This window comes from Puma concolor, chromosome D2, assembly GCF_028749965.1.
Source record: "Puma concolor isolate L17-30 chromosome D2, mPumCon1.1.hap2, whole genome shotgun sequence".
NCBI classification, from domain to species: domain Eukaryota; kingdom Metazoa; phylum Chordata; class Mammalia; order Carnivora; family Felidae; genus Puma; species Puma concolor.
In genome coordinates, this window is record NC_141677.1 from 49,351,291 (window position 1) to 49,421,968 (window position 70,678).

At 49.2% G+C, this 70,678-nt stretch overlaps 1 protein-coding gene and 1 non-coding gene across 3 annotated transcripts; both read right to left on the reverse strand.

Moving 5' to 3' along the window:
• Positions 1-415: 415 nt before the first annotated feature.
• On the reverse strand, positions 416-30,583 carry TMEM72 (transmembrane protein 72). 2 transcript variants are annotated; one of them, XM_025918124.2, is made up of 5 exons: positions 29,864-30,583; positions 12,189-12,255; positions 8,208-8,279; positions 6,521-6,660; positions 416-5,141 (listed from the first exon to the last, which is right to left on the reverse strand). In XM_025918124.2, the coding sequence occupies exons 1-5, from the start codon at positions 29,931-29,933 to the stop codon at positions 4,663-4,665; spliced, it is 828 nt and encodes a 275-aa protein (XP_025773909.2). In that variant the 5' UTR covers positions 29,934-30,583; the 3' UTR covers positions 416-4,662. The 2 variants fall into 2 exon arrangements, with proteins under 2 accessions (XP_025773909.2, XP_086536427.1); XM_086680301.1 differs by lacking the exon at positions 12,189-12,255.
• A 36,533-nt stretch (positions 30,584-67,116) lies between these two features.
• Positions 67,117-67,226, reverse strand: LOC112854947 (U6 spliceosomal RNA). Its single transcript, XR_003223018.2, has one exon. It is a non-coding gene; the product is annotated as a U6 spliceosomal RNA (small nuclear RNA).
• Positions 67,227-70,678: the final 3,452 nt, after the last annotated feature.

Here is a 70,678-nt window from a genome sequence, read left to right on the forward strand (position 1 = left end):
ATAAAGCTGGAGAAAAAAGGAAAACCAGTCCGTTTACAAAAGCATGAAAAAAAGTATACAATATTTAGGAATAATTTTAACAAAGAGAGGCAAAACTTGCATGTAACGTTGAAAGAAACTGAAGATGATCTAAATATATGGAGGGCACCATGTATTCTTGGGTGGAAGACAACATTGCAAAGATAGAAATGCTCTCAAAATTGGTCTACAGAGTCCATGAAATCCCTATCAAAACCCCAGCTGGCTTTTTTGCAAAAGTTGACAAGTTGATCCTAAAATTCATATGGAAACATGAGGGACTTTGAATCCGCAAACCATCTTAAAAAAGAACAAAGCTGGGGGGTTCAATCTTCTGAGTTTCAAAGTATACTTACTACAAAGTTACAGTGGTCAGAATTGTGGTCTCACACTTCCTAGTTTCAAAACACACTTACTACAAAGTTACAGTGGTCAAAATTGTGGCAATATAAGGGCAGATGCACAGATCAATGGCATAGAGTTACCAGTGCAGAAATATATGGTCTATGAATTTTCAACAAAGGCGCCGTTAACAATTTAGTTTGACAAACGGTACTGGGACAACTGGATATCCATAAGTAAAAGAATTAAGTTAGATTCCACATCACAACATGCTCAAAATTACTCCCAAGCTGATATTTCTAAATTTAAGAACCCAAACTACAAAACTCTTAGAAGAAAATATAGGAATAGATCTTCATGACCTTTGGTTAGGCAATGGCCCCTTAGATTTGACCACAAAGGAATAAGCAACAAAAGAAAAGAAATAGGTAAATTGGACTTCCCCCCAAGTTAAATCTTTTGTGCTTCATGGACATCCCCGAGAGAGTGAAAAGGCAACCCACAGAAAGGGAGAAAATATTTGCAAATCATACATCTGATAAGGGTCAAGTATCTGGAATAGGTAAGAAACCTTTACAACTCACAATTAAAAGACAACTCAGTTTAAAAAAGGCAAAGCATTTGAATAGACATTTCTCAGAGAAGATACAAAAATGGTCAATAATCACATGAAAAGATGCTCAATACCATGAGTCATTAGGGAAATGCATATCAAAACCATAGCGAATGGATGATTGTAATAAAAAAGACAAACAGTAACAAATGTTGGTGAGGATGTGGAGATACCAGAACCCTCATACACGGTTGGAATGTAAAATGGTGCAGCACCTTTGGAAAACAGATTGGCAGTTTCACAAGAAGTTAAACGTTGGGTGACTGTTTGACCCAGCAATTCTGCCCCTAGGCATACATCTAAGAGAAATGAAAATATATATCCACCTCAAAACTTGTAGATGAATGCTCATAGCAGCATTGTTCATGATAGGCACAGAGTGTAAACAACCCAGATGTCCATCAACAGATGAACAGTGACACACAGTGTGTGTGTGACATATCCATATAATGGAATACTATTCAGCTACAAAAAGGGGTAACATGAGGATACATGTTACAACATGGAGGAACGTTGAAAACATTAGGTTAAGTCAACAAAGCAAGTAAAAAAGTTCACATATTATATGAGTCCATTTATATGAAATGTTCAGAATAGGAGTATCTATAAAGACAGAAAGTAGATTAGTGGTTGCTTTCGGTGAGGCTGGGGTGGTAATTGCTAATGGGTACCAGGTTTTTTGGGGGGGGGTTGATGAAAATTTTGGGAACTTAGATTGTGATGAATCTGATGATGACTATACAAAAACCCAAAACCATTTAATTGTGTACTTTAAGTTGGTGAATTTTATGGTGTGTGAATTATATCTCAATAAATACATCTTAAAAACTAAAAAATGGAAAAAAAAAAAAAAAGGAAAACAACCCTTAGTACTGATGGGAGTCAGAGAGGACATCTTGGATGGTCCCCAGGGCATGGGTCCTCATGATTGAGGGTCCGCTGTGGCTCTCTGTCGAAGCCGGAGGATGGTGGCTACACCCTTCCGAGGCTCAAGCATTGGACTCTGGAGTGGCCTTGCCACTGAGACATATGCTGGTGGTGTTTCCTCAGTGCTTCCTTACTTTGGGGCCTCCTTGAAGAGCACTCACACACAGTGTGAGGCCCCCACAGCGATGGGGACATTGGACATGGGTGGTGTGTAATCTGAACATCATTTTCCCCACTTTTCTCAGTTGAGTCATTGCACCAACCCCGAGAGAAAGCTGTTCTTCCCACACACTACGGGGAGAACCCGAGACCAGAGACCTGAGGAAGGCTGGCCAAGGTCAATCAGCATGTTAGAGGCAGAGCCAATGATCCCAGCCCAACGCTGTTCTACTTCTAATTGCCCTGTTCCACATCTACGGAATGTCTGCTCCACTTTCTGCTGAGAAAGGGAACGGGACAGGCTAGGGTCAGTCTCTCTGGTCTTTGTCCCTGTCAGGGATAAGGGTCATTATACCATCCTCACAGGGATAGCAGGGGATGAGGACGTGGGTGGAGAGTGTCTTGGCCGAGAGTCAAATGGCGACATGTGGTATTATTCATCTGCTTCTCACGAGGTGCCACTTTCTCGTCTGGTCTACTGACAGAGGCACGGGCTGCAGCCTATTTAACGACCTCATCCCACCTTTGTTGTGGTTTTGGGCAGCAGTAAGAGTGAGAGCTTTACTTTGCTGAGCGAGGCGAGGCCGTAACTGTCCGAACCTCTTGCTCCAGAGCCCTGCAGACTCTCCCTTAACTGAGGACGGGCACCAGGAAGCCCAGATGTCACAGGATGGTACGCACGCCGTGTCACCTGGAACCCCCAACGTGCAGCTCCCTCTAGGGACCATACCAAGCAATGCTCTAGCCCTTGGGTTTACAGAAGTTTATTAGAAATCTGATGCTCTGACATCACCCTTCGGGGTTGGCTTCTTGCGACCTGGGCATCCATTCCACTCTACTGGCTTGGGTTCTGAGAACAGAGCAGAAGTTTTGGGGTTCCCCAGAAGCCCGCCACGCCTATGCTGTGAGGGTGTCTGTGCCCATCATGTCCCCCTCCACGTGTGATGGATGCAGGAGCCCTGCCCCCTCTCCACGTGGGCTCCTTCTGTGCACCGGGGGCCTGCCTGGGACACCTGGCCCGGTAGGAGCTGGGGGCCGTCCCTGTCTACCAATGTTCTTCACTCTCCCCCGTGGACCCTGGGACCCTGAAGCTCTTCTTTGGTGGCAGCTAAACAGCTCTGCCGCTTCCGGCATCGAGGGTTCATGGGAACATATTTCTTTGTTTTTTTCTCACTTGGTTTTACAGGAGACCTGGGTCCGTGCAGGAAGAGGGCTGCTCGTTTGCGACACCTATGGGATTCTGGCACCAAAGTGATGACCGGACCGGCTGTATTCCCACACATTTGCCGTGTAACTCCCAGGGGATGTGGAAGGAACACATGTTTCTTACCCAGAACCTAGAGAGAGTGCTGGAGGAGTTGCTGTGGCACAAACTGGTCAACAGTGTAACTATTTTTTTGAGCTTGCGCATTCATCGAGCTTGCTTCCCAAGAGTAACGGGTCTGCTCCTCCTTGCCACAATCCCACAGACCAGAGGATGCTCTTTAGAAACAAATACCACGGTGAAAATCCTTTAGGGAAGGTCTGATTCGAATTTCTTCCTTCACTCTAAGCGGACTGTCACTTCCACAGCCCAGGGGCAGAGGGCTAGCCTGCCCGCCCCCTCTCCTATCTCCCCCCTCTTTCCTTCCTCTTCCCCCACTTACATTTTAAACAAATGTGCATTTGTCACCTATTCTGCCACCACGCACCCGCACCCACGCGTGGCGGGGCCACCTCTCTGTGCTGAGTGTCTCCAGGGCACCACCCCCGTGGTCCCTGTCTGCCGGAGGTACTGTGTCCTGTGCTGCGGTCTTCACCGCCGGATTGTCGTCGGCTTTCAGGACCTTTCAGTTTACATCATCTACTTGGAATCTCGGGAAAGTTTATGTGGTGGGGAGGCAGGGAGTCCTCAGTGATGCTTCTGGAATGAGCCTCACTCATCCGGCCTGGTTTTCCCTGCAGGGAGCATAGTGTGGCATTGTGTCCCCGAGCGGCTGTGCAACTCCGGCGGCACAGGGCCAGCCCCAGAGCACGCAGAGAATGCGGCCCACTGCTCCAGCTGCCCCCCTCCTGAAGGCCTGCAGCCGTGCCTTCCCTGCACATCCTGAGCCAGCTCGGCTGGGGCTTGGGGTCTATGGCTGCCTTCACACCTGCCTTTGAGATGCTTAAATAGCCCACGCATCCTTGGGCCTTCAGAGCTGGATTGCGGCATTTGACGCGAGATGGACAAAGAGGCCTTGCTGGGCCCCGTGTCAGGAGCAAGAGAAGCTCATTGGCTCTTGGGGCTGGAGCAGCCTTGTGTGAAATGGGGCCGATGGTCTCTCTTGGGGAAAGCACGGGGACTTCCCCACCCCCTGGCCAGGAAGGAGGAGCTTCTATTGGCTTGAGACAGCACGAGCTTCATCTGTGCCTTGCCAGAGGCATCTCCAGGATATGCCATGCCACTTGATGGTCCCAGAAGCCCAGCTACCACGGGGATGTCTGGTCACCCCTTGAAGCACTAACCTGTGAAGACCCCAAGCTCCCTGGGAGGGGGGCCCTCAGATGTCAGGAAACTCCAGGCAGGGCCATCGATCTATGCAGACCCCTTGCTGAGTGTCCCCTAGGCTGGAGCCTGCGGCTCAGAACAGGCTGGCGTCTGTGAGAGAGGACAGGAAGGTAGGGGCCTGCGGGGGAGGGATGATGGGGGTGGTGTCAGAGGTGGTCTCCTCTGGCTCGCTGTCCCCCCCGTCCAGGTCTTCGGTGAGAGACGGGATGATTCTGACCATACTGTCTTCGAAGTGCACCTGCTTCTTCTTGACCAGCGAGTCGGCTGGCTCCAGGTTCAGCTCTGTCAGGGTGTCCGGGCACTGGAGGGCACCGGGCTTCTTGGTCCCCTTCAGGATGCTCTTCATGTGGATGAAGAGGGAGCCGGTCCCCTCCTTGAAGGCCCCGTGGAAGGTGTACGTTTGCTCGGTGTCCCCGGAGCCAGTGGTGCTCACGGCACTGCCGGAGGGGTCCGTGTACTGCTCTGGGGGAGCGGGCGCCTCGGGCTTGGCCTTGCTCTTCTTTCGCTTGCTCAGCAGGAAGTAGGCCAGGCCAGTGATGATGAGCATGGAGCCTGGAAGGGATGTGGGAGGTCAGCATGCTGGGTGAGTGCTGGAGAAGGGCCAGAGGCTGTCCAAGCCCGCTGTCCCAAAAAGCCATCGCGGCACCCTCAGGCCCTCCTGTGCTCCAGCCTGCACATGTGACTTGTCCTCACGCACCCACTTCACATTCAGGGGGCAGGCCTGATGCCCGGCTGAGGGACATCAGCAGGGCCAGCGCTATGCTGGGGTCCTCACCCTCATCGTTACCCAGGGAGCCCCATGCCTGAGGTCCCCCGCCTAGTGACAGCCGACCCTGGTGTAGCCCGCCTGGCCTCTCATCACCGTGCTTGGCCTCCCTGCTAGGACAGCGTGTCGGGCTGGACCTTCAATGGGTCTGCACTCTCTTCTGAATGCTGGGCTCCAGCGACTGATCTGGGCTTCCTTCCGCTCCCAGCAGCGGGGACATGCTCCTTCCTCAGCCTCCCCAGTGAACACAGAAGAAAGAGCAAACCCTATGGGGTGGGGCTGGCCTAGCATGGGCCCCCCTCCTGGGGCCCCCCCCACCCCCAGCTTCCAGGCCAGAGGTCCCTCTGTCTCAGGCAGAGATTGCTGCTCTGGCCAGAGGAAGCCTCCGGGCGTCTCCAAGGAGCGGGAGGCTGTGGCTCGCTCTGGCCTCGGCAATGCTGAATCCTTCTCTGGAGTCCACTGAGGGCTGTGCAGAGTGGCCTTGAGATGCTATGACAGGTACATGAAAAGAAACCACAGGGAGGAAGAGGAAGCTCTGCCTTTCGACTTTGTTTCCCCGGGGCAGCTGGCTTCCTGGCATTTTAGGTGGGTCACGAGAAGGGACAGAGTTTTCACAGCTAGGGAGGAGGGGAGAGGAGGGTATTAGCCGAAGAGGTCATGGACAACACCGAGGGGCGGGATCACGGAGTCCTGGCTTCTACGATCAGACACCAGGCCGACTAGCAGGCTCTGTGAAGTTGGAGTGGGAGAAGATGAGGAGGCTTTGAGGGTCTGCCCTGGGTCCCATCATGGCACACCTTCCAAACCAGGCTGAGGAGTTTGCCCCTGAGTGGGTAGGCACTGGGGAGACAGGGATGGGTTTGTACAGAGAAATGACCATCTGACGCCCTCTGAAAGCTCTGACCACACAGAGGCATTGGAGGACAAGTCTCTGTGGGTGCAGCCTCTGGATACCTGCATGAAGGGACATTCTTGCCCCTTGACAGCATGAAGGATGTCTGACACTTCCTCATCCCCGAGATCTAGGCGGGAGAAGTCAATGGGGTCAGTGGGGGCCCCGGGAGCCAGTGTCCGTGAGGCCTGTGAGAAGGGGATTCAGCCCTTCCTGCTCAGAGCCCATCTGTGGTGGGGGTTGCTGGCCTCCACTAACTCCTGGAGGTCCTACCTGGGATGGTCACGTGCCAGACCAGGACAGGGTGGAGAAAGCAGGCCACAGACAACAGCATGTATGCCAGGAACTTCTGGAAGCAGCCCAACCAGCGGGCTTTCTCCCTTGCTTTGTAGGCCAGGGACGCTGGCCGACACCTGGCGGGAGGGAGTCCAGGATTAGTAGGAGACAGCAAACAACCCAGACAAGCCCCAGCAACAAGTGAAGCTGTTGGAGGCTGGGACTGGGTCTTTCTGTGTCCATGTTCTCTTTAGTGACCTCCGGCTGAACACTCCCCAGGGGCTGGTGGTCTCACCATGGGTTCCACAGTTAGGGGTCTTGTCTGAGTCCCTCCAGAAGGTCCACAATTTTTCTGAAATGCTGTCTAGCCCTGCCTTTAGGTCCAGGGGGAAAGGAGCCAAATGATATCAGGACTCAGCCAAGACTGGGAAGGAAACCAGGCCCCTATTGGGAGGTCCCCTGTGGAGTGGAGAAGGCACACAGTAGGGGAGATAGCCTGCTGGGACAGTTGTGTTGACTGTGCACTGCACAAGCTGTCTGGCCACCTGTACGAACAGGCTGGAATCCAGTTATACCTTGCTCACGGAGTGTCACCTAGGCATAAGATGGCATCAGCCCGGAGGGGCTTTTTTAAAAACTGTCACACAAGGACCACACATGGGCCTGGCAGAGGCCTGATGCTGAGCAGTTCTCCTCAGGGGTGTTGCTTCCAGGTTTCAAAGGACGAAAGGTCTTTACTTTAGGTCTATCTCCCTCATCCTCTGAATTGGTCTGGAGCAGGGCTCTGCACAGCTGAATTCTGGCCAGGCAAGTTTGGGGGCAGTGGAGGGGCCTGGAGGATGCTGTGCTGGTCCAGAGCACCACGGCCATGGCCATGGCTCATTGGTGCCCTCTGGTGGACATTCTTTTGCGACCAAACCCGGGCTGGGAGAAGGGAGTCCAGAGCAGGGAGAAATGCCCCTTCAGCTTCAGGGCTCTTCCCTGCCCCCCCCCCCCCTCCTCCTTCCAGAGAAGTTGCAAAAGATCCCTTGGCAGTAACATGCATCAGAAAGGAGGAAGCCCGTGGCCTCAGGGCTGGTGACCTTGGGAGGCAGCTGATAGCCTTGCAAGGTACCGGGATGGCTGGATTTGAGGCCTGGCTCTTTCCCTGACTACCTAGAAACCCAACTGTTTAGGTTCTGAGAGCTGTGGTCCAGGGACAGCCCTTGGCCACATTGATGACAGCTTCTACAAACTGAGGCTTCCCAAGATCCTTGCAGCCCCTGACTTGTCCCTGGGTCCCAGCAGGAAAAAGAACCAGTTCTCAAATCTAGTTCTGCCTACTCCAAACCTGTCTGGCCTTCTGCAGGGTCCTCACCCCTCTGTGGGTGCCCTGGATGGCAGGTGCAGGTATGACCTGTTTTTGGGGGTGGGGACAGACTCTGCGGGGAGTTCTGGGTGGGAACAGGCCCTCAGTGAATGCTTCACTCTGCTCCCCTGGTTGGGAGCGGGGAAAGGAGACCGCTGAGCCCTGCGGGCCTGATCCCATGTCTAGGCGGGGGCTGGCCGCACTGTGGGGAGGGAAGCCATCCGCAGCGAGACTGCAGAAGCAGAACATCACCTGGGCTGTGGCCTCATAGGTGGGGGTATCTGGGAGCGTCTGGGGCTGGGAGGTGGTGGAGGGGCTGCTCTGGAGGGAACTTACTGGAAGCAGATGGTCAGCAGCTGAGCCACAAAGTAGGCCCCTTCACACACAGACATGACAGCTCCTATAAACCTGTGGAGGAGACAGGTAAGGGAGGTCTGGTGCCATCTGGTCCGCCCTTCGCTCTCCCATAGCCTTTTTTCTCACAGCATCCGGGGCCCCTGGCCAGGCACAGCCAGCAGACCGACCAGGGGTCTCCCGATCTGTTGCTGCCACTAAGCCAACATCTAACAGGAGCTGCCTTCATGCCAGGACCTGGGCCTCAGCGGAGGGGTGGGGGCCAGGGCCCAGACATGGGTGAGGGAGTATGGGCCAGCAGGGGAGGCCGCCTTGATCCAGGCCCCTGTGTGGACACTGGCAGGCACATACTTCTACTTACTGTCACCAGGAGGACATTCACTGCTTGGCTGTAGAAACCTGAAGGCTGGATCTGTTCCAGACTCCTTCCCTTCATCCTCTTTTCCCACTGTCCGAACCGTCTCCAGGAGCGGCTGGTTGTACTTCTTCCACGGTTTAGAGTCACTCCCACTCTCTCTGACCTCACCTGTCTGACCTGAGTTTGGGCACTGCCCCCGCAACCCCTGCACTAGTCTCCCCTTCTCTGCCTCCCTGATTCCCTGCTTCCCCTCTCCCCTTCCTGCCTCTCCACTCTGCCACTACTGGGCTGCCCCCAGGGCTCCTTCTGACACCTGAATGTGACGGTATTCCTCCCAATCCAGAATGCTTCAAAAGTTCCCTGTGCTCCAAGTATGGTCCAGGGGCCTTCCAGTCAGAATCTTCTGGGAAATATGTAAAATCATAGATTCCTGGGTGAGCCTCAGACTTTATATATTAGAATCTTTGGGAATGGAACTTGAATGTTTTGTTGGAGGGTCCTACTGGCCCATAACATGGAAATTTCTTAGCATGCCTTTAAAGTCTTACATGAACTTCTATAGTCCTCTGACTACACGGGAAGCTACTAGTGCCACAGGGCCTTTGCACAGGCTGGTCCCTCATGGAAAGACTCCCCTTTCCTCCTTTTGTCTGTCTGGTGACCTCTTGCTTCTCCCGGTTTTCCTGTGTGACCTGAGCCTCTGTGAACGCCCTTTGGCAGTTCCCTCTCTAATTCTTCCATGTAGCCCAGGCCCACTGCGGCTGGGGGCCGCGGTTTCCTCAGGTTCCTGGGCGTTGCCCCTGCTACTGACCTGTATGCCTACAGGCAAGCGGCTTGACCTTTCTGTGTGTCAGTATCCTCATCTGTAAACTGAGGGTAATTACACTGCTTCAATAACATTGCTTATAACAACTGAATGAATTGATATTTGCAAAGCCTTTCAAATGTGGCACATAATGCTCATTATATACATGTTAGTTATTATCTTTTTTCTTTCTCTGTGACCATTTAGTAATTAATCCCCATTCTTTCCTATTCTCTTTATGTCTCCCAGTATCTCCCTCTTACTCCTTAGCTTTTAAATTGGGTAACTAACATTTATATAATGACAACGATGCGCCAGCTATGTCCTAAGGGCTTTCAAATATCAATTCATTCAGTCCTTGTAACCATATTACTGTTGAGGCACTGTAATTACCCTCAGCTTACAGCTAGGGGCCTCGAGGCACAGAGAGGTCAAGATCCTTGCTGTGGTCACACAGCAGATCAGCAGCAGGGGCAAAATTTGAACCCAGCACTCAGACTCCAGAGCCTGTGTTCCTAACAAGCACACCAAGGTGCAGGCTTTGTAAAACAAGTGTCATTGCCTGGGATGGGGGGTGGCAAGGAGGAAACTGAGGCTTGGGCAATAAAGTGGCTCACCAGACGTCCTGTTTGGTGCTATAGAGGCTGTGCCTCTTGAGACCAGGGAAGTCTGCTTACTCAAGTGGGGCAATGAATCCAAGGTCAGAGCCCTGCAGTGGCAGCAACATCCTACAAACCAAGGCCTCTGCCCAGGGCGCCACACAAGCCATGCAGACCCTTCAGCTAATGGTGTGGCTGCTGTTTGTGGGTGCGTGTGAGGAAGATAGTGAGGGGCCTCGCAGGGAGGAGGAAGATGGGAGAGGAAGCTAGGGCAGAGAGAGAAGTGAAGGACAAGCGAAAGCCAACAACAGCTCAGTTCCTCCTGGAGAGTGTGAGGGTCCTGGGGACACGGAGGAGGGAGTGGCCGTCCTACAGGGCTGCGCTGCCTTCGAGGACCAAGGACCGCTCTGAGGGAACGCAGAGGCAGGAGTCTGAGATCTGCAGGGGAGCCTGAGTGAGTGCAAAGGAGGACGGCAGAGGAAGAAGGAAGAGGGAGGCTGGCGTTTAGATGGCCCTTGAGGTGTGGGTGGCTGTGAGCTCAGGAGGGTGGTGGCTGCCCGTCCCACGGGGTTATAGAGCAGTGCAGGGTGCAGAACCTAAGCCAGTTCACCGCGAGGGGCAGGGGGACCGGAGGCTGGAAATAATGTCTTCGAGGACTGGCCGCAGAGTGACCAGATGGGCACAGCGTCCTCTCAGGAAAGGGACAGAGCGGTCAGGAAGGGGCAGGGTTCTGGGCAGAAAGCAGTTTGCATTAATCGGCTACGGACCTGACCTGTTACAGAAGGATGATAACCCTACCTCTTACTTGAAGTGACCGTGCGGGTGAGCTGCACAACCGTGCGGAGAGGGGGAAGGCCGGGCCCGCTTCTGGATTCCGGAGAGACAGCGCAGAGCGGCGGGGACAGGCTCAGTGGGACATGGCGGGTGTTCAGAGCGAAGAGAAGTCACTTTCAGGCAGTGGGGGCTTCAGGCTCCGGGCAAGCTTCCCAGGGCAGAACGCCAGGAAGGAATATCAGGCTTTGGGAATGTCGAGGTGGGTGGAAAATCTCCTTGGGTGCTCACCGGGATGAACAACGGGCTAGGAGGTGAGGTGGTGCAGGTGAGTTTGAGAAAGAGTCAGAAGATCCGGGGGTGGAAGCTGAGTGACAAGAACTAAAATGGAAGCCAGGAAATGGCAGAGAGTATGGCCGGGAGACCCTGGCAGCTGCTGAAGGTTCTGGAAGAGCCCTGTGTTTATAGGTGGCTAATTGCGTGGTGGTGTGGACGTGGGCTGGAAGGGTGGAAGATGGGAGATGGTGGGTGTGACCCGTCTAGCAGGTTGAAGACCTGCCCTGGGCAGTGATGAGGGTGGATGTAGATGGGGAGGAGAGGGAGGAGCTGCAGAGGCAGCCTGGGCACCCTGCAGGCCAAACCCAGGCTCCCTGTGTCCCTCAGGATGGGGATGCCGAGAAGCTGATTGGTCAGAGCCGGCAGGGACCCAAGGCTTTCCTCCCTCCCTGGGTCACCACTGCACAGAGATCTCCTTCCTGCCGGGAGGCATTTGCAGAGGCAGCTGGCTGGGAAGGATGCTGGGGAGGAGCTACATGGGCCCAGGCCTGAGTCTGCGCCCTGTTGCTCTTAAGTTTGGTGACGTGGCTGAGCTGCTTACTCCCTCTGAACCTTCTAACCTGAAAAACTAGGACAGTGTGCACTTCCGTGATGCGGTCAGAGTTAAAGAACATGATGTAAATAAAACCTTTTGTGTGTGTGTGTGTGCATGGCATGTAGAAGGGCTCACATATATAGTCTTTTGAGTTGATTCCTCTCTCTTTAAAACAAGAGCTCAGTTAGTGGTTGCTGAATAAAGAAATGATTGGAAAGATAGATGGGTGGGTAGAGGGCGGCTGGCTGGCTTGCTGGCTGAATGGATGGATAGATGGATGGGTTGTTGGACGGATGGGTGGATGGATGGATGGATGGGAGGATGGGTGTGTAGGTAGATGAATGGAAGGAGAATTGTTTGATTTATGGGATAGTCCGGCCAAAGCCCTGCCCAAAGCAGAGAATATCCTAGAAGCCCTCTCTACTTCTTCTACCTGTGGGATGTGATGGAGTTAGCATGGGAAAGGGGTGGGGGCTACTCTGTGTTAGTCTGAAGAGACAGACTTGGGATGTGCCGAGCAGAACATGTGGGCAGGGAAAGCACATTCACGCATACTCACAGCAAATAGAAAGCCAGGCTTTTGAACCGTCCCTGGAGGAAGGTCTCAGTGCCCACGCCGATCAACACTAAGAGGGGAAGAAGAGAGGGGAGAGTGGGCCCACGTGCTCCAGCCAGAGCGTGGCCCTGTGGAAGGTTCCTTGGCTGTGGAGTGAGGCTTCTCCCTGGGGACCGGGAGCCAGGGTGGGCTCTTCTCCACATGGCACAGGGATTGGTGGCTGGGAAGATGCAGGAGAGCAGGGAGCCTTCTGGAATGGTCTCTGGAAGCCAGAGGAGTTTCAGGCAGAACCCCAGCAGTGCCCCCGGGGCACAGATGCCTGTCTTCTGCCCACATGGGTCGTCCCTTAGTGTCCCCAGAGACAGTTCACACTGACGGGCCACCAGCCCCTCTGCTCCACGGCTGTCTTCCATGTGGCATGGCCTTAAGGGCCCTCACTGTCCTGCAAGCCATACCCGTGTATGCCATGTGTCTGCGTGCGTGCTTGGCCGTGGGACTTCCCCAACCCCTGTCCCCTTGCCTAGCTCACTGTTCTAGCTATTTCTGTGACCTCGTTTTCACTCGCTGGTTTCATGCCTGTATCACACAGTCCTGGCTCCTTGCTTTGGCCCCAGTGCTGGTTAAGCCCCTGAGGGTTTGCTTGGACACAGGAAACTGATTAGCCTCGTCCCTCCTCCTGCTCTTACTTGGCGGTTGGTGTTTGTACTCAAGCACCTGACCTTCCATTTGTCCAGCATGAATTTCTTCTCGGACACTCCTTTCTAGACTTGCTGGCTCCGGGCTGTCTCCTCACGGGGATTCCCTTGCTCTTACCGCTTCACTCAATGAGCCGTGGCTCAGACCCCATCCGCTCGCTGATGGAAACATTCCACAGACAGCACGGAGGTGTCCTGAAAACTTCCTCCAGGGCCGCATGGCCCAGTAACCAGAGTTCTTTCTGGTCCTAATTGATTACACTGCATCCTCTATTTCTTCCCTGGGCTCGGATGACCCCCTCTGCTATTGGCCGAATTGTGGCTTCACCTTGTCTCCCTCCCAGAAAATCACAGATGGCAGGGCTAGGCTGTCGTGTTTGGTAGCCTGTCCATGTGTGGCCCTTCACCTCTGCTGGTTGGGAGGCTGCTTCCCTTGATGAGTCCTCTCCTCCCTGGCAGAGACATTGTAAACTTTCATCCCCATGTCCTGAGACTTTTGTCTGCTGAAGAGCGGTGCAGAGCCCCTCACTTAGGCCACGGGAACCTCTCGCTCCCCCTTGGGGGGACTGGATGTGAAAGTGCTTTGGGGAGCAGGGCACAGACTGCTTCTGTCCAGGAAGAGAGGGGTGGTGCCTGAGGATTCGTAGTGATGGAGGGCTCCGGTGTTCCCCTGGGCTTGGTCTGGAGCCGTGGAGGGCCCCGTGCCCTCTCCAGGTTCTAGATGTTCACTGGCTTGTACCCCGTGAGGGGCCAGGGATGCTGGTCGGCCACACACATCCAGCGGGCCGGCGTAACCTACAGAGAGCTTAATGCTTTCTGCACGGTGGTCAAGCTCGTCCTGGCTCCTCAACAGCAGCCCGAGACACAGGGAGGTATGTACTTCCTACTCAGTCTGTCATCTTGGGTAGTTCTCCCAAGGACACATGTCAGAAGGTAAACGATCTGCAGACCAAACTTGAGACTCTGGCTCCGGGTGATGGGTGGTTTCCTGGTTTCCACTGTCGGTGTGATGTGGTATATACTGCAGGCAAATGCCCATCTGTCTATTCAGTTTTCACTCAATGTATGTATCTTGCCCTGTCCTCAGCATTTAGCGTTTGTTAACTTTCCAAGTCATCACAACAGTGCTCTGTGAAGGTACTAGTGTTACCGTCCTTTTACAGAAAGGAAACTGAGGCACAGAGAGTGTGAGCAAAACCAACCTACCAACCAAGGTCATTCCTGCATTTCAACCTCACATCCGCCAGTTAATAGCTGAGGCACGCAATCTCTTTGAGCCTCAGTTTCCTCGTCATCCCTCTTGCACAGAATGGTTATAAGGATTCAGTAAGCTAACTGATGCCAGGCACACCACAGTTGCTCAGTCGCTTGTTAACTTTCGGCGGGTGGCTTCGTTCACATTTGTAGATTCGCATGCTTTGTGGCCAGTGGCCAGCAGGTGGCAGGAAAGGGTCTTGGAAACAGCCCTTTGCCCTGGTTTGTTAGGCCTGTGGAGAGGTATTTTGATGCCTTTTGATGGAAACAGAAGGTCAATAGTCAGAGGGGCATTCTAGGAATGCTGTAGAGGCAGCACTGGTCTGCGATTAAAAAAACAAATCAATGGAACAGCAGAGAAAAGAGAGAGCTCTCTCTTTTCTCAGAGGGGGCCTTGGGCAGCCTCAGTGGACTGAGGCTGGCGGGTGGGTCTTTAAATATCAGCCCCCACAGGATGGGCAGGGAGGACCTTGAGTGTTTTGGAGAAGTTGAGCAACATGTTCAGATTGGCATTTCAGAAAGCATCCTGACCTCGGGCACACAGGGCAAGAGGCTTTGGTGATTGGCCGAGATCAAGCAGCAGACGTGAGGTGGTGACCGAGAGACAGGACCGTGGTCTGGCTGCTCCTGGCCTCCCCATCTCCTAGCACACTGGTAGCCACGAGCTCTGGTTTTGGCTCCTGCTGGCGTGCCCAGGTGCCCTTGCTCCCCTGTTTAATACTAGGGTGCCAGTAGGCACAGGACCCCAGGAGGGGAGGGCTGGTTCTGTCTGGGGGCTCAGACCAGGCACAGAGAAGGGCGTGCCTTGCCATTTCATCCTGGTTTTCATCTGGGTAGTGGAAGGCGGAAGGGTGGGACCAGAAGGCGTCTGGGTTTGGAGCCTCCCTGGATGTGACCACCCAACTGCCTCTCAGGGAGGTCCCGGCACGTGCCGGCACATTCCAGTAGGTCCCTAGGTGCATCTTGTTTAGTCTGCACGACCTCCATCATGTAACTTATGGAAAAATCCCAGCACGCATCCTGGAGGTGCGGCACCTTGCCCGGGGCATGCTGTTGTAAAGGGCAGAGGGCAGCCAGAATCAGGACTGATTCCCAGGGGCCCCAAGAACCCCCAGCAGAGGAAGGACTCTGGTGACAATGGTGCTGGTGGGGAGGACATTTCCTGGGGGCCCTCACATGGGGTGATGGGGGTGTTACATGGATGACACCCTCATTGCCATGGGCACTGGACCACTGTGTCCCCCAAACCCAGCTGTGAATGGATTTCTCTAATGTCTGCCACAGAACGAGTCAGGAAACTCCTGCCTCACTGCCTCGATGATCTGCCGAATGTCTAAACTCTGGCTCAGTGTGGTAGTAACCCATCTGACCCTCATCCCAGGCCTCTGGAAAGGGGCCGTCAGTCTGAGCAGAGTCGTCTTCTGAATGTCAGAAGTAGCCGCGGCTGAATCTCCTTGCCCAGGGCAGTGCCCCCCAGAGACCCAAGAGTTGTCCTAATAGGCCAGGGTCCAAAGTCCCCAGCGGTCAGCCTGCACCCTCATTTATGGCACATCCTCTGTGCCAGGCCTGGGTAAAGCACAGCGGTGCAAAGGAAATATACCCTGGGGCTTGGGCAGACTGTCGCGGACCCAGGAAATGAAGAGCAGGGGAGGGTGGGAAGTGGCCACGGCACCCCGGGAACAGGACGAATGCTGGCTCCATTCTGTCTGGAAGCCGAGGACGGTTCTGCAGGGAAGGAAGGCAAGGTGATACCAGAAGCGTGGAGCAGCATGAATAAGAACCTGGAACCGCTGTGGCTGAAAAGGGACAGGGCCTCGTCTCTGGGCTTCTCTGTGCAGTTCCTGGGACCAGGTAAGGTCACGGGTTCCACACGTTCCACACTAGGGCAGTGACAGTGTGGCTTCCTGGGCCCACACCCTCAAGTCCTCTTGTACTTTGCAACTTCCTCCTGTTCCTCCAAGGGAGCCAAGTCCATTGAGAAAGCTGTGCCTTGTGGTGCTGGGAAAACCCTTGTCCCTGCAGCCTGGGTGCAGACACGTACCCTGGGGATTGGACTTGTTTCTATGAGAACTTGCTCTTCTCCCTAGCACTTACCTCCCCAAAGGTCTCCCGGGCCTCTGAAGGTCACACTAGTTGCCATGACTAAGGTAAGTGAGCCAGGGATGGTCTTGTGAAGATGTTCCCACGGATCCCTGGGGCAGCCACACTCCCAGACACCTGATACACTAATTGCTGGGCTCTATGGCAGAAAAGGAGAGTGGACGCCCATGTACTCTACACAGTTAGGTGAGAGAGATACCCCTAACTTTAGCAACGTGATTTGGGGTTTCTTTGTTACAGTAGGATGTGTTAATGGAAGCTGCCCACAAATTCTTTGCAATGCCTCCCATCAAGAGGTGGAGTCTAACTCCCCTCCCTTTGAATATGGTCTGGCCTTAGTGACTCAGTTCAGTAGAATGATGTAGACAGTTCAAGGACTTACACTGCTAATTCACAAAGAGCTTCCACCCGGGCCTCTTAAAATGCCTGTTCTGGGGCTACCCACCCACCACGTAAGAAGTCTGATGCTCCCGGGACCATCGTGTGCGAGGAAGCCATGTAGAGGGAACGCCAGAGAAAGAGAGAGACAGACAGATACACAGCCAGCCCCCGCTGGTTCAGCTCTCTCCACCAGGCAAGTTTCTGTGAGGAAGTTCCGTGGACGTCCCAGCCCCAGCAGGTACCAAGTGGAGAAAAATGGACGAGCCAACCCAACAGTCAGAACCAAAGCTCCAGACATTCAGCCCTTGAGGAGTCATTCCAGCCACCCCATCGTCATGCAGCAAAGATGAGCCGTCTCCACTGTCTCTGCCTGAATTCCCGAGCCACAACATTTTGAGCGTAATAAAATTGTTGTAGCTTCAAGCGACTAAGTTTTGGAGTGGTTTTATTAGGTAGCCACAGAACTGGAAAAGCAGCTTATCCTACCTTCTTAACTACCTGAGGTTTTTGGCCCAGAAGTCCCTGTGTCTGGTCTGGTCTATATTCTGACTCTCAATGTTGAGCGTGCACCCAAAGCCCCTTGGGCCTCTGGCCCTTCTCACCGGTCCTCAGCTTGGTTGTCAGAAAGCCAACTTGTGGGCTCCCAGGTCCTGTAGCAACTCTCCCCCTGCTCAACTTTGGGCACGGGCCGGGAGAGGCAGCTCATTAGGAGTGGGGGTGGTGTCTCTAGGATCCTATTCGCTGGTATAATAGCTTAGGATTTCATGCAGGATCGGTGAGGCTCTGCCTCATCCAAAGCAGTTCCCTTCTGCAGATTCATTTTACAAAGGTTCCCAGTGGAAAAAGATGGGCCCAGAGGCCCGTCTACTGCGGGAGAACGCTGTGACTCGTATCTAGCACTCACCCCAGACAGCCACATCAGCCATTGCCATGGCAGCTCCCCACCTGCTGTTCTCGCTGAACTGTGCTGGGAACGCACTGTCTTTGGGAGGCCCCACAGTGCCATGTGATGCAGATACAGGACTCCAAGGCCGTTTTGACTGAGGGTCTGGAGCTTCCCAAATGTTTTTCCAGGGGACTAGTTTCCAGAACTGGGGTATTTCAGAAGCCAAGAAATGAGCATGATGTGTGGCCTTCGATTGGAAGGAGGTGTGTTGGGTGAAAAATGGGACGGGTGTGTGAGAAGTGGCTTGGCCATCTTGTCTCCTGTGCGTTTGTCTTCCCAGGACCGCATGGGTGGGCCACCTGCTCTCTCCGAGGCCTCTTGTCAGCCCCGTGGATGAGAATGGGTACAGTCCTTGCTTGGTGGAATCGGACCTAGGAACTCTGCCAGGTTTCCAAATTTAGGCAGGGCTGTCTATAAGACACAGAGAAGTTTCGGCATCCAGCGAAGCCAGGACTGATGTGAGGTGAGCACAAAATTTAAAGAGGCGCTCGCTCTAAATTTAAGACCTAAATATAAGGAGGTGCTCACTCCCAGGGTGATGCGGAGGCGGCATTGGCCCTTTTGTGACCATGGCAATGGGTGTCTCCAGCCCTGGCATCCAGAGACGCACGTGGCCCAGGGTTTGGGAGCCTCTAGCTACTCCTGGAATCTGGCCTGTACTCCTGGTCCCCTTTCCTCCTGACAAGGCAGCCTGGCTGGTGTCTCTACAACGCTGGCTTCATGGGGCTCTAGTTCAGTGTGAAATGGACAATCTGTGTCAGCAATTCACTCCGACAAATGGCCCTGAGGCCTTTTCCCAGAGCTGGGCGTGGAGACAGAGGAGCGGACAGTTCGACCATGGAAACAAACACCATACATGTCCCCAGAATCAGGGCTTCATTACGATAAATTCTCTGTAAGAAAAAGTTGCCCCTAAGAACAGCCTTGATCCCTAGATGTGTTGTTGTCGTTGTCGTTGTTGTTGTCGTGCTGCAGGTGAGAGGGTGGTGCTGGGCAGAACTGCCATGTAATTACTTTTATACCACCATCAAGTGACCCATTGACTCCTTCCAACACTCCCTGTTATCTGTCCCTTAGGGCCCTGTTACCTCTCTTCCCAGACCCACAGAACCACATTAGGAGCCCCCGACCCCCCGTACAGTCTGCCCCACCTTTCTGTCTCCCCCCTCCTGCACCGTCCCCTGGGGGAGGCATCCTACTTGGTGCCCATTAGGGCCAGTTCTTCCTCCACAAGCATTTGTGGACAGGCCTGGCCTCCTCACCTTGTCCCCTGCCCTCTAGCCTCTGTCCTTCCTGTCTGGGCCGAGGCACGGTATTTTCTTCTCCCAGAGGCCAGGGCTTTCTTCTGAGTTGCCTTCCTGAGTGGTTTGTTCTAGTTCAGGTTAGCAGGGATCAGAGGTTCTGGCCCGAGACTCTGTGGTGCACCGCTTTCTGGGCATCCTTCTAGGCGTCTTGATGTGCTGGTCTCAGAGCAGGGGCGGATGGGAGCTGTGCGGGTACTTGGCTGTGGCAGAGAGAACGTGAGGCCTGATCAGGAAAGCGGAGCCCCGGCTTCTCAAGCAAACCATAACCCTCTCGTCTGCTTCCTCTTCCAGAAAATGAGGGTAATAAAAGCATACACAAATGGCTCTGAATGCTCAATCTTAGTACATTACAGAGTGCTGTGCAAATGTAGACGATGGCTCATAGAATTATCAGGAGAGGCAGGTTGTTCCTGCCCGAGAGAGGCAAGTACTCTCAAGGGGGAGGAGAGGGTTTATTCTCATCCTTTCCTTCCATTAATACACGGTGTTATTGTGGCTAAAGAGCTCTTCTCTGCGCACTGATGTTGTTCATTGATTTTTCTGCCTGAGGTCCCTTCTGCAGGCCTGATTGGGATATCAGTAGTCCAAATCCCCATCCATTTCAACATCTCTTGTGTCACGTCCTCTGTGTGACTTGCTAGGGATGCCAAGGGCTTAGGACCAGTGTGCTCATGAGGACGTGGCCTGTCCGTGGTGCTGACTGCTGAGGGGCTATCCTGGGGGCCTCTGGCCTCGTGCTGCTTTTGTCTCAGGACTGACCTCATGGTTGGCTGGGGGTTGTCTGTTCCGACTCCATCACTGGGTGGAGTTTTGATATCTGTCTTACATTCAGTGCAGTGCCCTGATGGCAACAGAGGTCACTAGAGGTCACATTACCTGGCTTTTCACGCCAGGCAGTGATATTGGCTCTGGCTGCGTGGGAAGCAAGATGAGAATGTCATATTCACTGCTGCTGAGGGCAGCCTCATAACTCACCACGCCATGGTTGTCTCTCCTCTTCTTCCTCAAGTATGGTGTATCTCCTACTGGTCATAGGATACACAAGGACATCTCGGGTAAGGATGTACCAGCTGATGACAATGGCTGGGGATGGTTTAGGTTCTGAAAAGGTCACAGCTCGTTGTAGAGGTAACAGCTACACTTGCACCATTTCTAAGAACATGAAGATGTTGGAGCCAGTTGCTAAGGATCCACTGAGATAATGAGGTAGTAGCTGTAGACTTCTTAACCCAGGAGAAGCTTTGGCAGAGTCTAAGCCTGGCAGGGAGGTTTACCTGTATGTTGAGAGACGTTCAGCTGACACATATGGGCCAGGGTTCAGAGACACTGGGAGAAAAGGCCAAGATTTTATAGTAGAAAATTCTAGATATTCAATTAGAAGAGATTTTAGAGTATAGTGTGGCAGTCAGTACCCTTAATACCTCTCACAAGCCTGTTAGGGAAGAATTTCCCAAAGGCAAGATTTTGCACCCGTTCAATTTTCTAGACTAGACTCTTTTAACATGAGCTATAGACCAAAGTTGACCATCCAGGAGGTCTACTTCATTTGGCCTTGTAGAAGTCCTGGGGTAGATTGCAGTAAGTAATGCCCCTCTCTGTGTCCACACCCCTTGTTTTGTGACTTTGCAGTCCCCCGCATTAAAGCGAAGGCTGATTCCCCAAGCCCTCAAATCTGAGCTCAGAAATGTGACTTGCTTTGTGCAAGAGGATGTTATCAGGCATCATGCAAGCAATGATGTGAAATGGGTTTGTGAACTTGGTCTGCTCTCTCCTGCCTCTACCATCATCACGCACAGCTACCTGAGCCAACCTGCTGGAGCATGAGGCACGCAGAAACCAGAGTGGCCCTTGTATCCTTGCAATACTACACTCCCACCCTTCCATCCACCCCCAGACAACCACTGACCTGCTTTCTGTCATTGGAGATTAGTGTGCATTTTTTAGAAGTTTATAAAAATGGAATCATACAATATATACTCTATTTTGGCTGTCTACTGTCATTCAGTATAATTACTTTGAGATTTATCCATGTGGTAGCACATATCAGGACTTATGCCTTTCTATTGTTTATTTTTTTTTAAGTTTATTTATTTTGAGAGAGAGAGAGAGTGCATGTGAGTGGGGGGAGGGGTAGAAATAGAGGGAAAGAGAGGATCCCAAGCAGGCTCTGTGTTGTCAGCTCAGAGCCTGATATGGGACTCAATCCAACAAACCATGAGATCATGACCTGAGCCAAAATCAAGAGTCGGACACTTAACTGACTGAGCCCAGGTGCCCCTACGCCTTTCTATTGCTAAGCAGTATGGATATACTTGGGCTGGTTTATAACTCATCTGTTGACGGGCATTTGGGTTGTCTCTAGCTTCTGGCTGTTACAAATAAAGATGCTATGAACATCCATGTACAATCTTTTTGTGGACATTGCTTTTTTTTTTTTTTTTCTCTTGGGTATCAATAGCTAGGAATGGAATGGTGGATCATATGGTAGTTATATGTTTACTTTTTAAAGAAATTGCCAAATCGTTTCCAAAGTGAGTGTACCATTTTACATCCCATAAGTACTGTATTAGAGTTCCACATCCTTGCCAACACTCAGTACTTGGTAGAAAGCCATTCTAATACTACGTAGTAGTATCTCATTGTAGTTTTGATTTGCATTTCCTTAATGACTGATGATGTGGAACATCTTTTCATGGGCTTATTGGCCATCATGTATTTTTGTTAACTTGATTTTTCATTCTCTTAACATTATATTTTGAAAAGTGCAGTTTTTAATTTTGATGGCATGGGATTTATCAGTTTGTTCTTTTACGGATTGAACTTTTGATATTATAAATAAGAAACGTTGGCTTAACTCATTACCTAGAGTTTATCCCGTAGTATAAAAGTTTTTTAGTTTTAGGCGTTCCCGGGTGGCTCAGTTAGTTAAGCTCTGACTCTGGCTCAGGTCATGGTCTCGCCATTGCCGGGTTCCAGCCTTGCATCTGGTTCTGTGCTGACAATGCGGAGCCTGCTTGGGATTCTCTCTCCCCCTCTCTCTGCCTCTCCCCCACTCACACACACACACTCTCTCAAAAATAAATAAACATTAAAAAAAATAAAAGTTTTGTAGTCTTAGGTTTCACATTTAAGTCTATAATCCACTTTAGTCTTTTTCTGTGTATGGTACAATCTATAGATAGACGTTCATTTTTTGGTAAATGGATATTCAATTGTTCAGTACCATTTGTTGAAAAAGTTATACTTTCTACACTAAATTGCCTCTGTACTTTTGTCAAAGCTCTGTTGTTTATAAATGTATGGGCCCGTTTCTGGACACTATTCTGTTCCATTAACCTATTTGTCTTTCTTTATGTCAATAGTGCATTGTCTTGACTTCTGCAGACTTACAATAAGTCTTAAAATCAGGTAGTGTTAATGTTCTAACGTTTATTTATTTTTGAGACAGAGAGAGACAGAGCATGAATGGGGGAGGGTCAGAGAGAGGGAGACACAGAATCTAAAACAGGTTCCAGGCTCTGAGCTGTCAGCACAGAGCCCGACGCGGGGCTTGAACTCACGGACCAAAAGATCATGACCTGAGCCAAAGTCAGACGCTTAACTGACTAAGCCACCCAGGCACCCCAGGTAGTGTTAATGTTCTAACTTTGTTCTTTGATTACAGCATTGTTGGGCTATATTAGGACCTTTGTATTTGCATGTGAATTTTAGAAGCAGCTTTCAGGTTTTGGAAAAAAACTGTTGGGATTTTGACTGAGTTTGCTTTTAAACTGTATGACAATTTTGGGAAGAACTGACATCTGAGTAATGTTGTTTTCTGACCCATGAGCAGGATAGATTTCTTTATTTTTTAGGTCTTCTTTGCTACCTCTAGCATTTTTTTTTTTTTTAGTTTATTTTTGGGTCAGATTTATTCTGAAGTACTTCATATTTTTGACGTTATGTAAATTGTATTTAAAATTTTTCATTAAAAAAAACAACAAAAAAATAAAAAAATAAAAAATTCCATTTTCTATTTTTTTGTTGCTGGTATAGAGAAATATGGTTGGTTATTGTATATTGATTTTGTCTTATGCAACCTTACTAAACCTTTTATTAGTTCTAGTAGCTTTTCTGATAGATTCCATCAGATTTTGCATAAATGATCATGTCATCTGTGAATAACAAGTTTTCTTCTTCCTTGACAACCTGTATGTACTTTATTTCTTTTTCTTGCCTTATTATACTGGTTATAATCTTGAGTACAATGTTGGCTCAGGTGGTGAGAGTGGACATTCTTGTCTTGTTACTAATCTTAGGAGAAGGTCATTTGATCTTTTACTTGTAAGTAGCTGTAAGGTTTTTGGTAGATGCTCTTTTTAGGCTGAGAAAGTTTTCTTCTATACCCAGTTTGATGATAGGGTTCCTCATGAAAGAATGTTAAATTCTGTCAAATGCTTTGTATAATATAAGCTTTTCTTTTTCAGTTTGTTAATATGGTCAATTATATTAATTGATTTTCAAATGTTAAAGCAATCTTACTATTCCTGGGATAAACTCCACTTGTGTATGATATACTATCTTCTTGACATATATATTTTTTGATTTGCTAAACCACTGTTTGGACTTTTACATCTATGTTTTGAGGGCTATTTGTAGTTTCCTCATGATGTTTTTGTCTGGTTTTGGTATTAGAGCAATGCTAGTTTATAGAAGAGTTGAAAAGTATTCCTTCCTTTTCAGACTTCTGGAAAGGTTGTGTAGAATAGATGATATTATTTTTTCAATGTTGTAGAATTTACTTGTGAAGCCATCTAGGCTGATATGTCACTTTTGGGGGATGACATTGTTGATGGCTCTGCAGGGATCACTGATACTATTGAGGATATCACCTCTAGCACAGAATAGCATTCTTGTAAGGACCTACAGGGGGAATTTCTTCTAGGTCTTGATTTCAGGTCAAGGGATTTGCCCAAGGTATTTGCTTCTTATGCTTGCATTCAAAAAGAAGACATTTGCTCACCCTTCCATATGGCAGTTTCCTGGTGCCGGAAAACAATGGCCACCCTTCCAGATACTCTATCCATGCCACACAAGCCATGTTTCTTCATCTGACTTCACCTGGCCTCTGGTGATCTAGGAAGTCTTGGGGGGAAATCCGCAGAAGGCTCTCCCTCCTCAGCACCTGCCACTTATATCTAACGACAGTCTCTTTTGATAATAGCCCTCTTCAGATGGTTGTTCAGAACTAAGGACAATTTTAAGAGAATTGCCAGCTGGTAAAAAACAAAACGAGACTACCATCTTTCTTCTGATTTGATCACTACGTGTGGTTTAGAAATGATCAGTTTTTCTGTGGGCTGATCCTAATGACCCAACCTCAAACTGTGAAGGAAAATGTTATTCAGTAAAAGACTCTTCATATTCTAAGGACTTTTCGTCCTCCCTTTGCAGCTTCAAGGGTCATAGATTGCCTTATTCCTTTCCTCTGGTCTTTCTTCTTTTTCCATCCTTCAGGAAGAGCCCATCACTTATGCTCTACCAACCCTGTGTTCAACACATCCCTTTAAAAATTAACCAGCCCTGATTGAGAATATATGTCCCAGGCATTTTCATGCTTCACTCATTGTTTTGTTGAATGTTCACAGCCCTAGAGGGTAAATACAGTCATTATTCCCATTTCATAGGTGAAAAAACTGATGTGTAAAGTGGTTAGGTAACACGCCTAAAGTCACACACCTAGTAAGTAGTAGAGAAGAACACAAATTCACCCCTCCAACTCTACACTGCAGCACTTGGTGCTGGGATGTGTATTTATTGGCTTGTCTCCCTGGTCAGACCATGTGCTTCTCGAGGGTAAGGGTCAGACCATCCTAATCTATGTGTCTACATGACACAAAATGGGAACTCAGCACATGTTTGCTGAATAAATGAATCCTAAATGGAGTTACAGATTCCTTGATTCTAAATCTAAGGAGGACACAGGCACAAAGAGGTAAAAAAAATGTTTGACCCAAGTCATATGATCTTTCAGTGCTAAGGGAGCAGAACAGAAGTAGGGATATCTCATTTACTCATTGGAACAATCAGATCAGAAAAGAAAAACAGTCAACATCCATTTGGAGGATCTGAAAACAATGTGGTCTTGCTTGGGTAATAAATTCACTTGTGGACATGTTGAAGTGCACAAAGCTTCCTTAGATGGCAGGAAATGGTCACGGGGATACACATTTAAGAAGGGTGGAAATTAGCATGGAGGGCCCAAGATGGTTGCCTCAGAAGCATTAGTTGTTGTTGTTGTTGTTTTTTTTTTTGAAGGCTTTGTCAGGGCTAAGGTCAAACTGCATTTGCTGTACTCTTTAAAAAATAATGAGAATATCTGGGTTTAAATGCTTCTTTTGTCTTAGGCTATATTAATAAGCCAAATCTCCAGTTTGAACCGAATATTGGCAAGGAATGGGGCTTTGGGGAATGTGGCTCTGTCCTTTAGAGGACAGAAGAGGTTAATAGGTCAAAAACCTGGAACAAAACAAACCCTTAAGTGATTCCAGGTTTATCTAAAATAGTTGATTTGTGAGAAAGAGCACATTAGCCTGACAAGCAGGGCTCATTCAAAATGGCCCTGTCTCAGTGCCGGCCCATTTCCCAGTTGACTGTGTGGCACCCCACTCTTTGGAGCAGTGTACTGATGGTCTCTGGATGTTCCACTGCATCCCTGCGAATGGGCAGACTGGACCCCCAATACCACACCCGCTGTCTACTGGCTGTGCGACTTCTGCCAAGCTACCCGAACATTCTGAGCTTCGGTTTTCTCATTTGTAAACTAGGACTAAGGTCAGCACTTGGCCCTCATAGACGCTGGTGGGGCTTTAGCAAGATCATGACTCTGCTGTTGTTATCAGTTGTGCATCTCTGGACCCATAAATGGGAGGCCCTGCTGTGACAGTTCCCTCCGGAAAGGTGAGCAGATTTGTCTGTCCTCAGAGGAGGTCCAGGAGTGGATTTGGTAGTGCCAGTCAAAGTATGCATGTTCAGAGACAGGAAGTGATGAAATGTCAGTGTCTTTAGATTTAGGAAGTGTTTGGTCATGCTTACTAGGCTTCAGTGTAGCTGTGCCCAACTAGCTGTGACCCCACATGCCTGAGCCTGTGTATGGTGTGGCTTCGGTCCAGCCTCTTTTGGACCCTCTGTGTGTTTTACCTCCCGCATCTTGCGGTAGCCAAGACGTATAAAGATGTGTTCTTTAGCCGGAGTTAGGTGGAAGACACACTGTTTAAGAGTCGGGTCTCAGGAATAGACCATCATCAATCAGAATCTTGCCTCTTTGCTTCTTGTTTGTGAGACTCTGAATGAGGTGTTTCACTCCACCAAACCTCAGTTTCCCCCCACATACAGTGGGGATGGGGAGATGTATGATGATGGTTCAAAGAGTCATTATGAGGACGAAATGCAACACTACCTTTGAAACAGGCAGCGCAGAGCTTGGCTCACAGTAAATACTCAAGTAATAATGTTCTTATCGGCTCTCACACCCGAGCAGGGCTGGAAGAACGATGAAAGCCCTCAAGGGCTGGCAGTGAAAAGCCTCAACCCCGAGCTGCCATTGCTCTGAGGAAAGTTGCAGGGGTTTTACCAAAGGACCAACACAGTGGGCTCTTTCCATTCTCTTCCCCAAAGACTCGGGGCTGGGGCTGAGGAGTGGTGAGGAAGTGCATGGAGATTCTCTCTCAGGGACTAAGAGGACTGCTGAAGTTCAAAGGGAAGCCAATCCTGCTTTCCAAGAACAGGGATGGGGACCAGTCCTGCAGGACAGAGAAGGGGCTCCCTGTACCTCTGGGCTCTCATCTCAGTTACAACCCACTTCCCAGGTTTCCTTTTCTGATGGTGGGTTTGTAGTGAGAATAAAGCCCAGGGTTGAACATCCCCTGGGGCCCGCGTCTCTAACTCAGGATGGCACATCCCTGCCTTTAGGTGGACACAACGAGAACCCGCTTTGAGGGTTGGACAAGTGGGCATCTGCGAGGGAGGTGTGGAGCGCTCACAGTCTGTGTGCAGTTCCCCAGTTGTGTCTGCTTCTTTGAGCGACTCCAAGAGCCACATCTCAGCAGCAGAGGCACCAGACATCACATGTGCATGCGCACACGCGCACACACACACACACACACACACACACACTCACACACATATTTCCTTCCATGCCAAGGAGGTAATGCAAATGAGTGAAGCCGGCCAAGGGTAAGACAAACGTTTTGGGGGGGGGGGCAGCTCTGTGATGACTTGGAAACTTTATGACTGGTTCAAAGTCATAAAAAAGTCTCATGGGAGAGAATTTTCTAATTTTAGAAACACTTCCAGCTGGGTGCTGGCTGCTCGTGGCCTGTCTGCCCCTGTTTAGCAGTGGCAATGCTCTGTCTGTGCCCACTGGTGTTGTGGGGCTGGGCATGGGGGTGGGACAGCAATGGCCCGTGGGACTACTGGACATCCTGAAGAAGCTTCATCCAAAGGGTCTGGGAGGAGAAGAAGAGATGAGCTCAGCTAACCAGGCCTTAGCCACTGGGCTTTGCCGTCGTGGTGGAGTCTCCTGGGGTCTGGTACCCTTAGAACCTCTAATAGTCCCAGATCCCATCTGCAGAGGGGATTGGCAGGTGGATTGGCAGGTGTCACCTGCAGGTGACACTGGGCAACCTTGGGCCACATGCTTCTCCTCATTTCTGGAGATGCCACGTTCCTTCTGACAAAAGGACCAGGGGCTGCGTTAGGTCTCCTGGGGTTTTTGTAAAGTGACAGCCTCTGTCTCAAGTCTTATTTCCTCTCTGGTAGCAATGCCCCTGTAAATGAGGCCCAGATTTCTCAACGGAGATTTCAACAACAAGAGGCTTAAGGGAATAAAGAATTTGCAAATCTTACACACTGGAAACGGGCCAGGAGTTTAGTGACGTTGGAAGAAACTTGAGATTTGCCCAAAAGCACCAAAGCCCCTCTCTCTAGCTTCCCACGTGCTCCCAGCACTCTAAAAAGCTCCAACAAGATTATTGGAAAGCCAGGCCATTAAAAGGCAACTTGTGGCCTATTTTTAGCCTGGATCTTATCAAAACCAAGAGGAAGACCCATCTTCAGCGTTAACAGCAGCCCTCTGCACAGAGATAAGAGTGTGCTTAAGAGGAGGTGTGTGCGTGTGTGTGTGTGTGTGTGTGTGTGTGGCTGCAGACCCTTCCACTGACTGAGATAAATCAGACTTTTAAACTGTCTTTTGCTAGGCTATTAGAAAAATAGATATGTCTTAAAACGGCTTCCTGACAGGAGGCAGCTCTGGGCAGAATATCACCAAGATATCTGATAGCTAAAAAGGATACATTATAGTTATCTGAAAACCAAGGCCTGGAGGAGGGCAGGGTGCGCTCAAGATCAACAGGGGTAGACCAGGACTCCAACCCCAGACACAGAAACACTCTATAGGTTTACCTTTCTCTCCCCAGGATGTGAAGTTGTGGGCGTCGGCATTCATTCCCTTATATGTAGGTAAGAAGGTGGTTCTGTTGGAGGTGGGAGATGGCTACCCTGCCAGCCCATTTACTCAGGACCCTCAGCAGAGCAATTCCAGACCCTTCCTGGTGTCTGCTGGGCGGGGTTTCCTACTCTGAGAAGCAGGGTTTTTTTTGGCCAGAGTCCTGGCCTTTACAAAAGTTGAGGCACCTGAGCTCCAGACTTGCTGTCCCTGTGATCTGCAGTGTGACCTTGGGCAAGGTCACTGCCCCTATTTGGGCTCAGGTGCTCCATCTTGCAATAAGAAGGGTGGCATTAGAGCTTCCCCGACAGCTGACTTCCTGTGCTGAGGACCTGGATGCTAGAAGAGCCCACTGGCCAGCCTCCCCAACAAGCTCTGAACCATGTCATAGAGGCTTCTCCCAAGAGGTTTATGCCCTCAGTTCCACTTAACTCGGCTCAGCTTATGCATCCTTGATCTTTCAAAATACCTGGCCAGGAGGTCCAGATCAGAAAGTGCCATCCGAGGGGGTCTGGGTGGCTCTCCCAAGATCACACATCAGCAGATGACAGGGTGGGGGGCTGGAACCAGCACTGTTGGAGTCTGAGCTGGGGGACATTTCCTATTTGCCAAGACCCATCCTGGATTTTGTCCAGTGGCAAGGAAGGACCTGGTGATCAATGTGTGTCTCTTCTTTTTCCTAAGGGTCAGTGGGACCAGAGCTAAGAGCTCAGAACGCTGCCTTCTCACTTCCCCCACACAGACTCTGGCCATGTGGGGCCTATGGGACTAAAGGTTGGGGTCTGCACTCGGGAAGTGAGCAGGCAGAACTTAGGGTCGTGGGTGCTCTGGTTCTGCTCTGTCTGTGCTTCCAGAAAGTCAAGCAGCCTGTGATCAGGCCGGGTAAGGGAGAGGAGCCCAGGGTAGGGAACCATTTCTTCTCCAGACCCACACTGTGTTCTTGTAGTCAGGCCACAGGGAGGGGGCTTGGGTTTCTACAGGACTTTCTGTTAATGAGGTGGGAGTGGGCCAAGGGAAGCCGGGGATCTCCATGTTTAGTTCTAGAGCTCAGCCTGCCCCAAGTGCTGGGAATTCTCTTTCTATGAAATAGGGCTGTGGTTTGAGCTCTGTTGATCATCTTTATAACTATACGGGGAGGCATCTAATTCTCACATTGGCCTGGTTTTTTATACCTTCACCTTCAGACCCCACCTCCACCTCACAATAGCCCTCCAGGAGGTAGAGCAGACCCTCTCTACTCAGTTCCCAGATGAGGACACTGAGGGCTCCCAGGGTCACATGGGTGGTGGGTTACCAAGTGGAGATTTGGCATCAGGCTCCCTCACTCAGGCTCACCCCACTGCACCTGCCGCTGCCCTGAGAAACAGTGTTTCTGGAGGCATTGGGAAGAAAAGTGAGAGCAGATGTGGCCCGATGTGTCCATCTGTCCCCAGCCTGTTGGCGCCCACCCCTTGAGCAGCCATGTCTGCTGTGTCCAGGGCGCAGGGGACTGTAGCGGGGAGGCGGGGTCTTACCTGCAGCAGTGGTGATGCCCAGGAGCCGGCAGGTGTATTCCAGCCCAGTCCAGAACATCTGTAGCTTCATGGTGCCAGGGTCGAGGGCAGGGTCCTAGTAGGGCAGGCAGCAGAAGCTCCGGCCTGAGATGCTCCTGGATGCCCGTGTGCAGGGGGAGGCTGTGGCTGTCGGCTCTGGGCCCCCGTGCCCCAGGGCCCTGCCTTCCAAACCAGTCCTGGCCACCACAGCCTGGCCGAGGTGTGAACAGGGCTCACCTTCCCGGCTCTGCTGCCTGTGCCCTTGCCAGACGCTCAGCTTAATCATTACCTTGGAAGAGTGCCCCTGCCGCTCCGCGCAGCTCCGGCCTGGCCCAGAGTTGCTGCGGCTCCAGCACGGCCGCTTGAGATCGGGCCAATTAGGGCTGGGCTGGAGGCAGCCTGGAGCTGGCAATTAACCATTTCTGGGTGGGAGGGGAGAGCCGAGGAGCCAGCCCAGGCCCTTCCTTACTGGTCAGCTCTGAGAAAGTCACACCTGGACCTCAGGCCCACGGGGTCCGGGGAAGTCATTGTCTAGAGGTGACCGTTTCGTGTGGAAGAGAAAGCTGTGTCTTTAAATCACTAGCAGAAACAACTCATGAAATGAGCTCCAAGCTTCTATTCTTCTGCATATAGGTGGATTAGAAAGCTTTGCAGCCACGCTAGATTTGGACTCCGACCAGTTATACTTAGCTCAGGCCCATAGCACACATGGACCCTCCTTTATCCCCGACAGGCATCCCTGACGTGTGATGTGGGAAACACTATGATTCTTTGGGAGGGGACTTTCTGTGTCAATAATTAACTGGATGACCTTGGGGAAACCCAAAGATGTTTGTGAGCCTTAGTGACTTTTGCAGACGATAAATGAGAGGGTTTGGCTGGATCGGTGATTCTCAGGGTATGTTCTGAGAGCTGCTCCAGGAAGCCCAGCCTCTAAAAGCTGACAATCGTGGGCTTTTACTAATTCACAATTTACTCATTGATGAAAACTTTTAGCATTCCTCCCAGGCATTTTTCTGAAATCTTTTATCCCTTTGCTCAAGTGGAATAAACAACCGAACAACCAAATTAGGAAAAAAAAAATCCCCAAACTAAATTCTAATAATAACGAAAAGCTCAGGCATAGTCTGTTTTGCTTATTGCTTTGGTGAGGATCGTATGCCTTCATATAATGAATACATATTTTTCTCTAGTAAATTTTTAAAAAAATTTTTTTAATGTTTATTTATTTTTGAGAGAGAGAGAGAGAGAGAGAGAGAGAGAAGGAGTGTGAGAGGGAGAGGGTCAGAGAGAGAGGGAGACACAGAATCCAAAGCAGGCTCCAGGCTCCAAGCTATCAGCACAGTGCTTAATGCGGGGCTCGAACTCATGAATGGTGAGATCAGACCTGAGCCAAAGTCAGAGGCCTAACCGACTGAGCCACCCAGGCGCCCCTCTAGTAAATTTATTGTAAGTTTCCAGTGAAGAAAACAAGCAACAGAACTAAAAGGCAACCTACAGGATGGGAGAAGACATTTGCAAATGATATGTCTGATACAGGGTTAGTATCCAAAATACGTAAAGAACTGATACAACTCAACACCCCAAAACAAATAATCCATTTAAAAAATGGGCAGAAGACACCTGAAAAGATGTTCATCATCATCGCTCACCATCAGGGAAATTAAAATCAAAGCTACAAGGAGATATCACATCACACCTGTCAGAATGGTTAAAATAAAAAACACAAGAAACAAGTGTTGATGAGGGTGTGGAGAAAAAGGAACCCTCTTGCACTGTTGGTGGGAAAGCAAACTGGGGCAGCCACTCTGGAAAACAGAATGAAGGTTGCTCAAAAAAAAGTAAAAGTAGAATTACCCTATCATTCAAGAGTCACAACTACTGGTTATTTTACTCCAAAATACAAAACCACAAAATCAGAGGGATACATGCATCCCTATGTTTATTGCAGCATTACTTACAGTAGCCAAATTGCTGATGCAGCCCAAGTGTCCATCAACTGATGGGCAGATAATAAGATGTGGTGTATGTACACATTGGAACATTATTCAGCCATAAAAAGAATGAAATCTCGCCATTTGCAATGACATGGTCGAAGCCAGAGAGTATTATGTTAAGTGAAATAGTCAGAGAAAGACAAGTACCATATGATCTCACTCAAACGTGGAATTTAAAAAACAAAACAAACATGCAAAGAAAAAAGAGAGAGACACAAACCAAAAAACAGACTCTTAACCATAGAGAACAAATTGATGGTTACCAGAGCTGAGGTGGGTGGGGGCATGGGGGATATAGGGGATGAGGATTAAAGACTTATTATGATGATAAAAATAAAAATAACAAAGTTAGGGGCACCTGGGTGGCGCAGTCGGTTAAGCGTCCGACTTCAGCCAGGTCACGATCTCGCGATCCGTGAGTTCGAGCCCCGCGTCAGGCTCTGGGCTGATGGCTCAGAGCCTGGAGCCTGTTTCCGATTCTGTGTCTCCCTCTCTCTCTGCCCCTCCCCCGTTCATGCTCTGTCTCTCTCTGTCCCAAAAATAAATAAATGTTGAAAAAAAATTTAAAAAAAAAAATAACAAAGTTATTCTAATATGATTGATTAATTTGGTCAAGATTTCATAACATTCCATAAAGGTTACCAATTTTTTTTTAATCTCCCCCATTTGAATCAGTTTAAGAATCGCTGTTGTTCATGTGACCTTTAAGATCAAGTTTAAAAATGTATGGTTTGGGGATGCCTGGGTGGCTTAGTGAGCTGAGCGTCGGACTTCAGCTCAGGTCACGATCTCATGGTTTGTGAGTTCAAGCTCCTACGGAGCTCTCTGCTGTCTGCTATGAAGCGGGGCTTGCTTCAGATCCTCTGTACCCTTCCCCCGCCCTCTCTCCCCCCCCCCAGCACCTACCCTCCCCTGCCGCCTGCCAGCTCATGCATGCGCATGTGCTCTCTTTCTTTCTCTAAAAAAGAAAGAAAACAATTTTAAAAAGATTGAAAATGTATGGTTGGACATATTTACTTCTTGGGTCAGCTGTGTTTATCAACTCCAAAGTTCCCAGTTTTTCTTTTTTTTAAATTTTTTTTAATGTTTATTTATTTTTGAAGGAGAGAGAGAGACAGAGTGTGAGTGGGGGAGGGGCAGAGAGAGAGGGAGACACAGAATCGGAAGCAGGCTCCTGGCTCTGAGCTGTCAGCACAGAGCCTGACAAGGAGCTCGAACCCATGAACTGTGAGATCATTACCTGAGCCGAAGTCGGACGCTCAACCGACTGAGCCACCCAGGCGCCCCACAAAGTTCCCAGTTTTTCACAGGTCTTGGTGCTCCACATCCCCTCTCCCACATGCTGGTACCTGGGTGTCTGTAGCCCACAATGAACCGCACAGATGTTGTTGCGGGCGGCCGGGGGGTCTGCAGTCCTGTGGCTCCGTGCCCTGTGGGGGCCTGTGCTCTCAGCTCCTCGGGAAGCTCTGGCCAGCCCTGCAGCACGCTTTGCTTCCTCCTTGCTAACAGCAGCTGGTTTTGCTGGGTGTCTGACATCTGCCTGCTCAGAAGACATAGACTCCTTCCAGGCCTTGCTTGCCACGGTCTGTTGAACTCCGCAGGCCCGATTATAGCCTTCCCTTCCTGGTGCCTTTGTTTTAGGAGCGAGCGTGTGACCCGATTCTGGCCAAACAGCCTGGAAGGGGTATGTGCTGATGTACTTCTGGGAAAGTGTCCCTCGCTTCTAACAAGGGGCCTGAGGATGGGCTGGGCTCCCCCTCCGTGAGTGCACCTGTATCAGGACGGGCAGCTCCTTGGTGATGAGGGGGGTCAAGGCAAAGGGTGAAACAAGCACGTGAGTCTGTCCAGTGCTATGGCAACAACACTGGGCACTGGATGTCCTTAGGGAGCTGCTAAACTTACCTGTTCCTTGTTTATTTATTTATTTATTTACATTTTAAAAAACGTTTACTTATTTATTTTGAGAGGGTGTGTGCACACAAGTTGGGGGGTGCAGAGAGACGGGGAGAAAGAGAGAATCCCAAGCAGGCTTCACACTGTCAGCTCGAGAGCCCAGTGCAGGTCGGGTTGGTGGAGGAAGGAGGGTATGGCCCGTTGTGAAAGCACGCAGTGGACGAGACCCCTTGCGTGCTGGCTTGAGGAAACTGCAAAGAGGACTCTGGCAGAGTTTCTGGCCTTGCTGTCACTAAGCCGATTTGTGGAGCTCCGTGGGGAAAGGAGAAATCTGGCTGGCAGACAAGGTCCTCAGACATCTCAGAATTCAGAGAAAAGATTTCCAGGAACCGAGGGCCAGAGGCCCTGAAATAGAAGCTAACTGTGAAGGTGGGGGAAGCTCCCAGACCTTCAGGTCTGACTTTGTAGTCCTTCATGGGCTCAGAGGAAGAAGAAGGGGGCACTTCCCTGAGAGGTCAGGGGGCTTCCAAGAGGCTTGTGAAAGGGTGGAGGGAAGGACCCAGGACTGAGCACGGCTGTGAGGGACCTGCATAAAGAGTGCAGAAAAGTACCCTGCGCAGCACGAAGGGAGCCTCAGACTACAGCAGTATAGGGACCAGAGAGCGAGGGGCCCCACTGCTCCTGACAACAGTGTGGCGTGGGTATGGCACAGAGAAAGCACACTTTCCACTCCGGCTGCGTTGGGAAGAATTTAAACTTGCCCTAGTGGGTGGGCGTTATGGGGAGAAACTTTCAGTTCACAGTAGGGGAAGGTGTTCTCTCAGTTGTTCCCCACTCATAGGATGGGCTGGTGTGGGAGGTCATGAGCTCCCTGGAGCCTACCGTGTGTGTGTGTGTGTGTGTGTGTGTGTGTGTGTGTGCGCACGCACGTTTACATTGCTGACACTGAGGGCAATTCTCAAGCTCTGATCAGACGATTTGGACCCCCGAGTCTGTGATTCCAGATGACTGTCATTCTTAAGGGAATCCAGACAATTGCCCTGAGAAGTGCCAGGGATGCACCTAGAATGCAAAGGAAGAGAGCCAGAATTTCCTACCTTGCCTGGTTCCTCTTCTGTGCATCTGTCCACAGCCGGGCCAGGGCAGAGAAGCAGTGCAGAGAGGGAGAGGAGGGGTGCCCAGTTCAGTTCCGCAGTTAACAGCTGTGTGGCCTGAGACATTCTTTATCCTCTCTCAGTCCTAACTTTCTTATCTATCAAATGGGTCTACAAGGTGTCTCACTGGGATAGAAGTGTCAAAAGTACCTGTCTACAGCAGATGCCGGGAAACGGGATCTACTATTAGGAGTGAACCAAGAAAACTTTCTGCACTGTGGTCAACCTTTTGTAGGTTTTGTAACAATAGGATTCCACCCAGTGAACCAACGACACTCCCAATTAGGGGCACGGCCTGGCCCTGACCTCAGGGAAATAGAGGGAAAAGCTGTTCTTTGGGATGACAGGGCTCACCCAGAGCTTTGTTTACTATATTGTTTCATTTCACGGCACACTAACCAGAGTCCCTGTGTGTTGTAACCATAGGAAGGCAGTCAGACTCAATCAGCTTACAATAATTCAAGCTGCTTGGTAATAAATGTCCTGCCTCCAGGGCTGTGAAAACTAGTGATAACGTCAGTGACAGTTATAATAACTAGTGTTTGTTCAACATTAACTGCATTCCAGGTGCTGTGCTAAGTGCTGTATATACAACCCTATTCTTTTATTCACATTTTATAGATGAGGAAGCAGTCATGTTAGATTAAGTGCATTTACTCAAGATCACACAAAACAGAAATGAGGAAACAATGAGCCCAGTGGTCTCTGCTTGGCTCCCTCTGCTGTGCCCTCTGGTTTTACAGGTGCCTTTATCATAAAGCTGCCCAGTGAGAGGATACCATTCCGGTAACCCTGGGGCAGTTCATCCAGGAGGGCTTCTAAAGGAAACTGCTCTCAGATTGGAGGAGGCGATGGTGGATTTGCTGAAGCTCTCCACTGTCTTCCCACGATGGCTCATGGGAATGAGTGCCCCTCTGAGGCTGGGTTGCAGCTGCCTCTGGCCTTGTCTAGAGCTTCTGTGCATTGCTACATATGGATGCTTTACAGATATACTCTGCCATATGGGATGGCCATAAATTGTGTGCCATTAAAAGCAGCACGAAACTTCTAGATGCCCAGGATGACTCTGGGGAGCATGAGAAGTCAGGAAAGGATGAAATGTGGGGGTGTGCTAATCTTCATCTGTTGGGGGATGAGGAAGCTTGCACAAAATAGTAGGAAGCTCATGGGCATAACTCAAAGGAAGTGCCTGGCTCTGGAGACAAATCCCTGGAGCGGATCTAAACCTTTGACCTCTTCAGGCCCTCATCTCAGAATCTGCAGAAGACAACAGAGATCCTCAGACCTGCAGCCCCCCAGCAGCCGGTCGCATTGTATTAGCGATTGCCGAGTTAACATTGGCCTCTTCCACTGGCTGGTGAGATTTATGGACTCGGGGATAGTAGATACTTGAATGAATGAGGACGTCTTGTCCAAGGGGACCCTTCGTTTATATTTTAGTTCTTTAGGATCAATTTAGCCAAAGCACAGGAAGTAGGGAAAGCCACGTACTCGACAGTGTAGAGGGTGCAGTGGATGCATTTTCAGGCAAACTCACGTTTGCCCTTCACCTCTCCCTCTTTCTCTAAGTTTGGTGCCATCTGTGTATGCTTCCTCACAGTGCAGGGGCTACCAACGATCTGCACGAGGCCTGTGCTACTGTATGGGGTTGTGTTAACAATTTCTCTGTGAGTCTGAGTTCAGGGAGGCAGAGCTGCCCAGGGTCCACCATGTTTTGGTCTGTGCAGGGCAGGAAGAGAGACCTGCTCTGGAACGGGGTGGGGGTGGGGAGCTACTGAGCAGCACGGGTCTGCCATGCTTGGCAGCTGCCATTTTAACACACTGGTTCTGGGAGAGGGGATGGTGCGGTGGTCTTCAGGCCAGGTTACCCGGGGGTGAATTCCAACTTGCCTCTAACGGTCAGTGTGAACTAGGACAGGTCATGCTTCTTGGGGATTGGTTTTTCCACGCTTATAGTGAAACAGGTGGTCCCTTCAGATCTTTCCAAGTCACTGAGGTTGTGGGCTTTATAACCCTGGACTCCATTTCAATTAAGCTGTCCTGAAAGGGTAGACTGACAGAGTGAGGGATGGCCATGCCTGATGGGGGCCTGACACACGGGGACCACCTGCTCTGCTGAGCAAGCTTCATTGGACGTGGTCAGACGGCCCTGCCGTCGCAGCCAGGTCTCCCGGGACTGTCTGTCGAGACACAGATTTACAGTGCGAGGCCACAAGAGGTTTTAAACATTTCACGGGCTTGGCCTTCTTGATGACCACAGAGTTTGGGAAATTGGTCTCTGACATCAGTCCTCCCAGGGGGCACAGTGAGACTAAATACCTGTCCAGGCTTGTAGCATTTAGGAGGTTAAATCCCCAACGCTCCCAGGAGTGAACTCCAACATGTGGAGGAAATAATATTTTAGTCAAAGGCGCCAAGTTGCCTCAGACAAGGTTCCCCTCTGTTGTTGCTGGGAGGAAGGGGTTTCCACATCAATCAGAACCCCAAGGGGAGCTCAGGAGAAAGAACACAGGCTCCTTCGTGAAGGCCCTGGCTCTGCTCTCCCCCAAAAACCACACCCGCCATGAAATGTGAGGGCAGGGGTGAAGTTAGGAGGGGAAGCTACAATTTCCCCTTCCATGTCCGTGCTTTTCATGATAGTGTCTCTGAAAATTTTGATTTTTTGGTGGAAATTAATTCTCAAAAGATGTCTAAGGCTCTGTCAGGAAAAACGAGAGTCCTGTTGGTGAACTTTGTTCAGAAGTCAAGCAAGGTCATTTGTAACTTCTCTAAGTGCTGAAACCATGTTTTATTCATTTGAGTCTCTTCATTCACTCACATCACCCAATTGCTAATTTTTTTTTTTCTGATACAACTAAAAAAAAAAAAAGTCAAAAACCAAAAACCAACAACACCAAGGTTTAGTTTTGAAAACACAGGGGCTTCCAGATGAATGTGGCTTTTTTTTTTTTAATGATAAGCATTTGGCTCCTCCCCACTCAAATGGAGTGTGACAATTTAAAAACGATTACTCTATGGACACAAGATAAGAGCAAACAGCGGAATTCAAGTGGAGGTGGATGGAAAAGTGGCAACTGATTTTGCAGAACATGGGACGGTTCGAGCTACTGGCCAGCAGTGGGTATTTCCTGTGAGCAGTGAGTGTTTCGCCCTGCAAATCCCTGAGGGGCTCAGCACTCAGGGACACCATGGACCAGGGAGCCGGGGTCAGGCTTGGAGCTAAAAATGGGCGAATAGTTGAAAGTCTGGATGGGGCGCCTGGGTGGTGCAGTCGGTTAAGCGTCCGACTTCAGCCAGGTCACGATCTCGCGGTCCGTGAGTTCGAGCCCCGTGTCAGGCTCTGGGCTGATGGCTCAGAGCCTGGAGCCTGTTTCCGATTCTGTGTCTCCCTCTCTCTCTCTGCCCCTCCCCCGTTCATGCTCTGTCTCTCTCTGTCCCAAAAATAAATAAACGTTGAAAAAAAAAATTAAAAAAAAAAAAAAGAAAGTCTGGAAACTGAGCAGTTGGACTCTCAGGTCCTTTCCCTCCCCCATGCCATCTGGCCCACCCCCCCCATCCCTTCTCTCTGCCCTGCTCATCTCCTGTTCCTCCATCCAATGGAGACCAGAAGTTTATTGTCCAGATGAACTGAATGGCAATGTGTCAGGCTCTGGGAGGCTAGGCGAGGCACAGGACAGAAGACAGGGGTTAAAGTCAGACTTGTGCTGAACTGTCGGCTCTCCAGCTCTTTCCCTGACTTGACTCTAGAACAGCAGAGGCAGACCTGGGACCCTAGAGAACAGCTTTCCTGGAAAGTGTGAATAGCCCCACAGAATACCTGAAAATTAACTTTAGGAGACCAAAAAGTCTCATGGCCTTCTGGTGAAAACCCCAAGTCCTCAAAGTCTCCACATCAGTCTCCACATTTCCAATCAGTTTTTTAGTACCTTGTCATAGGTATTAGGTCATATTTGAGGAAAGGCTCCAACATCACACAAAGAGTCCCAGACAAACAGAAAAGAAAGACCCAGAGAGAAGGTACAGACAATGGAGGACACACAGAAAGCTTAAAAACAATAAACCCTAGGGCGCCTGGGTGGCGCAGTCGGTTAAGCGTCCGACTTCAGCCAGGTCACGATCTCACGGTCCGTGAGTTCGAGCCCCGCATTGGGCTCTGGGCTGATGGCTCAGAGCCTGGAGCCTGTTTCCGATTCTGTGTCTCCCTCTCTCTCTGCCCCTCCCCCGTTCATGCTCTGTCTCTCTCTGTCCCAAAAATAAATAAACGTTGAAAAAAAAAATTAAAAAAAAAACAAACAAAAACAATAAACCCTATAATTACTATCTTGAGAGACATATGAGAAGGTATCACATCTATGAAACAAGGACAGAATACACTGTATTTTGAATACACAATAGCAACCCCAGAGCAAAAGAATCTCAAAATGAAAAATAAACAAAACCCAAACAAAATAAAATAATAGACTAGTTAGAAGCTAAAATCCAGTACAACAAAAAGACAAAGAAAAGGAAATAGAGAAAAGGAAAAGTCTAAGGGTATGTCTATTGATCTCCAGGACTTCCAGAAAGGCTGACGGGGGTGGGGAGCATGAAGTATGGAAGATGAACACAAGAAAACTTCTGAGAACTGAAGAAAAGAAGTCTCCAGAATGATTAAATTTTAGGAAGATGAAAGGAGAGACAGTGATGGGGAGGTCAAAGGTTAATGCCTACAGCTGATCAATGGAAAATTGCAACACGAATATATTACCAAAAAATAGCACAGTGAATATCAGAAGAATTTGCTAGAAGAAATGGCAATGCTTATCTTTGGAGAGTGGATCTGGGGAGAGGGATTAGAGAAATAGGGGACAACTTTTTGTAACTGTTGTTTTTGTTGATTTGCTGCCTTAAGCCTCTTATTGTCTCTTGAAATATTAAGCTTGGCTACTTTTTTATTAGTTGGAAAAAAAATAAAATGCATTTTTAAAAAGGAAGCAGGGTTAAAAGTTAAGAAAGTACCCCTTCTCTGGATGTTAATATATGAGAATGTGTTCTTTTAGCTATACTATTATGCGTAGACAAAAAAAACCCCATATTTTCTTGCCACAACATGATAACATGCATGTTGCTAAATAACTGATTTTTTTAACTTGAAAGTATTCTGGAATAATGCACCCACCAACAAAAATGCTTGTATAAGGAAGGCCTACTATTTGGTACTGCATAAGAGAACAAAGCTGTATACAGTTAAAAACCTTAAAAGCTGCATGAATTTAGTGGCACGGGCGAGAAACAACACAGGGGTTTCTTAGCGGAAATGGTTTAGAAACACTCCAAGCCACAGATGTGGAGGCCTCAGTGATGGAGAAGACACAGTGTCCCAGGACCATCAGGCCAGCCCATGCCATCCACAGGCACCGAAACCGATCCCTAAGACCTGCTGGAAGCCTGGGCCCACATCAGTCATGACTGTGGCCCGTGTAAAGGCCAAGGGACATGGAGATCCCAGCTTGGTTATAGGGGACTCTCTCCCCAGCTGAGAAGGAGGGTGAGTGGGGAAGGGGCCTTCCCCATCTCAGCGATGATATTTACCACGTGTAGTAATTCTCCCACTGTGTGAGCTACCTAATGATGAGCTGAGCTGAGGTGAGGTTGGTGAGTTCCCATTACAGGATGTTTCCAGGGAGAGGCTGTGTTAGGGCAGTGGGGACGCCTGCAGAATCTCCCTCTTGGGACAAAGTCTCCCACTCTGACTGCCACCTTGGTCAGCTCCTCATGTGTATGTTCTCAGGTTTTAAACCGGTCTCAGGGCGCCTGGGTGGCTCAGTTGGTTCAGCATCCGACTTCAGCTCAGGTCATGATCTTGCTGTCCGTGAGTTCGGGCCCCGCATCTGGCTCTGTGCTGACAGCTCAGAGCCTGGAGCCTGGTTCAGATTCTGTGTCTCCCCATCTCTCTTCCCCTCCCCCACTCACGCTCTGTCTCTGAAAAATGAATAAACCTTAAAAAAAAATTAAACAGGTCTCACTTTTCCCGTTTTCCTGTGATGCCTCACCTCTCTGTTCCTTCCACCTACAGTTTCTGCCTGTATAATTCCCACCTGTTTTACCTGATCCAAAGACTGTCTTGGAAGGGGATTCTAGAAACTCTGGGATGGTGGGGATTACACCAGGGCACAGACATAGGACAGAGGCAAGGGCAGCACACAGGGATGTAGAACCACAGAGCTCTGGTCTGCAATGGGGCTAAATCTGGTATCTGGGCTAAAATCAAGGTGTTGCCTCTTTCTGGAGCCTCCGGGGGAGGACCCATTTCCTTGCTCATTCAGGTTATTGGCAGAGTTCAGTTCCTTGTGGCTGTAGGACTGAGGGTCCCGTCTTCTTGCTGGCTGTCAGCTGCTAGAGGGCACTTACATTCCTTAGTTTGTGGCCACCTTTCTCCACCTTCAAAGCCATCAAATGTGGCTGCATCCCATGTCTCACCTTCAAACGTTTTCCTTCATCTCATCTCTTTCCCAGATGGGGAAGGGGCTCCGCTGTGCACTGTGCACTGGGCCCACCTGGGTAACTGATAGTACCTTAGGGTCAGCTCCTCAGCAGCCTAATTCCACCTACAGCCTTACTTCCCTTTTCCATGTAACTCATCACTCACAGGTCCCAGGGATTAGCATATGGACATTATTGGGGGCCATTATTTTGCCTGCTGCACTGGCCATCTTCCTTCTGCAAATCCTGTTTTCTACAGAAGATTGGGGCAGGGAGCCTAAGCACAAGAAGTTGGGGTATCAGATTTAGCCTTGCAGAGAATCCTGTGGGAAGAAAAGCTGCAACTGTGGGAAAGGTAGAAACCAGCAGCCTTTGGATCAGTGGTTTGCAAAGGATGCTCTCTGGATGGGCAGCATTAGTGTCAGCTGGGAATTCGTTAGAGACGCACGTGCAGAGGTCCCACCCAGTCCTACCAAAGCAGGCACTCTTGGTGGGGTGGTCCAGCAATCTGGGGATTAGAACGCTGTTCCGGAGCAGTCATCTTTCCCTGCCCTCATTGTGGTCGCTGAGCTGGTCCTCCGGGGTGATCTGAGGCTGAACCTTCCTCTCTGCCCTCTCTGCTCAGCTTCTTCTTAGGCTGCCAGGGCTCCCCAGCCACTCAGGGGCCTCCTTGGAGAAATGGGAACTCGATTTCCTCAGATGTCAGGCTGCCAATGCCCTTGCAAAGGTAACATGACCCAGAAAATCGACCAGGAAGAACTGAAAAGCCTCCGGCTGGGTCTTCGGGGAAAACAGCTGGGCTCATGGCTGCAACAGTGAAGCAGGAAGTCAGGACTGCGGGGGAAGAGCCTCAGAGATGCTCCGGTCTCCGGTGCAGGCCACAGGCGGGCCTGAGCCCTGTGGTGTTGCTGCAGGCTGCTCTGTGTGGGGAGTATTTCAGGAGGGGGAGGAAACCAGAGACTCTGACCCCAGACAATGGGGTGGGTGGCTCCCTGGGGGGTTAAGCACCCAGGTGATGGGGTCTTTTGACCTTTCGGGGAAATCCAGACTCACTCTTTCCCTAAGTTCACCTAAGACAGTGGGTCTTAACTTGACTGCTCATAGGAATCAGGTTTAAAAAAATCCTGACGCTCAGGTCACACCTCAGACCAATTTAATCAGAATGTCTGCAGGTGGGACCCAGGCTCCATACCTTTTTCACAGATGTGACTTTCCATGTGCAGGTGATGTTGAGAGCATGTCGAACACAGGGGCTCTAAATCCTGACTGCACATTAAAATCAACTGGGAAACAAACAAACAAAAAGCAGGAGACTCAGTGCCATAAACCAGTCTCTGGGGAGGCCGGCTTGGGCATTGTTTGTGTTAGAACTCTCCAGGTGGTTCCAGGAGGGTGCAGCCAGAATGAAACCCCTGGTCTAATGGGAGCAGTGCTATCTCTTGCTGGTCACGTGGGGTCCAGCTTAGCTCCCTACCCCATCTGCAGGGCGGGGGTGGGGTGGAGTCCTCACCGTTTAATTTCAAGCATGAAGCACTGGGTCCAGCCTTGGCACATGGAAGTGTTCAGTGAAGGTCTCTTTGTCCCGTATTAGACTGGCTCTTACTTGTGTTCAGCAAGGAACCGTATAGCAGAAGAAAGGCCTGGGTCCCACATGTGAGATCTGGGAGGTACCCCAAGGTGACCCATATAATCTGAGATTGGTTTTAGTCCAAACTCTTTTTTAAAAATATTTTTTAGGGGCGCCTGGGTGGCGCAGTCGGTTAAGCGTCCGACTTCAGCCAGGTCACGATCTCGCGGTCCGTGAGTTCGAGCCCCACGTCGGGCTCTGGGCTGATGGCTCAGAGCCTGGAGCCTGTTTCCGATTCTGTGTCTCCCTCTCTCTCTGCCCCTCCCCCGTTCATGCTCGTCTCTCTCTGTCCCAAAAATAAATAAACGTAAAAAAAAAAAAATAGTTTTTAATGTTTATTTATTTTTGAGAGAGAAACAGAGCACAAGCAGGGGAGGGGCAGAGAGAGAGAGGGGGACCCCGAACCCGAAGCAGGCTCCAGGCTCTGAGCTGTCAGCACAGAGCCTGATGTGGGGCTCGAACCCACAGACCCTGGGATCATGACCTGAGCTGAGGCCGGATGCTCAACTGACTGAGCCACCCAGGTGCCCCTCTTTTTTTTTTTCTTAAATGAAGAGCCGGTACTTATATTTTGATAGACTGCAAAATGATTTCCCTCATTTGCCCTTCACTGCCTTTCTGCTCTGTGCATTATATAGAACTGGCAATTCTATATAATGCACAGACCAATAAGACAAAAGAACAGAAAAGCTGGCTAATCCTCCGGGACTGCAGGTACGACAACACAGAGGCCACACATACCTTCCGGGTCCCCGTCTGGGGAAAGAGGGGAAGCCGCAGTGTCTGGAAGCCCAGTTCCCAGTGCCCCTTTCTTCCTGACGGGCAGCTGGGAGTCTCCCAAGGCTTTCCTCTGGAGCTGTCAGTCCCCAGGGTTCATTCTATGACTTCCCCAATCGGTGGACCATTTTCCTCCAGCCACGGGCACCCAGGGTATCACGTGATATGGTTGATTAAAGCAAGGCTAGGGGGCTGTTCAGGGTTCAGCTACTTACTCGCTGTGTGACCTTAAGCAAGTTACTTAGTCTCTCTGGGCCTTTGTCACTTCAGGTTTTTTTGGTGAGTACAGATGTTAGTCCATAACACTCAAGTATAAAAACTGTCACACTGCTCCCAAGCAGATAACCTGCGTCTGCTTCTAACCACTAAGCCGGGGGATGATGCATTCTGTGCAGTTGGAAGACCTCGTTCTCCAAGGACTGAGCACGAGCGTCAGGGGTTTAAATGGCCCAAACCCTCAGAAGAGGCCCTCTGGTATTCGTTCTATACTAATCACCCCTGAAGTTCTCTCTGTTCAAACCCGCAGGTTTCTCCAAGGCAAGTGGTTCTGAATCACCTGTATCACATCACGGGGGTGGTGGCGGAATCCTGCTCTCCTTCCTGTACCCGTGCTCTTTGCAATGTGCCTTTGCAGCTCCTTCTGGTCCCCCCAAATCGGGGCTGGCCTGGGTCTCGCTTTGGCCAACGGAATGCAGTGGAAAAGAAGGTGGGCCAGCTCTGGGCCTCAGCGTCTCGCATGCTTCCACGTCCCCTCTTTCCTAACTCACCCAGTTGCTGTTGGAACACGCCCAGGCCAGTCTGCTGGAGGACAGGAGCTGAGATGAGCTGTCCCAGCCGAGGCCATCCCAGACCAGCCAGCCCCCGAGCTGACCCAGCAACAGAAGAGAAAACCGTGTAGCTGAGCCCAGCTCAACCACCAACACGCAGAATTGTAAGATAATAAGTGGTTGTGTTTTAAGTGACTTAGTTGTAGGGTGTTTATTAGCCAGACCTGGTGGAATGGCCTACCCCACTCGGGGACTGCACAGAGCAAGACATAGCTGCTGTTATTTGATGAAAAGTCCAACTCATGCCCAGACTCAGGAGATATTTGCTATGTCCCTCCCTATGTTCTCTCCACAGGGTCCCCAATTCCTTCTGAGCCTAGGCCAGAATGGCAGTAATGCTCTTAATAGACCTTGGAGGGCAAGTCAGGCCCAAGAACTGGCTGGGAGGACAGGCTTGGGGCCTGCTTATCTCGCATAAATCCTGGCCGTGATGATCTCATCTGTATGATAATGTGACGAGGTCTGAGGGTCACAAACATCCTCCCAGCTCTGACACCCTGAGATTGTAAAACAAGGTGAAAACTTGCTGAGCAGGGAGGGATGATCTCCAGCCAAGGACACAGACCTCTTTCCTCCAATCTCTGCCTAGCCCTTGCTGAAGTCCCTAAAAGTGCTCAAGTTCAGGACCTGACCGTGTGGAACTCTTAGTCAGGAAGGCATCTTCTTGCTCATTGTTCTTTTTCAGACCACGGAGAGTCAGCATATGAACGAAGTGGGATTTATATTCATAGAACTGGCTGCAGTTTGGTGCTTGTTTGGATTTTGAGATACAAACTACTGGGGCGCCTGGTTGGACTTCTGCTCAGGCCAGGATCTCATAGTTTGTGGGTTCCAGCCCTGCGTCGGGCTCTCTGCTGTCAGCACAGAGCCCGCTTTGGATCCTCTGTCCCACCTCTGTCTCTGCCCTTCCCCTGCTTATTCTCTCTCTCTCTCTCTCTCATAAATAATAAAATAAAATAAAAACCCACAAAACCTTAAACTACTGCTGTATCTTCTGCTCCAGGCACGTGTTATTTATTGTTGGAGGTTAAGGTATGTGGCAGATCAGATGTGGGCAGCAAGGTCAGTCTGGCTAGGGGCAGTTTATAGACCTTGTATTATTTACCCCTGTTTACTCATTCACATTGGTTCCGGTCATTTTGAAACTGAGCAGTGGCCCATAAACATGAATGCGAAGCCTGCATGACTTGCCCTTGGACTTACCATCCTCCCTGGCACGAGTCTGTGGCGTGCACAACGGTGGCGGAGTGGAAGGGGAGAGGACAGTACTGGAACTGACTTTTAGTCTCCCTAGGTCTGACAGGGACACATCACCAAGCTTTCTAGACAGGGTGCCAGTCCCCGTAACCACTCGTGCTATGGAAAGAAACAGAGACACTTATAAATTTGTTGAGATTACCTTTGACAATGCCTTAAATTGTCCATAGGGCACAGAAGACATAGGCTGGTATACCCAACCCTATATAAAAACATGTACTGTAAATAAATAGCGTAGATAGCGATGTAGGCGTGTAATGGGCACACAGGCAGGATGCAATCTAACACTATCTGTTAGTACATAAAAGAGAGCCAAAGATCACATCCGTTAGGCTGGCTATTACTCGAAAAGTGGAAAATAATGGGTGTCGGTGAGGATGTGCAGAAATGAGAACCCTTGCGCATTGCCGGTAGGAATGGTAAAATGGTGCACTTCGGAGAACAGTCTGGCAGCCCCTCAAAAAGCTGACCATCGAATTACCATGTGATGATTCGGCAATTCCACCTCTGGGTGAAGCTAAGTGAAATAAGTACGACGCAAGACAAATAGTGTGTGATTCCATTTATGTGAGGTACCTAGAAGAGGCAAATTCATAGACAGAAAGTTGAAACAGGGCTTAGCAGAATCTGGGGGCGGGAGAATAGGGAGCTGAGGTTTAATGCGCGCAGGGTTTCTGTTTGGGATGATGAAAAAGTCCTGGAGGTGGATGGTGGTTAGGGTTGCATAACATTTAGCCCCTTAAAAATGGCTAAAATGGTGAATTCGTGCATAATTTTCCAGAGTTAAAAAAAAAAAAAAAAAGGTTAAGGGTGCCTGGGTGGCTTCGTCAGTTAAGTGTCTGACTTGATTTCGGCTCAGCTCATGATCTCAGGGTTCATGGGATCGAGCCCCAGGGACCGAGCCCCGTGCCAGGCTCTGCGCTGAGAGCTTAGAGCCTGCTTGGGATTCTCTCTCTCTCTTCCTCTCTCTCTGCCCTTTCCCCACTCATGCTCGCATGTGTTCTCTCTCTCTTAATAAATAAATAAATAAATAAATAAATAAATAAATAAAAACTCAAAAAAGAGGTCGAAAGCCCCCTGTGGTTGCATTCGGCTCATTCACCCGGCCCTCTGGGGGACGTCCGCAGGTCCCATTTGCACTTCACCTGATGGGGGAGGTCAGTGGCCACATCAGTCCCATTTTGTAGATGGGTAAACAGAGGCATAGGGCACAGGGAATTTGCTCAGGGTCTCTTATTCTCCTTTCGTTTCTACGTGACATGTGCACACGTGTTCTCATTGGCGTGCCCGCTTACTGTCCGTCTCCCCTCCACGGGGATATGCATTTCTCAGGGCGGGGACTACGTGGGGCCGCTCACCCCAGTATGGGGCAGTACTTGGCACATGACAGACATTGATAGTGAATGGAGAAGCAGATGATACTAGTTGCCTGAGGCTGGTTCCCGGGCTGGCAGGGAGCATGCGCCTCACCCTGTCACTCTGGCTCCCTGTTCTTCGCATCATCTCAGCCCGCCTGGATGGGCGAGTGGGGACCCCATAAACATGAAGCCTCTCCTGCGTAAATGGCCTCCACAGAGCTGTACTCTGAACACCAGCACTCTCTTGATGGCTGCGGGGCTTCCCCCCTTGGGGTCATTTTCTTGGCTGGAATTCTTGCTAGTCTCCTGGCCTGCCCTACCTGATCCACCCCGGGGAACACTCACAGCTGGGGCGGCCTTCACCTCCCTCTGTGGGGTGCCCTCAGCCCCCCTGCAGCAGCCCTCTTCCCTCCCCAGGAGCTCTGGGGCGGCCATCCAGAGAGACTTGGCTTCCCACCCCGTCTTGAGCACAGCATGCCGGTACCGTCAAGGTTGATTGCAAATCAGGTACCCCCCGCCCCCCGCTGAATGGCAGGTGAGCCCCTCACAGACCCTGGTCCCACCCCTGGTCGGGGGGCATGTCACGGTTCTGGGGAAACCTGAGGGCGATGGGCTTGGGGCCTGTGTACCTCCCCTAAGCCCCCGGCTGTGATGATCTCATCCGTATGATGAGGTGACAGGGTCTGAGGGTCACAAATATCCTTCCAGCTCTGACACCCCGAGATTGTAAAATGAGGTGAAAACTTGCTGAGCAGGGTGGGGATAATCTTTAGCCAAGGACGCGGACATCTTTCCTCCAATCTCTGCTTAGGCAACACCTGAGCTCAGGGTCATAGGGCGACACCCATTACTTCTGCTTTCAAACGGCTCAAAGGGACTCATTTTTTTTCTCAATTCTGGTCCTCAGTCGAAACCTCATTCTGAGACTTCTAACTTGGCTGAGGATATCAGCACCTATCGAGCACTCAGGCTTAACACCCCAGAGCCAAGTTTTGCTTTTCGCCCTCCTTCAGCCCTGTGGTTCCCATTTCCCAGGGATCGCTTTCACGTGCCTCCTTCTTATCTCGCTGGGGCTGTGCCAACCCCGAGGGACTGCCTGTTTATCCTCTGCTGCGGGCCATCAGCTGCTAGCTGATCTGGCCCTTCTGACACCTCCTCTTGCCATTCCAGATGCCACCCCACAGCCAGGGGGGTTGTTCGGAGACACAGAAGGAACCGTGTCAGTCCCCAGTGTAAAATCTCAACAGTTTCCGCAGGGCAAGTATATGGTCCTTCACCAGGCTGGGGGGTAATAATGTGCCGGCTAGTAAATGCTCAACAACAGTCATCTGGGGGGGGGAGGACCCTTATTTGTAGCAGTTGCCCATTTCTGTGGTGCAAATACTCCCACCATGGTGGCTTCGAGCTGCCAACATGGTGCTAGAGCTGGGAAGGGGCACCGTAGGACACTGTTATACAGTATTTTGTCTGTGCAGCTCCAGGGGGTGCTAATACTCAGTTTTGAATATTTGTTGCGTTTCATTATATATTTACTTGAATATAATTTTATTTTAAATGGTGGCTTTAACAACTAGCCCTGTAAATACCTGGAGATTTAACCATTAGCTCTCACTACACAACATAAGTCAACTTTAGCACACACCTGCCTGTGACCCAGCCGGTCTGTCTTGACAGGGCCTGTACCAAGGGCCATTGGCTTGGGGGTTGAACCTCATCAGCTTGCACTTGGATTTTTCCTGGTTTCTGCTGAGTGAGTTCTCCCTGGTTGGTCTTGTCCTCCTCTGGGCTTGTGCACAAGTTGGGAAAGCTGTACTGTAACTTGGATCCAGACAGAAGTAAGTGCTAGAGGCATACTTCAGAGTCTGAAACCCTGAAGGACAGATCATCCTGAAATGTCAGGATGGAGAAAGCTATCTGTGGAATTGAGATACAAAGCGTCACATACTCAATATTCAGTCTGTAATCCATGCATCCTTTTCATTTACGGAAAACAAAGTGCAGATGGTGTTGGAAAGCCCCTGGAATCTGATCAAATGCCATTTGAAATCCTTCTGTGGCGTTTCACTACGTGAAGTCCCAGGCATTGGTGAAATTTATGATTGGCATTGCACAGATCGCTGTAGAAGAATTTTTCCCTCGTTGTCGGCCAGCCTTCATCTCTGATATTCATCTCAAAGATGTGGATTTGAAATGGGAAGGAGCCCCTTTCAAGGAAGGGCAAAAAAACCCTAATGTAGTTTTCCCTGAGGCCTGCTCATAGCAATGGTGCTAGTGCAAAGCTCTAATGTGAACTGGCTTGATTCTTGGGTCAGGATTCTGGGTTCTTGGGTCATCCCTTCAGTTCTCTATAAGGGACTCTGGGCTCCCAGGAGTCGTCATAGGCCCTTTGCAGTTGGCTCAGACATTCTTCTGGTCCCCTGCATCTAGTATCTTCCTCTGCTCACCAGCTTGAGCACCCATTCCCTGACCATCCTGGCAGACTTGGCCATTCCTTTTCTGTGTGGCCAGAAAACCTCATCTGTACCTCAATGGCTGCCTTCATCGCACTGTAATGTCATTGTTGTCATCATCACCATGGCCACTAGGAGTTGTGAGTACTTGCAAGGTACCAAGCACAGAGCTGGGCAGGCTGAGTTGTTTCTGTTCCTGTGCCCCCCAACTGCTTGTTCTCTGAGCTCCTGGGAGGCAGGAATCATGTTGAATACACCTTAGTCCCCTTGGTCCGGTGGCTAACACAATGCTGGATTTATAGTAGGTACTCTATGAACATTTGTTAAAGGACCTTACATGAATTGATTTGTAGCCTTGGCCTTTACAAAGTCAACCTCATTTCTCTTTAATATGCTAATAAAATGGCTTTAGTCATTTGTCTTTTGCAAGAAGGTCTTTCTCTCGAGGTCTGTTCTCTTGTAATAAATGTAATACATCCACAGGATACTTCCTCAGGTCCACAAGCTCAGCCCCGCTTCTTCTTCCTTCCCTCTGGGGCTGAGATTGGAGGAGTCCTTTGCTAGGATCAGAAGCTATTTCTTGCAAATGACCTGCAGTCACACTGATCTTGTTCCCACTGCTGTGAAACATGCCCCATCATTGGCTGTTCCTGTGTCCCTCTTAGGGTCTCTCCCATGTAGTTGAGGGATTAAACTTGGATTATCCAAATATGGTGTATGTATACCCTGTAGAAAGATGTCATGCGAGTGTCATTACTAGGTATTCCCAACTGCTGAGGTCAAACTTCAATATTAGATTTGCAAGTGGTTGCTCCTGTACATCCCCATAACCCAAGTGGATGTATGACCACTTTTTAACCCAAATCATCTCTTTATCCCTCCTCTTAGGGCTCTATGTAATTCTGCCTTGTTTTTCAAATCCCGTTCACTCGATACGGGCAATTTTTGGTATTTCCCAGCCGTGGAGACGTTTCCACGGTGATGCTGGTAACTTCAAACTGACCCACCTAAGGGACTTATCTGGGGGGGGGGGTCTATCTTGGGGTGAAGGGGTTTAAAGGGGAGTTATAAATCCCCCTTCTGTCTCCTCCTTGCACTTCAGTGCAAAAGAAAGTGAGATGGATGAAAGAGAAGGACCTCGTTTTTGCCTTAATAAATCACTTCATGAAATACACATGTACTTGTTCTCATCAGCATGGCAAAATTACGGAATTTCTGGCAAAGAGAGAGACAGAGAGAGAGAGAGAGAGAGAGAGAGAGAGAGAGAGACTTCCCCATTTGTCTGCTCCCCTTAGAACACAATTTCTGAGTGAGTGGTTTGTATTTGCTGTCTCTTTGGTGTGTGGCATGAGGAGAAAGCTATCTGGCTCCCACCAAGAACTTGTATACTTACATGGTTACTATAGTCAATGCATGTTGACAAACTAGGTATATTGGCATCTAAGATTGAGTTTTCGGAGTCGTCCATAGCCAACCGTGATATTTAGCGACTTAGTGCAATTAAATATTTATAGAGCACCTATGGTCTGCTATTTGCCACCAAGCATGAGGGACACAGAGGTGGGTGACACACCCCATTGTGTCCCAGGAGTTTCTGGTTTGGGGGCTCAGGCTGGGGGAAGCAGGCAAGGATTATGACTCGGAGAACACATTCATAGACAGTGCCTCCAGAGGATTCAGGGAAAGGCAAGGTCCACGTAGACATTGGAACTTTTCCTTAGCAAGTCTCCAGCAACTAATGCAATTCTGGAATTCAGGGTTGGGACTGTAGGGTTAGACAGGAGTTTTCCTGTGTGGCCCAGGGTCCTTTCTTCCCATGTAGAGACAGACCTCCATACAGTTCTTCGGACCATGATCTTCACTGAGAGGGCTTTAAACTTTTTTATTATTTTAACTGAGGTACAAACTAATAGTAAAATGGAAGAATTTAAGCTTTCAGTATAGAGGATTTTGATAATCATGTATACCTGCATAACTACAACTCAAAACAAAATATAGAACGCTTTCAATCTCCATTGAGGGAGAGCTCATACCCCTTTCCAATCAACTGCCAATGGCTATGTCCTTACCTTGGTTTCTCTAGATTAGTTTTCAGTATTCTAGATTTAATATAAATCAGATCATGAAGTACGTACCCTTTTATGTCTAGATTCTTAATTTTTAAAAAATGTTTACTTTGAAAGAGAGAGAGAGAGAGAGAGAATGAGCGGGGAAGGGGGAGAGGAGAGAGCGAGAATTCCAAGCAGGCTCCATGCTGTCAGCGCAGAGCCTCACGCAGGGCTTGATCTCACAAATGTGAGGTCGTGACCTGAACTGAAATCAAGAGTTGGATGCTTAACCGACTGAGCCACCCAGACACCCTTAGCTTCTTAACATTTTAAGATTCATCCATTTGGGCTTTTCTATCAGTAGTTCATTCCTTTCTGTTATACCACTTTTCATTTATCCATTCACCTGCTGTTTCTAGGTTTTTTCAACTCTTATGAAAAAGCTATAATGACCATTCAAGTTCAGTTCTCTTTGTAGACACAGGTTTTTATTCCTTGTGGTAAATGCCAACGAGTGGAATTGCTGAATCATAGCATAGATGTGTGTTAACTTTATAGAAACTAACAAACGTGTCCCTTTAGTGGGTGTGCCAATCCATGTGCAGGCAAGCTCCGGATGGTTCTTATTCTAGCAACACTAGTCGTTGTGAGGTAGCATCTCATTGTGGGGAGTTTCAACTTGTTTGTTGCACTGGTTCGGCTCCTTTCACACAGTCCTTCTGGATGCACATGGCCTACTTGTTAGAAAGGTTTGAAGTTGTCTTGGGATATTTACCACTCAGGAACCTGATGCTTCGCCCTGTCAGCCAGGTGACATTCCAGCCCAGCCACAGCTGTGTGGTACAATAAAAACTAGCTTCTTGATCTTTGTCCCTGGTTCCTGGCAAGGAACTCCTAAAATCCTTGGAGTTTCCTGAGTGGTAGGAGTGTCTTTTATTATTCACAACGAGTCCCTGCTTTTGAACTTACCTGAGTTTAGCTAAATGAGGTGAATCTTGGCAGTTCTCTAGAAAGCCTCAGGATGGGGGCTGGTTGCCAGAGGAACCAACCAGGTGAATTGGAGGATTAGAATTTTCAGCCCCACCCCGCTGACCTCCAGAGAGGGGAGAGGAGCTGCAGACTGATTTTAATTACCAATGGTCACGATGTAATCAAATCATGCCTACATGAAAAAACAAACAAACAAAAAAAAAAAACAACTTGGATTAAAAACTCTGGAACAATGAGGCCAACAGAGCTTCTGTGTCTGTGAACACATCAAGCTTCTGGTACATCTGAAGAAGGCAGGCGAGCTCCGTGCACCTCATCTACATATCTTGCCCTGTGCGTCTCTTTCCTTTGCTGTTGCTTTGTATCCTTTATAATAAAACCGTAACTCTAAGTAGAGTCTTCCTGAGTTTTGTGAATCATTCTAGCAAATTACCAAGGCTGAAGAGGCGTTGTGGAAACCCTGAATTTATAGATGGCAGGGCAGAAGTGCAGGTGGCCTGGGGACTCCGTTTGCCACTAGCATCTGAGGCAAGGACAATGTTGTGGGAGCGATCTCTTAACTTGTGGGGTCTGCCCTAGCTCTGAGTAGTTCGTGTCAGAACTCAATTAAATTGTTGGATCCCCAGCTAAGGGTGGAGGATCTGAGACGTGGTGTTGAAACGTACGTTACGTGAGTAAGGACCCCACAGGCTGACCCTTAGCTACTCCTCTGACTGTTCCTCTGTTTTCTGTGGGCACGTAATGCTAAGATGCCCTTTAAAGGGTGGGACCTGCCAATGTTAGGACTGAAGAGTGATGAGAGAGCCCTCCTTGAGCCGTGTGAAAGGCACTCATGCTTGTTTTAAAACCATTCTCGCGATGAAAACGGACATCTCCATGGATTTGCCCGATACTATTTATCAGGCTTCTCAGGGCTGATTCTTAGAAGGGCCGAATTCCAGAATGTGTCACAGAGCCAAGGAGGAGAAGCAGGCAGCAGGAGTTGAGGAAGATGATGTGAAGAAGTCTTGTAAGAATATTCTAATGGAAATGGAAATGTCATCAATGAGCAAGACTAAGTAGCAATGGGGTGGTACTTAGGGATGTTTTTGCAAGCTTTTTTTTTATATTTTGCATATTTTAAAGTACTAATAACAGGAAAGGAGAGACGCTCATAACTTTTGTCTCATTAAAAATATCCATTAATGTTATTTGGACTATTTGCTAGTTTTTTTTTTTTTTTTTTTTTTTTTTTTCCCAGAAATGATGTTTTCCCAGAGTGTCTAGAACTTTGTCTCTCAGACTGAGTTGTGGAGCCTGGAGTCTGTTGCAGTTTAGATTCCGAAGCCGACTTTATCACCAGGATATGTAAGTAATGACCCCAAGCTGCTAATGCAACCCTTCCTTTCCCTGCCCACAGAAGTACGAGGGGAACTCCTGGTAGGTGGAGACTCCCCAGGTACATGAGCATGTAGCCCAGAGAACCACACAATGTTGGACTCACAGTTCTGTACATTTTTTGCAGCAAGTGGCCCTATCCATCATCTGTTTTCACCACTCACTGGCAGACAAGAAGCTAGAGCTGGAGAGGTAAAGTACTAACGAAAGTCTAGCTTGTCACCGGTGAGGGAGGTTACCGCTCTCCCTGGGCTTTTGCTGCTAGAAAGAAAGACAAAGGAGAGAAGAGTAATGTCTTAAGGAAAGGAAAGCCATTGGGGCACCTGGGTGGCTCAGTCAGTTGAGCGTCTGACTTGAGCTCGGGTCATGATCTCATGGTACGTGGGTTCGAGCCCCGTGTCAGGCTCTGTGCTGACAACTCAGTGCCTGGAGCCTGCTTCAGATTCGGTGTCTCCCTCTCTCTCTGCTCCTCCCCCACTGGTGCTCTGTCTGTCTCTCTCTCTCAAAAATAAATAAACATTAGAAAACAAAGAAAATGAAAGCTGAAGTCTTTTGAGCACTTATCATGTGTCAGCGCTCTGTTAATGCTTTATGGATACCAAGGCTTAAGGAGAGGACACTGAGCCTGGGAAAGGTGAAGTGAGTTCTCTAAGGTCAACGGTCAAGTGAGTGGGCCTCTGCCATGTGAACAGGCTCCAACTATGCAGCTGCCCAGTATAGTAAATGCTGCCCTCCCCCTGGTTTGGGCTGTCTCACTAATGTCCAAGCGATGACACGATTTGGGGCCTTTCCAGACTCAGTATTCTAGAACACATCAGCTGCTCTTTCTAAGGCTGGTCCCCAATCACCCAAGGAATGCTCCCCCTCGTCCCTGTGGGGGATACTCAGGCTGGTCCTTAATTATGTGCCTCCATTTCCTTCGGTCTTTACTGTAGCTCTGAAAAGCAGAGGCCATACGTGGAACACTACTGTTCCAGGGGGACAGCATTCAGTCATGCCTTTCATTCACCTGCAGTGTCCACAGCTTCCAGTGGCTGAAGAACGGGTGTTGTTCCGTGTCTTCCACAGAGTGTCTTGTGCCACACGTGGGCCCGGGGACTGTGCGGTCCCCCAGCACAGAGAAGTCTTGCAGCCCCAGGCAGCCAGTCTCAGAAGGGAACATCCCCGGCTGTCAGTGAAACTTTGCTACTGTCTGGAGCCCTTCTGGTCCCCAGTCTCAGGAATCAGAGAAAACCTGTCTTTAACCAGACTTTCCTCAGCTTGGATTCAAGTCTAAAAATCTAGAGAGAAAAACAGTGTATCCACCAGGACTTGGAGGCCAGGGCAAGAATTTGATGAGCTTTCACATTTGGTTGAGAAGAGGAAGAAGTGGTCTGTGCTGGGTTGCTCAAGGTAGGCCACACTCAATAAATTGGTGTGATGGCACTCTGTGTTTAAGGGCCCTCAGCTTCCTCCTCTTCCTCCCTGCAGGCCCAGCCCTGATCTAAAGTTGTTGGTCCTTGTCCATGACCTGACTTGCCTACAGGACCATTTCTATTCCTGTAGCCCAGAGGCCCTCCCACACTCATCATTCCCCTTGCTGGGAGGGCAAGGGGGCTGTTTTCTCCCCACTCTACAGATGGGCAGACTGATGCTCAGAAGCAGTAAGTGGCTTGCCTTTGAGGCCACAGAGTGGTGGAGAGCCTGACTTGGGGCTGGGCCCTCACCCTTCTCCAGAATTTCTGCCATCTCACTCTGGCTCCTTGTCCAACCTTAGCACCAAAGTTCCCCACTAGGTACCTGCTTGGCACTGGGACCCCAGGCAGGAACATCTCCTAAACATCCTTGGCAAATAATCTGTTCTTGGGATGATTTTCAGAACCATACAATCCATTGCCTCTTGGGGTCTCTTGCTTGGGTCCTCTATAGATAGATCAGTCCTTCTGTGTCTGAAGCAGGTCATGTCACCCCCCGCCCCACCCTTTACCTTCTCCCTTTGCAAGGGCACTACCTTCTATCCAAAACCCTGACCAGGAGCCTGGAGGTAAGCTCATCCTCCATATCTGATTCCAGTGTCTTCGTCTTCTTAATAGCTCTTTAATCCACCCCCTTCTCTGCACACACACTGTTCCTGCCTCAGCTTGGGCGCTAATCATTCTCACTGCTACAATTGGAATAGACTCAGACAAGGTTCCCCTGCAGCTGGTGTCCTGGGCACCTCGTCCTCTCTCGCTCACACAGTGAGAGTTCTTTGGTTGGAAGCAACAGGGACCTGTGCTAGTAAATGCTAGTAAATGCTAGAAAATGCATTGGAGGGATGCGAGTTTGCCCACAGGATTGAGGAGAGGGCTGGTAAGCCAGGCCTGGAACAGACAGGTGTTGAGAGTCTCATTGGATAGAATAAACCCACCTCCCCGCACTTTACTTTTGTAAACTGAATGTTCACTACCGTTGTCAACTGTGTGATAGGGTTTGGGAGGTAAGGGAGCAGAGCCTAGCTGGGGGCATGACTTCCCAGGGCCCTGAGTGAAGGATTTGGGAGAAACGGAGTGAGACAAGAGGCAGTGTCTTTGGGAGTGAAATGAAATCAAAGCTTGGAAGGCCAGGAAGGCAGTCATCAATGGAGAAGCAAGGCAAGGGGAGATAGGGAAGCAGGAAGGAAGAGGGAGAAAGAGAAGGGGGTGGAGGCTGGGAAAGGAGAAAAGAAGGAAGGAAAGAAGATAAATGCACAAGGAGGAAAGAAGGATCCACATATCCCAGAAGACCCCCAGAAGGGGGAAGGGAAGGGGAAAAAATAGTTACAGAGAAGGAGGGAGACAAACCATAAGAGACTCTTCAATAAACAAACTGAGGGTGGGTAGGGGGATGGGGGAGAGAGGAAAATGGGTGATGGGCATTGAGGAGGGCACTTGTTGGGATGAACGCTGGGTGTCGTATGGAAGCGATGAACCACGGGAATCTACTCCGGTAACCAAGAGCACACTTTACACACTGTGTATTAGCCAATTTGACAATAAATTATATTTAATTTTTTTTTCCAACGTTTTTTATTTATTTTTGGGACAGAGAGAGACAGAGCATGAACGGGGGAGGGGCGGAGAGAGACGGAGACACAGAATCGGAAGCAGGCTCCAGGCTCCGAGACATCAGCCCAGAGCCCGACGCGGGGCTCGAACTCACGGACCGCGAGATCGTGACCTGGCTGAAGTCGGACGCTTAACCGACTGCGCCACCCAGGCGCCCCGACAATAAATTATATTTAAAAAAGAAATAAAGAAAGAAAGATGGGTCGGGGGGAGGAAGGAGGCCACATGAGATTTGACATGGGTCTAGAATGTAGGAAACCCAGACTGACGTCAGGGGTTTGAAACAGAGAGTAGGAGGTGGCTCCGGAGGAACATTCTTGAGCTGCAGGGAATGGCCTCTGGAGCTTTGTGTGGGGGATTTGAGGCCTCGGTGTGGGCAGAAGAAATTCTCTCAGGACACTCATCTCAGCCATGCTGGGCACAAGGGAAGCCAGAGGGAATGAGCCCCAGACCTGTCCTCAGTGCCCCTGGGGGAGCAGGGGCCCTGAGACAGGAGAGGAGATTTGAAGGCAACGAGACAGGAGAGGAGACAACGTAGGCAAGCCTATTGAGCGCTAGGTTGTTCTGGGTCCTCTGTAAGGCGGATGTCACTGTCTCCCCCCACAGATGAGGACGTCAGACTCGGAGGAATTGGGAGCCTTCATCGATGTCACAGCTGGAAAGTGGGGCCCTTGGATCTGAGCACAGAGCCCTCTGCTTGAAAGGCACGTGTGCCCTCCTCCACGCTGCCTGTGGCCTCTCTGCTTACGGATCCAGGACCTGAGGCTCAGGGAGCCCCTGGGAAAGGCTGAGGGCTTGGGTTTCTGGGGCAAGGGGACATTTGCAGCGGACAGTGGTGCTGCTGCGTCCAGGCGACCTTTCCGCCAGGCCCAGGGGTGCTCCGCTTCGGACATCCCATCTCTGCAGCTGGCTGGGCAGCACAGGGCACCGAGGGGACCGGGGTATGGGGAGGGGGGGCCTCCCCGCCTCCTCCGAGCTGGCCTTTCAATGTCACCGAGCTGCTCCCTCCCAGGTTTCTAGTACATTCCCAGCTGTGGATTGCTCCAGGGCCTGCAGGAATGGGTCCTGTGACCTGGCTGTTTTCTCAACCCAGCTCGGTCACAAGGGGTTGTTTTGTTTTCGCCACTGCTGTTAAGTCAAACCGTGCTGTGCGGCGTCTAATTTTGGCCTTCAAGCCCCCTTGTTTTATCTCATTTCCAGGCCTGCTTCCATTTGTCATACCTTCCAATATGCCATCTGGAAATCCTATAACCACGCTGAAGGACAAGAGACCTTGTTACTTGGAATTCTCTGTTCATCTCCCTGAATAGGAGTCAGTGGATCAAAGGCAAATGAGCCATCAGATCAACGGAAACTGCCAAGTTCACGGGTTTGTTTTCATTTAGATATTTTCTAGATCTTGGCCCAGCCCTGCGCATAAACACTTGAAAATGATGCAGTTGCTTTGCTCTAGTCAGATAGAATGCGGTCTCTCACAAATGATACTTTGTTTCATAGGCCGTTATGGCCAATTCCTCTGATTTGCCTCTTGCCATGGTGAATGAGATGGTTGCTAGCTTTTCCTTCCTTTTGCGGGGATCCTGGGAAGTGCCAACTTTCTATATGCCTGTGACACACGGCACTGTCACTCCCACTGCTGGCCAGAGACCCTTGTCCTGTGGGCCCCTCGGCCATGCAGGGGTACTGCAGCTCCGGGGACGAGAGTGAGGAGCAGTGGACCTCATAGTCATAGGTTCCCTGGGGGTGGCAGTTTGGAGCGGAAGATTTTGCACTTGACAGATGGCTGTGAGCTGCAGTGCAAAGAGCTGGGACTGGGCCCTGGGACACTGTGCCCCAACGTGGGGGGTAGTTACAGGACACGGAGGGGAGCAGCAGGAAACAGCACGCTGCCCCCATGGGGAGCTGGGGGTTGCCATGAGCTCGTAGTATTGCTTGTTCCAGCGGCCCACGGTGGGGCAGCATCTCCCTAGACACAGCGGGGGTTGTTTGCATTTTATACTCACCCACATTTTGTACACGGTTCAGCCCAATGTGTGCACGAAGATCTGCCCAATTGATTCTGCTGCTTTGGTTTCACAATCCCCGTACTTTAAGGGAGTGACAAGACCTGGCCCCAAACAATGGATGTTTTTCAGGCACCATCCTGGAGGGAAGGCTGGGCCACCTTTCCCACAGGTGCAGTTTTAGTTTCCATTTCCAGGCCAGGGCCCTGGTGGGTCAGCCACTGCTTCTGTCCTCCCCTACCTGGCCCGTCCTCAGGACCGTGAGTTCCTCTGCATTCTAAGCACTCACACCCCGTAGTGGTGTTGCTGGATTCCAACCCCTCACACCCTAAATCTTTCCCTCCCTCCCTTTACTGTAATGATATACTGTCTTTGTGAACACTGGTTCCTGCTGTTGCGCTTCCTCAAGTCATACGAAGAAACCAAAGGGCAATTTCTAGACAAATGGGGTTGGCGTGGGGCTGGAATGTGGGAACATCATCAGTACGTGTGTTTGGGGATGGAAAATAGGGCCTTCAAGTAATGAGAGGAGCTTCATTCCCTGGAGAGTGGGGAGGCAGGTGTGGCCAGAGTCCGGTCATCGAGGCCCAGACCCGGAGGACCGGGGCGGGATCAGGTCTTGTCTGCAAAGCTGGATAAAAGGTCTGGTTTTCTGCAACACTGGTCCCTGTCCCTCCCCCTACTCATCCACCTCATTGTGAAGATAACAGCTAATCTGATGATGGCTTTTGGTTTCATCTCACAGTCTAAATTTTTTTTCTTTACTCTTTATTTACTTTTGAGAGAGAGAGAGAGAGAGAGAGAGAGAGACAGAGTGAGAGCAGGGAAGGGACAGAGAGAGAGGGAGATGCAGAATCTGAAGCAGGCTCCAGGCTCTGAGCTGTCAGCACAGAGCCCGAAGCGGGGTTGGAACTCACAAAGCGTGAGATCATGACCTGAGCCAAAGTCCGCCGTTTCACCGACTGAGCCATCCAGGAGCCCCTCATCTCACACTCCAGGAACACAGGAGAAGCCCACCATTCTTCTCAGTGCCATTCTATGCATTGATTGACATTTACCGATCATTCCTGCATACTGGGAGAGTGGAGCTTATAAGAGACAAAAATCACTCTCTCTAGCAAGATGGGGCTGTATCTACTTAATTGAAATGTATGCGTGTGTATATCTACGTGCAAAGATAAACGTACATTGGTGTCCATATGGGACCATGTCGCCATGCAGACATGACCACAGCACAGGCTCTGATGTCAGACTTTATCTTTTTCTCATGTAGGTGGGAAGATCCAGCATTATGTGTCAACTTTAAGCCATGGTATTGAGTTGATTGGTCAGACATCTTTTTTTATTTTATTTTTTATTTTTTAATGTTTATTTTTGAGAGAGAGAGAGAGAGAGCGCGCGCGTGCGCGCGCGCGCGCGCAAGTGGGGGAGGGGCAGACAGAGAGGGAGACACAGAATCTGAAGCAGGCTCCAGGCTCTGAGCTCAGCACAGAGCCTGTTGTGGGGTTCGAAACCTTGAACCATGAGATTATGAGCCGAAGTCACATGCTTAACCAACTGAGCCACCTAGGTGCCCCTGGTCAAACGTCTTAATAACCCCTGGTTACCGACGAGGAAACCAAAGTTCAGAGGGGTGATTTGACTTGTCTAAATCACAGGGTCCTTGAAGGGTGGAGCCTGGTGTTCTGGAGGTCTTCTGGCTCCAAGTTTGAGGCTGTGTCCATTGAGTCTTAGAACGCAGGCGCTGAGTCTTAGCATTGTGTGTGGTTCGGTGGGAATCACAGCTTCCAGCGGGAATAAATGTAGCTTTTTTACTGCACGGTGGTGTTTCCAGCAGTAACACTGGCAGAGGGATGAGCGGGGCCAGGTTGAGAGTGGGGGTGGGGAACTGCCTTCGGGATTCAGACTGGGTGACCCTCAGTTTACTTGTGCTGCATGAGTCCGCCCAGAGGAACACTGTGGTCTGGCCACCCTGACGGGGCCCTGCCCAGACGACTGGTTCCTCAGCACCCAAGCCGCTTTTCCGGATGGAATGCAAACCATTCCCTGCCTGAGGCCCTGCCAAGCCTTGGCAGGATTAAATGTGACATTCAGTTCCAGATTAATCCAAGTCGGAACAGTTTTCCTGGAGGTGTAGAGACCCGACACTTATTTATTTACTTATTTATTTTCTGAAACCCCGAAACTGCTTTAACAACATGATTTTGGATTTCTGCACATAAGATGCATGAGTACCGTGAATATTTTTATAATGGGCATCCGTCATGATTCTAGCAACAATGGCACCTTCCTGTATTTCTTTAAGGTTTGATTCTTCCTTTTAAGCTCCATCCCAGGAATTTGGGCTGGAATTCAGGGATTCGTAGAACTTTACAGTGTGAGAGGAGACAGACGTGTCCAGTCTGCCCTCTGAATTCTCTCTATGAAGTTCCCACCAAGTGTCCTCCCTCTTGGATTCCTCCACTCACAGGAACCTCCTACCTACCTTACAGAGCAGCCCATCCCCCTTGGCCACCACGAACTCTCTGAGTGTCTGTATTTAACTGAATCAAGATGTGTTAAGACCTGGGTGCAAGACTAATTAGGTCTGGAGAGACCTGAGCCAACCCACTCATTTCATGGATGTGAAAACCGAGGCCTGAGGGAGGGAAGCACTAGGAACTGGGAGTTCTGGCTTTGAGCAGTGGTACGAACTGTGAGCCTCGTGATCTTGCCCAACCCAGGTGTCCTGACTCGTGGTACCCTTCCATCGCACTTCAGCCACGTCCAGGCTGACCCGCAGGGTTGTGTCTCTATTGCTTCGCAATAAATTAAATTTAAGTTAATTAAATTATGAATTAACTGATTACTGGTACGTGAGTAGTCACCTAACTTTCTTTATATAATCGTATGAGGGGGCTCAGGGCTGGATGGACATTTTTCTGGGGGTTAAGGAAGTCCTTCTTGTTGAAAACTTTCAGTGTTGGAAAAACTCGAAATTGTTGTTATACAATACAGATCAGAAGCATACATTTCTGTGATGATGGTTCATGATGGTTCAATGTCATCACTTAGAGCAAAGTAGCAACTATGCAGCAGGGGTTCGCAGTGTGGTCCCTGGGCCAGCATCATCAGCATCAAGGCACTTATTATAAGACAGCCCCCCTCTACTGAATCGGAAAGTCAGAGGCTGGGGCTCCACACCTGTGTTTTTGTAAGCCTTCCAGGGGATTCCCATACATGCTAAAATTTGAGATCCATTATTGTCCAGAATATGCTCTTCCTGGTCTGTGACTGTGTGATGGTTAATTTTATGTGTCGACTATCCTAGGCCATGGTACTGAGTTGATTGGTCAAACACGTGTTTAGATGTTGTTGTGAAGGTAGTTTTTAGATTTAAATCAGTAGACTTTGGGTAAAGAGAGTACCCTTCATAATATGGGTGGTCCTCATCCAATCAGTTGAAGGGCTTAAGAGAAAAGACTGAGGTCCACTGGGGAGGAAGAAATTCTGCCTTTAAATTGCCTTGCACTCAAGACCCCAACATCAACTCCTGCTAGAATTTCCTGTCTGCCAGCCAGCCACCCCCCCGCCTGCCTCTCTCTCTCTCTTTCTTTCTCCTCTTCTCTCTTAATCTATCCATCCCACTGGCTCTATTTCTCTGGACAATCTTGACTAATACAAACATTAGATTCACTCTTTGCAATCTTCCTCTCTTAGCGTAAACTCAGTTGCACAGTCTTCCTCAGTATAAGACTGCAGACAGTTACTTCCAGTAGGCAGGAGTTAGTACAAGCATGAAACTTAATAGCTATCCAGGAATTAAAATATTAGCCAGGAGCTTAAAATTTTGTAGGTATACCTGATTTGGCAGAAACCATTTGATTTGGGTCATTCCTTGGAAGCTTCTTTATTGAGAAAAATTCCAGCTTTCAGTTAGCAGTTTAAAACCAGATGGATCTCAATTTGAATCCCCATTGTTATTTACTCACTAAATGACTTCAGGCAAGTCACTTAACACAAGTAAGGCATGTTTTCCCAATCAGTGAAAGAAAGTTACTAAGATTTTTTTTTTCCTTCTGCGGCTTTAATAAAGCTTCTAGCATACCCAAAGTGCTGATTTATGTCAGGTTTATAGTAGGCATTGAATGAATGGTAGTTATTATTTTAGCTGGTTACTTAAAAAGTTTTTAAAAAATATTTATTCAGTTTTTGAGAGAGAGAGCGATCGTGCAGGGGAGGGGCAGAGAAAGAAGGAGACACAGAATCCAAAGAAGGCTCTAGGCTCTGAGCTGTCAGCACAGAGCCCAATGATGCCGAGCTCGAACTCATGAACGCATGACCTGAGCCAAAGTGAGAGGCTTAGCTGGCTGAGCCACCAAGGCACTCCTTAGCTGGTTACTTCTAAAAGTGAAGGTATACTAGAGAGATATTTCCAACAACTGGAAGTTCTAGGTAACGATTCTCTGGTTAATCCTGGATTTATTGTAATGCAGCAGAGAGAACACTTCCAACTGTAATCAGTCCATCGACATGGTTATTTGGGCAATGCACTGGGCACTGAATGGGAAGAGATAAATCTTAAGAATGTGGAAGACACAGTAGCAGTCCCTGGTGGCATGAAACTGCAAGGCAAGGAAGAAGAGTGTGAAGGATCCATCTATATTTTATAGTAGAAAGAACCCAGGCAGGACAGAGCTTCTTGAAATGGCTATTAAAACAGCACAGACTCTCCGAGAAGGACCTGGGGCGCACAATCTCCTGGAGACATTATCAGTTGTGCACAGTTCTAGAGATACATATGAACATTATCAAAGAAAACGATCTCTGTTTTTTTTCTACTTAATTTTTTAAATGTTTATTTATTTTTGAGAGAGAGAGAGAGAGAGAGAGCATCAGCAGACGAGGGACAGAGAGAGAGAGGGAGACACAGAATTGAAAGCAGTCTTCAGGATCTGAGCTGTCAGCACAGAGCCTGATGCGGGGCTCGAAACCATTAACCACGACATCATGACCTGAGCAGAAGTCAGATGCTTAACCGACTGAGCTACCCAGGGGCCCCAATTCTCTCTTTCCAACTGGGAAGAAGACTGGCCTGTACATATAATTACAGGTTGGTAAGTGAACTCAGCATAGCCTGAACATTAAATTATGCTTAATTGTGCTAATAACTTAAAAAAAAAACAAATGCAAAGAATGAAGTTTAAGAAGAATAAGGGCCAAAATTAGTTCATGAAGAAATTATAAAAGTTACCTAAACCAATAGTTATTAAGGAAAATTAAAGTGGTACTTAAAGATTTCCTATCTTCAAAGCCCCAAGTCCAGATGAGTTTTAGGTGAGTTTTAGAATACATTCAAGGAATCGCTAATCCCTAATTTTTATAAGTGATTCCATCAATAGAAAAAGAGAAAGCTTTCTGGCTTGTTTTGTGAGTCTAATGTAATGTTTAATTCAAAATTCAGATAAGAACAATAAAGGTAAAGAAAACAGTACTCCAATTTCACTTATTACTATAGAAGGAAAATCTCAAATCTTAGCTAAGTGAATGAAATAACATGTTAAAAAATATATCATGCTCACATAGGGTGTAACCTACAAAGGTAGCTCATCATCTGAAGTTATCATAAAACTTTTGGTAAAAAAATGTTAACTGTATTAACTTTCTAGAGAAAAAAATCACAGAACAATTTAAATTAACGTAGGAAAGTATTTTACAAAGTTCAACTTTTATGATTAAAAAATATCAAACTAGGAATGGAAGAAATTTTTCTTAACTTGGCCAAAGTTATATTCAAAAATCCCCCAGAAACCTAATATTTAATGGAGAAACATTAGACTCCTATTCTTCCAATTTAAGGAACCAGATCAGGATGCCTGCTATCACTGTTTGTTTGATGTGGTGTTTGGGGTTCTGGCCAATGCTGCGAGCAAAGAAAAGAGAGATGTGAGATTTGACATGGAATGGATATTCTGGTTGCTCTGGGGACAGTTCATTGAAGGGTAGGGTGGAAGCTAGGAGATCAGATGTTGGGGCCAGGCTAGCAGCAGTATCGTGAGAAGGGGTTGGATTCCAGAGAGAGCATGAGCAGGGGAGGGGCAGAGAGAGAGTGACACAGAATCTGAAGCAGGCTCCAGGCTCTGAGCTGTCAGCACAGAGCCTGACATGGGGCTCAAACCCATGAACCATAAGATCATGACCTGAGCTGAAGTCAGACACTTAAAGACTGAGTCACGCAGGTGCCCTGAAGGTTGGAGTTTTTGAAAATGTTTTTACTGTGTTTGTTGAGATGCCTATATGGTTTTTCTTTTTTAATTGATAACTACGGTGAATTACACTGATTGATTTTCAAATCATAAATTGACCTTGCATTCCGGGAATATATCTCACTCGATCATGATGTATTATCTTTTTATATCATTGGATTTAATTTGCTAAAATTTAGCTTTTTTTTTTTTGGTATTAATTTTCTTAAGGATATTGGTCCTTAAGATTAGTTTTCTTAGGTCGACTATTAGGTCGATAGTTTTCTTATAAAGTCTGTCTGGTTTTGGTATCAGGGCAATACTTGCCTCCTAGAATGGCTTGAGAAATACTTCCTCCTATACAATTTTCTGGAAGAGTTATGTAGAATTGGTATTAGTTCTTCCTTAATGTTAGGTAATGAAACCTGGAATTTTTCTTTGTGAGAAGATTTTTAAGGTATACATTGACTTTTAAAAATAGATACAGGGCACTGTCTGGTTATCTGTTACTGTTTAGCAAGCATTGATAACGGCTCTTTGGGAATTTGTCTGTTTCATTTTATTTCTTGAATATGTTGGCCTCAAGTTTTTCACAATATTCTCCTTTATTTATAACAGCTGTAGAACCTATAATTATATCACAATTACCATCCCTGACATTAGTAGTTTGAATCTTTTCTCTTATTTTGTGATCAATCTGACCAGGGGTTTATCAATTTTATTGGTCTTCTTAAAAAAAAAAAAAAACCTGGGGCGCCTGGGTGGCTCAGTTGGTTGAGCGTCCGACTTCGGCTCAGGTCACGATCTTGCGGTCTGTGAGTTCGAGCCCTGTGTCGGGCTCTGGGCTGATGGCTCAGAGCCTGGAGCCTGCTGCCGATTCTGTGTTTCCATCTCTCTCTACCCCTCCCCCGTTCATGCTCCGTCTCTCTCTGTCTCAAAAATAAATAAAATGTTAAAAAAAAATTTAAAAAAAAAAAACCTTCTAGTTTTTAATGTCACTGATTTTTCTCTCTTGTTCTTCTATTTTCTGTTCCATTATGTATGCCCTGAGCTTTATTATTTCCTTTCTCCTGCTTACATTCAGTATAACTTGCTCTTCTTTTCTATTTTTTTTTTTTTTAAAGATGGAAGCTGATAAACAGGGATTTGAAAGTTTTCTTGCTTCCAAACCTGGTTTGGTGCTGTGAATTCCCCTCAACGTGTCGCTTGATCCCTCTCCCACCAGTTTTGATGTGCCCTGTTTTGGCACTCAGTCCATTGATGGAGTTTTCTTCTCATTATGGGTTATGTTCCCTGCCCCTTTGCATGTGTGGCCATTTTATTTTATTTTTTTATGGAATGCTGTACATTGTTACTTTTTATGTTGTGTGCTGGATATTTTTGTTTTACTGCATGTTTTTTGGAGCTTAGTCCTGGGATACCGTTAAGTTACTTAGAAAGAGTTTGACCCTTTCGGGTCATGCCTTTCAGTTTCTTAGGGGGGCTGAAACTGTGTTTACTCTGGGGGTAATCATTCCCTAGTCCTCAAGCAAGACTCCAGGTAAATGCCTCGTGGTTTGTGAAGTTTTCCGTCTGCCTTGAGGGAAGAGACGCTATTCGTCCTGTGTGAGTGCTGGGTACCCTGCCCTGCGGTGAGTCAGGTGGTCCTCTCCAGGGCTCTGGTAGTTTCTGCACACGCGTGTGCCGATCGGTACTCTGCTACATAGTTAAAGGGGACCCTTTCTCTGGAGTTCTCCAGAGTTTCACGAATTTGCGTGTCTCCTTGTGCAGGGGCCATGCTAATGTTACTTCTCTGTGTCGTTCCAGTGTGAGTATCTGTGCTGCCCAAGCGAGCACTGGAGTGCTCTAGGGTTGTGTCTCTTTGCAGCTTTCTCTTGCTTCAGTTCCTCAGTATCTGCCTTGGTTTCTTCAGACTCTCAGCTTTGTCTCCTCAACTCATGGAGTCGGCAAGCCATGCCCGGGTCCCCTCCCTGGGCCGTGGAAACTGGTCAGTGAGATGGGCAATGAGAGAGATCATTGTTTCCTCTCTCTCAGGGATCCCCGTACTTCGTGTCTGATCTGCTGTGTGTTGAAAGCTGTTATTTCAGCTATTTGGTCAGACCTGCCCCCCAGTTCTTGCTGGGGGAGGTTAAATCTGGTCCCTGTTTCCCCATCTTGGCCATTTAAACCTCCTAACAGTCTTACAGGAGGTGAAGACTAGTATTACCCCCTCCTTACAAATGAGATAACTGCCCAGCTGTTTTCAATAACTTCCCCACGTCACCTGCTAGAAAGTGGCGGTGTCTGAGGTGGAGCCCAGCTTCTGAGCCTGCTGTCTGTTCCTGGGCTCCCACAGCAGAGGAGGTGGTGCGGCCAGCGTCTGCTAGAGGGCGGCAGAGGTCCAGTATTGTTCTGATAGACCTGGTGGCTTTTTTTTTTTTTTTTTTTTTTTTTCCTCCCTATGCCTTCTTCCACTTGATCCTTGTTCTTGGCTCCTCTCCTGTCTCCTGCTTTTGTGTGTATACTCCTGGTGATTTCTCCGCTTTAAGCTTTGTTGCCCACAGCTCTGCTTCTCAGAAGGTGGGTGAGATGTAGCCCCAGATGTACCCTGGGGGCAGAGGGTGAGGAGCCCTGGGCCAGGGGGGCTGAGGGGGCAGAGGTAGTAAGCCAGCCGCAGATGACACATGGTGTGGAAAAGCAGGACTCTGCCGCTCTCCAGTGCACTCTATACAAAATCGTGTAGGGTTTTAAAAGCACGTTGGCAGAACTTTCACAAGCTAAAACCTGGTCACAGCTTCAACAGGGCTTGGCCGTCCAGTGGTGTTCCAGCTCCCCCTCTCCCCACTCACGGTGACGGCAGGTAGGACTGTTACTCTGTTTTGTTACTCTGTTTAGTAAAAAAAAATTTCTTTCCTAGACCTTAATGAAATATATAAAAATGGTTAAACGAGGTAAACTCATCCTTTAAGTACGCTGTTCAAGGAACTGATACCAACTGGTTCCTCTTGTTGAAAGTTCTGGAACTAGGGGCGCCTGGATGGCTCAGTCGGTTGAGCGACCGACTTCGGCTCAGGTCATGATCTCACGGTTCATGAGTTCGAGCCCCACGTCGGGCTGTGTGCTGACAGCTCGGAGCCTGGAGCCTGCTTCCGATTCGTGTCTCCCTCTCTCTCTGCCCCTCCCCCACTCATGCTCTGTCTCTCTCTGTCTCAGAAATAAATAAACATTAAAAAAAAGAAAAAAGAAAAAGGAAAAGAAAGTTCGGGAACTAAAATAAGCCATCCACGGAGTGCAGAGGTGGCTTTCCTGACATCTGGGAATGGTCTCCTTCCTGGCACTGCTTTTCCTCCAGGCACAAATATGGCTCCTAGAGGGACAAAGGGAGGCAGAAGTCACCAGAAACCTTAACCGAATGCAGCTGCATAGAGACCACCAGACGCTTATACATGTTCACACCTCCTGGATGTGGTCTCCTAGTGGGCTCACCTTTGTACCTCGTGGAGCCCACCCAGCTCAGAGTCTGTGCCAATATGCATTCCTTATCAGACTTCAGGGGTTTGAGCTGCATATATTCTCTTTCCCTATCCCAGGCATCATGATCTCAAAGCCTCTCGACATTTTTCATCTATTTTATTCATGAATACAAAGTCTATGTATATAGGCCCTGTGCTGGTACAATGGGGGTGCAAAACAGACATAATTGCTTGTTCACGGAGCTTGACATCGAGCAGGATGTTCGATGCATACGGTGTAGCAAGCATGAAGAAGGGAGACCTAACTGGGTCCTTGGGTCAAGAAAGACTTCCTGGAGAAATGAGCTCCCAGCCTGCAGGTAGAAAGAAAGGGCTTGGCATCAGGGAGAGACCTGGTGTGAGCAAGAATTCTCCTGCAGAGGGTGTGTGGGAAGGAGTGTGGATGGTCTTTGCAGCTGGCGGTGCCTTGGACCCTGAGAGCTGTCACTGAGGGGCTTTGCTCAGGGTTATGTAGGGAAGCAGAGAGATTTAATAGAGGGGATCTGGGGGCTTTTTCCACCATGGGAGAGCCTGGGGAGTGGAGGTCAGGAAGACTCCCTCAGGACTTCCAGGGCAGCAATCAAAGGGCAGTCATCACCAGTGACTGAGGGTGGCAATGCTAGTCAGAGCACATCCCCCTGGGCCATTACGCTCCCGCATCTTTGTCAAGGTTACTGTGCATCTCAGCACATTCAAATGGGCCACATGCAGGATGCCTGTGGGGTGGGCGGGATCATTTCCCTGCGTTCGGCCCAATGAGAATTTGCCATTCGCCAGGGGCCACTGTTTCTGAAACTCTGTCCAGTGGAGTTCAAATGGTGTACTTTGCTTAGTCTTTGAACCATTCCTCTGACTTCCTGCTTCTCATCTTGGGGCTGCAGGAGCTTCTGAACAGGGTTGGCGCTCTTAGTCTGGGAGATGGTAACAATGCAATTCTGGAAGGATCTGTATGGTGGAAACAGCTCCCGAACAAGGGTGGGAATGAGACAGACCCCTGAACTGGGCAGATATGGAGTCAATGCTGAGCCAGACAAGCCAGGGTCCAAGAGCAAGGTTCACAGGCCCAACAGGTTACTTTCACTCGAGAAATTGAAAAAGGAACCAGCACCCAGGGGCCCAGAAACTAAAGACTCAGACCACTAGAGTCCCCAGACTCAATCTGGTGTGTGGCTGCTGTGGGCACGAAGCTCCAAACCTCCTGACAGTTTGCAGATCCTGGGTGTCTGAGCCCACAGAGGGAGGATCTGGAGTTCCTGCCTTATGACACCAAAGGTGCTCTTCTAAACAGTGTTCTGGGCTAACTATTTAATCCCCACACCAACTCTCAGAAGCAGATGCTATCGTATTTCCGGCTACAAATGGAGAAACTGCGGTTCAGAGAGGATAAGGCACCTGCTTCGGGTCCCACAGCTAGGAAGTTGGACCTCTTGGACCCCAGTAGCCTGTGTCCAGCACCCGGCCCCTCCCCCACAGATGCCCCTGGGTACTTTCTCATCGCGGACTCCAAAGCCCGTCCTGACGACAGCTGGGAGATTGTTTAGTGCTTTTCAAAGCCGGTCGGCAGAATTTGCGGGTATTTAAAATGTTCATTAATCATAAAAGACAATCATCCCAGAGAGAGGAGGGCATGGTGCTGTAGGAAAGAATGTGGCTAATGAGGGGCCAGAGGTAGCTTAGCACAGTACCCAGAGTGTTGTGTGTGTACACATGTATGTTGTGCATGTGCACATGTGTGTGCACACTCAAGGAAAAGGCAAGCTCCTTAATTATGTCAAACCCTAGAGGCTAGACGTGCAG

What these genes read in the sequence shown, in the direction of transcription:
- TMEM72 (XM_025918124.2), bottom strand. Translation starts at nt 29,933, where the DNA reads ATGAAGCTACAGATGTTCTGGACTGGGCTGGAATACACCTGCCGGCTC. An exon ending in GGGCATCACCACTGCTGCAG is followed by an intron (nt 12,256 to 29,863) that starts GTAAGACCCCGC and finishes TTCCCCTCTTAG; the next exon opens with TGTTGATCGGCGTGGGCACT. An exon ending in CTGGCACGTGACCATCCCAG is followed by an intron (nt 5,142 to 6,520) that starts GTAGGACCTCCA and finishes CATCCCTTCCAG; the next exon opens with GCTCCATGCTCATCATCACT.